The sequence below is a fragment of the Arvicola amphibius genome, chromosome 8 (assembly GCF_903992535.2).
Source record: "Arvicola amphibius chromosome 8, mArvAmp1.2, whole genome shotgun sequence".
In the NCBI taxonomy this organism is placed as follows: domain Eukaryota; kingdom Metazoa; phylum Chordata; class Mammalia; order Rodentia; family Cricetidae; genus Arvicola; species Arvicola amphibius.
In genome coordinates this window covers 117880742-117952830 of record NC_052054.1, presented here as the reverse complement: position 1 = coordinate 117952830, position 72089 = coordinate 117880742, and the positions used below count along the sequence as shown (strand labels likewise).

General features: G+C 43.6%; 1 pseudogene; it reads left to right on the top strand.

Annotated features, from left to right (window-relative positions):
* Positions 1-32826: 32826 nt before the first annotated feature.
* On the top strand, positions 32827-58353 carry LOC119821972 (annotated as a pseudogene).
* Positions 58354-72089: the final 13736 nt, after the last annotated feature.

Sequence of the window (72089 nt, the reverse complement as noted above, 5' to 3'; positions counted from 1 at the left end):
AGAAAAGGCCTTTGTGTGCCTGAAGGGCCCCAGAGTTGTTGTTCTGACCTTAATGTGCTTATTTCTGGTTTTCCTGTTATGTTAAAAAATTGTCTTAGCCAGGTAGTGGTGGTACATGCCTTTAATACCAGAACTCGAGAGGTAGAAGCAGGCAGGTCTCTGTGAGTTCAAGGCCAGCCTGGTGTACAAGGCTCCAAAGCTACAGAGAAACCTTGTCTCAAAAAAATAAAAAATAAATAAATCTTTATGTCTTTAAGAAATACAGATTTTCTATGAATTTATAGGTCAAATTTTTCAAAAGAAAGAGAAAAATTCCAGTTCCAGTCTGTGATGGTTGCCCAAAGTTGACAATGTGAGGAGAGATATCAAATCAGTTTAAAATTCCACCATCCACAATGGAATTATCTATTAACATTTACTATTGGAAGGTAAATTGAAGGCATCATAAACATCAGGCCTCACTGAAAGCTATTTCTCCAACCCCTTGACTGCTATCTCCTTTCATGTTGTCCCAGTTTCTGTATACTGTACAGTCTGCTCCGACAATGATGGAACCATTTCTTTGGCTGACCTTCCTCCTTAGGATAATTTGATACACAGTTATAAAAAACACCCACTAAATCTTGCAAAAGAACAAAGTAAGGAAATAGAGAGAAGACAAGAGTAGATAGTCTGGCTATTAAGGTGACCTTTGGAAGGATAGTAGGAAGTTCAGACCAGATGCTGAGGGTCATGAAAAACTGACTGAGACATTCAACTACGTGAATCCATGGACAGTGTAGCATAGCAAGGAAGATAGAGCTGAGCTTCAGGGTGATCGATAAGAGAACAGCAAAAAACACGAGACTGCTGTAGATCTGAGATGTAACAGGAAGGTATAGATTCCAGAATTTGATGCCCAGTTGAAATTACTGAGCCAAGGACAGAGAAAAACACTAATGGTGGGGGGTCTAGACTAGATAACTCAGAAGACGGGGAGCAGTCTCAAGAAAAGTGGAGAAGAGAATGTTCTGTTCATGATCACTAAGAAAGGCCTCAAGACAGATCAGTACTGAAAATGGAGAACCAGAAAGGATGGTGCTAAAATTGGAGGGGAAAGGGTCCTCCTCATACACGGTAGAGTGAGAATCATGGCAATGAGTTGTCTTCTGAAGAAAGCTTACACAGACGGATGGTCATATGCCATGCCTATCTTAGGGATGTCACATGAGAATGCCAGTGTATACACGGTTTTGCCAACTCAGTCTGGCCCATGCAAGTGTGCTCCTCTATTTGAGGGTACTCAGACTTTTCCTAGACTGCATATGATTCCTAGACTTACATTTTTGAAAGCGACCTAGAACCTTCACTTTGACATGTGGCCCAAAGGAGCTGGAAAGTGGTTGTTTTTGTCTGTTTTACTTTTATTGATTCTTTGCAGATTTCACATCATGAATTCCAATCCCACTTATCTCCCTGACAGTTTAAGTTCTCCCTATGCCCTTGTGACCTCCCCACTTAAATAAAACCAAATTTAAAAGAAAAGCCCCAAACTAAACCAAACATAACAAAAATAAAAATAAAAAAGAAGAGAAGAAGGAGAAGGGGAAAGGGAAGGGAAAGAGGAAGGGGAAGAAAAGAAGGAGGAGGAAGAGAAGGAGGAGGGAGAAGGAGGAGGGGGAAGAGGAGGAGGAGGAGAAGAAGAAGGAGGAGGAGGAGGAGGAGGGGGAAGAGGAGGAGGAGGGAGAAGGAGGAGGGGGAAGAGGAGGAGGAGGAGAAGGAGAAGGAGGAGGAGGAGGAGGAGGGGAAGGAGGAGGAGGAGGAGGAGGAGGAGGAGGAGGAGAAGAAGAAGAAGAAGAAGAAGAAGAAGAAGAAGAAGAAGAAGAAGAAGAAGAAGAAGAAGAAGAAGAATCATCTTATTGTGGAAGATGTGGAAGCTGTAGTATGGCCCGATGAGGCACACAGTTTACTTTTTAGTCTACAGGTTTACTTGCAAGTGTTCATTGCTCTGGCTCAATGCCTTTGGTTTCTGCTACTCCACCAGTAATGGGCTCTCACTTAGCCTCCCCTTGGGTATCCTGCTGTTGTCTTGTGTCATGGAGATCCTGCTGTTTTGGATCTGAAGTTTTGTCCCCTTTACCTGTTCCAACAGTCCATAGATTCTTTTGTGATGGGGGATGTTGCAATGGACCAACTCAGTCTTGGTTCTGGGACTGGGTGGTAGTTGTGTTGATCAGCCAGCCAGCTCTTCCTTATCTTAGAGCTCTCCAGTACTGCCTGGGTTAGCTCACCCAGTGCAGCCTACAACAAGTAGGTGAGTGGTTGTAGATGAGTCACGACTCCTTGTTTGTAGATGAGTTGATTGTGGATGAATGGTGAGGTGGTTATGGGTGAGTGGTCAGGTGGTTGTACATGACTCGTACAGTGGTGGTGTAGTGGTTGTATATGAGGTGTTTCTCTCCTATTCTCCTCCTGCTTGGATGATTTATTGAATGTCATCCTAGTGATTTGTGGAGCACAAGGGAATGCAAGGGCTGGATTGTGGTGGGCAGTGGCAGGGTAAGAAGAGACAAGATTTATATTCTGAAGAGGGGATGCCAAGAGGGCACCTCTCAATGGAAGTTATTCATAAAGTCTACTGGGACTCCAGGGACATGAACTATTTAGATTCGGCACATACTCTATCAGCTTAATTGGGGTGACACCTAAGGTCACAGAGCAGAAACTGATCAAGTGACTTCAGGCTTGCTTCTTGCTCCTCTGGCCCTGTGTGTAAAGTTACCTTGGTTTTAGGGTCTGCTCCCTTTGTTTCCATTCCCTCCATGTGCATTTAGTAGAAATAACAACCTCCATTCTATCATTTACATTAGCCCAGAGATCTGGAGGTTACCTTGAAAAATAATCTATATTCTATAAACAAAGGCAGCAGACAGACTCAATAGATAAAAAAAACAGAGGCCTCCTTTTCCCCCAGAATAGTTTATCCATAAGAACTTCTCCAACTCGTCTTTACTAAGCCTATATTTTGTCACAGGCACTACGAATGCACAATTGTGAAGGTCACAAAGAGTTCCTACCTTCAAAGAGATGAGTACCTAACAAGGTACCAGGACAAAGAAAGATATGATCAAAGTATTGGCGTACATGAGTCTGGAGAACTGGATGATACTTCTAACTGGTTCAAAGAGATACCACTCCTCAACATTTCCCTTGTTGTAGAGACCTTTGTTCTAGAAAGATGTCACAGGGCATGGAGATTTTTTTCTCCCACCAGTAGTCTCAGAATCAATCAAAAGGATAGCTTTTGTTTATAGCTAGATGTTGTCCCTTACCTGAAGTATGCTTCCTTGAACTTAAGTCAAGACTTATTGAACACGCTAGAGTGTAGCTGGCCTTCAGCAGCAATGTGAAAGTGTCCCGCCTCTGAGAGGGGCTGCCCTCCTGCCTGAGGACACACCTGTGCTGGTGTCACTCTTGCAGGAGTGAAACAAAACTGCATAGAGCCTACTAAACTGTTCCCACCAGGCCAGGCAGTCATGACCCTGCATAGACCTCCGTGACCTGGGGTGCCATAGCCCTTCCCACTGAAGGGCTGCTTTCCACCTAGAGCTCTGCCCCTTCCCTGCCCCTCTCCTTTCTTCTTCCTCTCTGCCCCTTCCCTGCCCCTACCCTTCCTTCCACCTTGCCTCAATGATCTTGTACTTCCATCTCAGTGGTCCATTGAGGCCTACTTTTTTTTGTCTTACAGTTCAGATGACCTTCTCTGGAAACCGACAGCATAAGGTAAAGAACCTGCTACTTCTCCTTTTGGAACCAGAAACCTAAGTAGATTTCCCATGGGAAGTAGAGGTTAGCTGATGGTGTAAAGGATGAGGCTGATGGAGGAACAGAAAGAGGTTTCCCAGGGGTGACAATTTGTCATGGACAGCCATTTTTCTGGAGCAGAGACTACAGGCCATGTTTTATGTAAAGTCTTGGGCAGATATGAAGGCATGGGAATGAGAGAACAGACATGAGGGCACAGAATGAGCAAATAAAGCTTGAAAATTACACTAAAGAATTCAGAGTTTGTGCTAGAGTCAAGGGCGGGGCACTAGTGAAGGCAGCAGCCCCTGTTAGGTCTACCAGTGTGGCTTCTGTATAGAGAAAGGACTGGAAAGGAGCAAAACTAGGGGTAAGGAGGCCGACTTGATAGTTATAACCTAGCATGACCCAGGAAGAGAGAAAGCAGGCAACAGTAAATGTGCACACAAACCAGTAGACAAGAGACTTAGAAGCCAGAATGACAAAAAGAACGGGAGGAAGAAGAGGGAGGAGGAGGGGAAAGAGGAAGACAGAGAAGGAGAAAGGGAGAAAGATCAGGGATAAATCATGGGTACCCGGCTTGAACATCTATTGATAATTGAGAAATTTGCATTGTGTAATGGACTGAATATTTGTGGTTTGTCCAAATTCTTGTGTAAAAGTCTCAATTCACAACATGAAGGTGTTAAGAAGTAAAAGTTTTGGCACATAATTGGTTATATGAAGTCATAAGAGTTATACCCTATGAGAGGATTAGAGCTTTTAGAAGAAGAAGTATGCCCAGGTGGTCAGAGATTGCCTGCTCTGAGGAAGGATGTATGGAGAAATCGATCCTTTGTGCGGGAAAGAGTCCTGCAAACATTTAAACCTGACCTTCCAGCCTCTGGAACTGTGAGAAATAAACACCTGTTGCTAACACATTTCAATATCTGACTTTGTTGCAGCAACCAAATAGACGCCTCTTCACAAAGAGAAGGTAAAACAGTCTCATGTCAGATAGAAAGAGGGGACACGGAGGGACTGCCAGATGAGGGACTGCGTGGGCTGATAGTAGGGGCCATCCACTTAAAGGAGGAATAGACATCCCTAGGCGTACATAAGACACCAGGATGATGGACAGAAGTGAGTGAGAATGGACCAGGAAAAGAGAAGGGAGGAGGTGGACTGGAATGGGAGGAGAGGAATGTCTTTGAGACATCTATACTTGAAGCAGCAAACACCTACCTTACTCTACCATGTCCATGGCCACTGTAGTCCCAGTAGGGAAGAGTCCAAAGATACCTAGGTACATAATTCTGTCCATGACAGGAACAGCCATTTGTAGTCCAATGACAATGGCACCTGAAGATGTCAATGTCCACAGAAGGGCCTGAGATCTGCCACTGCATGGCTGGGAAATCACTCCGTAACCATGAAGAATCACATACACCTGCACTGGTTCTCCTGATGATCTGAGTCCTCGTGATCTCTAATGGTAGAAGAACAATCCAAGAGGGTTCTTGGTTTGTCCGAGACAACTGACTGGTGATGGCCCACCATCACTCCTCGTCTTGGGGTCCTGCTGTCTCTATCCTCCTGTCACTCAATTTTGCCCTTGTATTTTGTGTTATTCCAGTCTGTTCTGAAGCTGTGAATCTTCTCCATTAAAACCAGTGAGAAAAATACTCCCATTGGAGAGAAGAAAAACACAGCAAGACTGAATTCCTCTGGGACCTGAATGCTGTCCTCAGGCCCCCTCAACCTGTCAGCTTTTGCTTAGAGAAAACAGAGAGTCTAAGACACAGGCCACATTTGTCCCTGCTGCACCCGGTGCTTGCTATTTCTGCTTCACATCATCATGGATAATGAAAGTCAACTGGCCTCTTGGGTTTCCTTTCTCTCTGCCACCGTCATTTCCGTTTGTTGGGTCTCCTGCTTTTTTAGCACAAAGTTGTTGTGCTTGGGCTCTCATTTGCCAGGCAGTGATAAATTCCAAGAAAAACCCATTCTTATTGATTTATTTTTAGAATGTTATGCAAACATGTCTAAATGATGTGGCAACCAGTTCTGCTCTGAGATCTGGTTTTGGCTTCAGGTTAATTCAAAGAGAGAAGAGAAATGAAGGAAGCAAAGCCTCACACACTAAGGTGCTCTCTTTCATTTTGGGAAATTTGTTTTTAAATTCTATTTTTTTCATACAAAAGCTCGAGTTCCTTTTCAGCACCCAGACAATGGAAATACCATCCCACAGCCCAATCTCTAAAAGTGAAGGACAATTCACAAGAATTCTAGGCCCACCCTTGGTACATTGGAATATACAGAAGGAAATTTCTCTGTTGGGTTCTCAAGCAGGAGACAGGCCAAGACAGCTTGAAATCCCACCATACATGTTACATAGAACTGTGAATGCCAATTTTGAAAGAATTTATGCCTGTGAGCTTGGGTCTTGATCTAGGCTATATTGTCTTAGGGACTTTAAAAAAATAAAGAAATAGAAAATCAAAAGCAATAGCTGTGTTCTAGTCACATGTCCTCTCCAGACAACCCTAAGAGGTAATTTACTTAGGAACAAACTCCAATTTCAGTGGAGCCTACACATTCCTGACTCTAAGAGAGACAACTGTTGGGTTCATCTTTCCATATCTCATACTTGGTATTTGCTTTTTTAATTGAACATTCTCTTCTCCGCACATCATCCACTTTGGAAATTTGCTAAGTAAGCTGCTTGGATAGAAGTTTACAGCCAATGATCCATCTTATTCCCAGCAAAGAGCCACCTCTCAGAAGCCAGGGCAGGGGTGTGGAGGGTGCAGAGGTGGAGTGAGCAGAATGGTGGACACATGGTCTGAGCACCCATTACAGTTGGAGCCACTCTTAGATCTATCCAGTAGACTTGACAAATACAGGAACCACTAAAAGCAGGCACTGTAACAGCAGAGTTCTGCGAGTCTCAATCTATCCATCTTAAGAGCAGGAGGGACAAGGCATGGAGCCTTAAGGTATGGGTCATAGACTGTATGATACTTAATATTGTCAACCTGACAGGATCTGCAATCATCTACGGCATGTTAGCCTCTGAGCAGATCTATGAGAGATTATCTAGACTAGGTTAACTGAGGTGAGAAGATTTGTAGTAACTGTAGGCGGCATCATTCTGTGAGTTAGGCTACTGGACAGAATAAAACGAGCAAACAAACCAAACACAAGCCTCCATTTCTCTCCACTTTCTACTTGCAGATGCAATGTGACGTGCAGCATCAATCTCCTGCCAGTATTCCTTTCCTTTCTCAGCACGATGGAATGTGCCCTGAAACTGTAAGCCAAAAGAAACCTTTACTTCCTTAAGTTGCTTTGGTCAGATATTCTGTCGCAACAATGAGACACACAGCTAATGCACGTCTCTAGAATTGCAAAACTCCATTTCATAATAGTTTCCTTATTCAAAACGCTATTCTATGTACATGTTCCTGACTATACAGAACAGAATTCATGGACAAAAGGGACTGCAATTCTTTGATGAAAACTTTTATTACAGTGTCAAAAATAATCCCCCATTGTCTGGGAATTCTAATCCAAACTTTACTGGGCTCTCCTGCTGGCCCCATCTACATTTTTGGTCTTGTCCTTGAGTATCTATGTTCTGGGTTCTCTGGACGGACCGAGCTTGAATTCTCTATTCACTCTCACTATGCCTTATATTCCTGCAATCACAGTGCTTTCTTTCCGTGAATACTCTCCTTACCCAGCCTATGACTCTATTCTGCTATTCTGCAATGTCTCCCTTAGACTCTACCATCTCCACAATTTCTTCCTCGGCCTCCTGTCCCAGCACCACCTAAAAGAACAAAGGCTCTTTTCAGAACCTCACAGAGCAATTCAGAATGCTCTGCTTGTTCGTACAAAATCACATTTCTGTTGTCTATCACTTCAGAACTCTCGGTCTCAAGTGCTCCAGGGGCCCCTTAGCTCCTTCTTCTGCTCCTGTTCTTCTGTGGTCCATTTCTTAGGAGCACACGTGGTCATTTCATAGGCGCACATCTGGCCAGTCTTCCCTGCCCATGTTCTGAAGCTTTTGACTTTTGTCCCCACAAGCCCTGTTGCTGTGGAGATATTAGATTCAATGGCATATGCACAGTCAGTACTCAGCAAGTAGAACTCTACACACACACACACACACAAACACACAAACACACACACACACACACACACAGAGAGAGAGAGAGAGAGAGAGAAAGAGAGAGAGAGAGAGAGAGAGAGAGAGAGAGAGAGAGAATTCTGAGGTCTCTAAGACAGATGTCCACCCATGAAAGACAGAGTCATGAAACAAGTTTCCCTCTGTTCTCCTTCCCTTGTCCAGCGCACACTTTCCTAAAGCTTTCTCCTGAAAGAATGCTGTGGGACCAGCCTCTTAGTCACACTGTTATCACAGGGTGTCCAGCTCAGTAAACGACTCCTGACCATCATTCCTCATTCCCCCCTTGATCCCTTTCCTCTCATCCATCCTTTACTGGCTTTCTATCCCCACCCCCATAAGAAACCAGCCTGGAGATTTTCGCACCTAGCTCTAATTTCTAAGACACTCAACACTACTTTTTAAAACACAGTCGTTGCTGTGTGCCCCTTGCTTCCCCTGGCTAGGCAACCTCATTATTACGCATAGATTCTCAATTTCCATCTCTGTACTTCAGTGTTTGAGATGAGCACCTGCCATAGTGTGGGTGCCCAATAAATGCCAGGGGAAGAATGAATGACCACAGACTTCAGAAAACGTGTCAATGAGAACTTGGCGGCCCCAGACTGACACACACAGGGTGGATGAATGGGAGGGAGCCCATTCTCATGTTGTCACTTCTGTTCTTCAAGACAATGACTTTGTAATACACTCAAGGGCTGGTGGCTACAGTGGGACACAGTTCAGTCCGGGACAGTTTCTTTTTTGTTCGTGTATAATAGTGTGAACAATGGTTCAGGATGCAGAGCCCAATCAGCCTCTTGAACTAGGAGAGAAGGCAGCTGGGCACTGGGGAGCAGAGAATAAGGAAAGTAAATGGAGTGACTTCCTTGGATGTAAAGAAGCTGATGAGAAGCCCCAAGGATAATATGAGCAGAGGAGAAAGGCCAATTTGAACGGGACCAATAATTTGCATCCTCCTTAGAACAGCAGGATTCAGGACCCAGATGATCTCAGCAAGTCTGCCAAGAAGAAATCCACCTGAATGACCAAAAGGGCCTTTATGCCCTTTATACCCTACCACCTCTAACAACATGACCACAGTGGTTGGCATCTGTCAGTTGGCATAGGCCCGTTTTCAGCAAAGGCACATGTGGAAGGGCCGGGAACAATACTGACTCACTCAGGCAAGCGAGACCCCCCCACCCAGGTTCCCTCTCAGACTTGCAGATTGGGAGTAGGACAGTGTACTTTGGACAGGATGTCCAGAGCTCTTGGACCTCAAGAGAGTAATCCTATCCCACCTGCGAGTGAGGACTCTGTCAGTTAATTTCAGCTAAAAATATAAGACCATATTCATAACATGTCAAGGTGATTCCTTCTGGTCCTTTCAGAACTTGCACAACACACCTGCAATGTGGGGGTTTTTTGGGGTGTGGGATCCACGTGTAGCCTGGTCTTGTTGTGGAAGTGTGATCCAAATAGAGGAAAACAAAACCAGAGATGGGAAAGGATGGGAGATAGGTAAGTGCACCTGCAGTCAGAGGAGGCGGTAATTGCTAAGGATGCAAGCCTGGAAGCTCTGAGCGCTGTGGAGAAAGCCACCAATGCAAACAGGAGGACTTATTTATCCTCCGTGTCCCTGGGAGAAGGTGGGGTTGATCTTCGGAGTCGAGTGGCTTGTAGCACCTTCCAGCCAACACTATTAAAAGTGCCTGCTTACACTCAGCGGGTAGCACGGTGGTTACACAACCTCTGCCTTGCCGTCCAAACCCGCAGATGCTGGCAGCTCTCATCTCGCAAAATGCTATTTTTAAAACAACCCGATCTCCCCCTCACTACAGCCCAGAGGAAGGAACTGGTTGCCTCACCAGTTGTTGGCACCACAATGCTTTGCGGTAGATGTCTTCTGCTGTCACACTGTCCTGATTAAGATTAATCATCCCAGTGCAAGTGAGTCACTCAGAAAGGATGGAAAGATGGTAATTACCCCCCTCCCCACCCCCGTGCCACCAACTACTTCAATGTTTGTTCTGAAAGATCCAGAGGAATCAGGAGTGGAACGCAGGAATTTCAAGTGTGGAACATGCAATAAATGAGAGCAAGTGAAAAACCTGTCATGGGTTCTATGTTTGTCTTCAGAAGAGCATGCCTTTGGCTGCTGGTACTGGGGGCTGGGGCTGGTCCAAGCGGAGGGCCTTGACCTGAACTCTCAAAACTCACAGCTGACCTTGTCCAGCCCATAGGTACCACCTCCTATTCACAGAGTTACCCCTACAGTCCCCTGTGAAACTCATTTGAGGTGGATAAATAGTCTGTATCCATGAGAAAACTTGAAGATAAAGCATGTAACTATGAAACCCAGGGCTGCATCAAGTAAATAAATATTATTTCTAGATCATCTTTCCCTTGCCAGACAGATTTATTGGTTCTGAATGCTTTTTCCAAGACACAGATTCACAGATCTCCTTGGAATGTATCTTCCAGACTCCCTACTTCCTGGTGAGCTCCGCAACCTCCTGAACTTCCTTGTTGACAAAATGAACCTAGATGAAGCAGCTTAGATGGTTTGGGGGTGTTTATAGGATAGTTATAAAACCCTCATCTGAAACCATGACCACTAATCTGGGTTCCAAATTGAAAACATTTATCACCTGTGGTTTTGTAAGGAATGTATAGCTTTGCCGGTTCTGTGCACTTGGTAGGAATTGGATTGTCATGGCCCAATCAGAAAAGAAATAGGCAGATTGTCAGAAGCCTGCAAAACACAGCATCTGGGCCAGAGAGCATGGCACACCCAATATCCACTGGCAGATGAAGAGTGAACGTGGCTAAGAATTCCTACCAACAAGTTGCATGGCCTGAGATAAACCCTATCTGCTTTCTGGTCACCAGAAAATATCCAGTTTGACAGAGGAATTCTCCACTCTTCTAACTCAGGTGTCCTCTTTCTGTCCCAGGATCCCGGAGAATGTGCGTGTCTAGAGGCTGGCATGACCCTGTCTCTGATGAGTCAATTTGAAGACAACCCTACCCTGCCTTATCCTGCCCTACCCTGCTCTACCCTGTCCTACCCTTCCCCACCCTGCTCTACTCTGCCCTACCTTATCATACCCTGTCTTACCCTACCCTACACTGCTCTGCCCTGCTCTACCCTGCCCTACCCTTCCCTATCCTACCTTGCCCTACCCTTCCCTACCCTTCCCTGCCCTACCCTGCTCTACATTGCCTACCCTGCTCTATCCTGCCCTACACTGCCCTATCCTACCCTATAGTGACCTACCCTTATTTACCCTGCCCTACCCTATTCTACCCTTCCTTATCCTACCCTTCCCTTTTCTTCCCTACCCTTCCCTGCCCTACCCTGCCCTACACTGCCCTACACTGCTCTACACTGCCCTACACTGCCTTACACTGCTCTACTCTGCCCTACCCTGCCCTACACTGCCCTACACTGCTCTACTCTGCTCTACCCTGCCCTATACTGCCCTATTCTACCCTATAGTGACCTACCCTGTCTTAACCTGCCCAACCCTTCCTTATCCTACCCTTCCCGACCCTTCCCTACCCTTCCCTGCTCTACCCTTCCCTACACTGCTCTACCCTGCCCTACACTGCTCTACCCTGCCCTACACTGCTCTACCCTGCCCTACACTGCCCTATACTGCTTTACCCTGCTCTACCCTGCCCTACACTGCCCTACACTGCTCTACCCTGCCCTACACTGCCCTACACTGCTCTACCCTGCTCTACACTGCCCTATTTTACCCTATCCTACATCTAAATTTTGGACTGGATGAGCTTAAGCTCTTTCTTCATCTTAGTCTTTAACAACATCTGAGAGAAAGCTTTCCCTCTGTTGGCTCTAATACAGTGCTGCATCTAATTCTGTCTAGCCCAGGTCATTGTGAAAAATCTATTTGCAATGACTTGCCATTCAAACGGTAACAAATGCAGTCGCTCTGTTAGTAGCGTGTGTATGGAAGCAGCCTCATGCAGAGGTCCTACTTTACTTCCGCCAGTCAAGAACATGGGGTTTGTCCCAGTGGGAATATGCAGCATGAAGGCAACATCATGGAAGAAAGCCTCACCAGACACCCAAACCTGTGGGTCACCAGATGCCCAAACCTGTGGGTCAGCAGATATCCAAACCTGTGGGTCACCAGATACCCAAACCTGTGGGTCACCAGACAACCAAACCTGATGGGCTATTTATCAGGCTTTCCAGCCTCTAGAACTTTAATAAGTTAATAAACTGTTTTAAAATTTATTTTCATCTAATTTAATCCAGAGCTCGTTTTTAACATAGCAAAATAAAATACAGGAAGATAAAATAAAAGCTGTCTTATTAAAGTTGCAAGACAAGCCAACAGAAAAAGAAAAGAGCCCCCAGTGAAGGTACGAAAATCAGAGACCGATTCATCTAAATAGTTGGGAGTCCCATGAGAGCACTAAACTGAAGGCTATAGTACATAGGCAGGGGACCTGGTGCAGACCCACACAGACCCTGTGCACGCTGCTTCGGTCTCCCTGAGTTCATATGCACTCTGCTCAGTTGTTTTAGAGGAACTTTTTCTTCACCATCCCTTCTTCTTCCCACCCCTTCTTCCTCTCCACCCCTTCTTCCTTCTCTTCTGTGGGGCTCCCTGAGTTCTGTGGAAAGGGATTTCACAGAAACATCTTGTTTAGAGAGAGAGAGAGAGACAGAGAGAGAGAGAGAGAGAGAGGAGAGAGAGAGAGGAGAGAGAGAGAGAGAGATTCAGCTGTGGGTCTCTGTATTTGTTCCCATCTGTTGCACGAAGTCCCTCTAATGATGGCTGAATAAGGCCCTGATCTATGAGTCTAGCGGAATATCAACAGGAGTCATAAAATTCTATTGTTTATAGAGTACTCAGTCATTGGTGTTTTGTTACAGCATTACAAAATCCACTAAGGTAGCCACCGTATATACACTATGTCACAAAGTGATTGATGATAATGCAAAGGTATTGCCTCCATTTCAGTTTATTTGAAAACAGTATCTGGATGCCTTCTTAAGCTCTTGAAAAGATAAATTCAAAGATACATGTATCCTCAAATATGTCATTAAGGAATATTGTAATTCTTTTCACCTTAGTCATTAATATCTTTATGATACTCTTCTTACCTCATCTCTGTTCTCTATCCCTCCCGCCCTCCCTCCTCACTGCAATCATATGAAAACCAGCTAACTGGATCTTGATCACAGCAGCTTCTGCCCCTATTTCCCAGTGGCATTTGCCCTGACAGTCTCACCCCCACCGCCAGGCCTCTGACTTGCTTAAGAAGGAGCAGATATTAGACTAAGAAATTTCCAGATCCTTAGCAGACCAATTCTCTTCCTTTTAGGGATAAGAAAGCTGAGGCTCTGAGAGGCTTAAGACAGCCCATCAGAATCTCAAAGCCACACAGTTCAGATAAGCCCATTAAATCTGCCACATGTCTTTTCCCCTCAGGGCTCACCCAGGCACCCAGATTTCTACAGACCGTTTGGGAAGCTAGAACCATTTGGACAACAATTTTCACTTAGTAACCAGCCCAAGCTTCCCTGAAATGGAAATGTAAGGGATACTGAAGCAGGCAAATGATCAAGGGATCTGTAGGCGAATAATAGTCCCAGAAGACAGGGTTTTGTGACCCAAATTGTGCTCCCCAAAACTCAAGGCGTGCTGGGTATTTTGCTTTGTTGTTCCTTGTTGACCTAACCCCTTCACTGTGACTCTATTTCTTGTTTCTGTGGGAAATAGAAAGATCTGGAAAGGCACAGGAGGCATTTTATGGTTAGGAACTGGCAAGCCCTTATAGTCCTTCTTTGTCCATATGCCGAGCCCCTGGTGGAGATGAGCCTTCACCTCCTGGCTCCTCCAGGGGCTCTGTAAATTCACGCTTTTTAAATTTTACACAGCGGTTTATGGGCTGTGAAGAGGGGAAGCTGGGAAATGTGTCATCAGGGGCTGCACTGAGCGATGAGAATCGTCTTGGTACTCCTTTTCTCCCCTCATGGTATGGGTCTTGTAAATGTCGATTTAGACTCCCTGGGAGAGATGGGAAGGGGACTTGGGGGGCAAAAGCATAAAGGTTGTGAAGAGACCTTCGGGAAATCTGAGACTCTGTCTGTCTCTAGTCAGCTTGGTTATTTGTGGGCAAGAGAATACTCTGCGGATAATCCTCACTGCCTGTCAAGAGGGGCAAAAGGGAATATGACCTGTGATTTTAGGTGGCGTTTCTCAACATGGTTTATTTGTTCATGTTTTGAGAGGAGCGTTTAGAAGAAATGTGGAGGCCGCTAAGGAACTCAGTACAATACAATTCCCAACACTCTCCAACTTCCCTGGAGCATCATGACCTACACACAGTATTCCTACAGCAGCCAGAAGGTCACTGAGAGATGGCAAGTGACGGAGATCCGGCCTGATGTAAGAAGCTTTTGAAAAGCTAACCTTGAGAAAAATGTTATTTGTAGGATAGCTAAGCAAAGGACAAGATAGACAGATAGAATGTTATTGGTAGAGTGTATTTAGGGGGAAGAAAAAAACAGACATTTTATAAGTTTTACTGACTCTTTTAACACGACTAGAGCAGATGGAAAGTGATAATGAGAACTGAGAAACGGGATGGTGAGTTGAAAAATTCATCATCATCACCACCACCACCAGCAGCTCTTAGTGAATATTTAATAAAAGTTCATTGGATGTCAGTCATCTTCGGAGTTCTTTTTGATAATTACCTTACTTAGTCCCATGGTTTCCTGTGGGTAGCAACCCCTTTGACAAACTTTTATCTCCAAAAATACTTCCATTACAATTCATTAAAGTAGCAAAATTACAGTGATGATTAGCAACAAAAATAATTTTATGGTTGGGAGATACCATATGAGGAACTGTATTAAAAGGCCACAGCATTAGGAAGGTTGAGAACCCCTGCCTTAGTCCTTACATATGCTCTTGTGAGATAAAATAATTGTTGGCGTCTCTTACAGGCTAACAGAGTGGGAGACCCACACAGCCTGCCTCCTGTGTACAGGAGTAGCCAAGAGAAGAAGTCTCAACTTCTGCAATGGCCCACACCCAGCCTCTATAGACCAGAAACCCTCAGAGGAGCTGGGAGCCTGCTCTGATTTCCTACTTTGGAAATTTTATTTGTCTCCAACATGCACGTGTGTACTGACTACTGGGATCCACTGTCACGCACTAAGTGTAACATGCACTGCGTGTACTGACTCCTGGATCTACTGTCACGCACTAAGTGTAACATGCACTGCGTGTATTGACTACTGGATCCACTGTCACGCACTAAGTGTAACATGCGCTGTGTGTACTGACTCCTGGATTCACTGTCATGCACTAAGTGTAACATGCACTGCGTGTATTGACTACTGGATTCACTGTCACGCACTAACTGTAACATGCACTGAGTGTACTGACTCCTGGCATTCACTCTCATGCTTTGGTGCCTGAAGACCATATGCTCCAACCAAACTCAGCCTCCTTCCCTAGCATCTAGGAATCACTAATCTGCATTAAAGTCCTGATTTTTTCTTCCTCCCAAATAATAAATGAACTAATGCTAGCATCTGGGAGAAACCAAAGGAGAGAAAGTGTTGTGAGGAGGCCGCTATTTAGTTCCTGGCCGCTGAGGCTGAAATAATCACACAGAAACTGTATTAATTAAATCACTGCTTGGACCATTAGCTCTAGCTTCTTATTGGCCTACATATTACATATTAATTTAATCCATTTCTATTAATCTGTGTATCGCCACGAGGGCTGCATGACTTCTCCTTAATTCCATGTCTTTTCTCCCAGCATTCAGTTCAGTTTTCCCTGCCTAAGTTCTACCTTGCTTTAGGCCAAGCCAGTTTTTTATTCATTAATCAATAAAATCAACACATAGACAGAAGGACCTCCCATACCAAGAAAGAACAAAGGTGGCCATTAGAGGGGAAAAATAGACCAGTTCGCAAAACATTTTATGGCTATTCCTGAGCTCCTGGAGCCTCTGACTGTTCCTTTAATACACTGTCCTTGTTCAGACTGGAGAGACTTCTGCAAGAGACCCAGCCAATTGACCAAATCCTCTACCTCTACTCCAGCCTCACCTAGCCCTGACCCTTCCAGAAGGTACTCTGAGTGGAACTGGAGAGGACTTGAGTTCTCTGTGGGTGGTAGGCAGGAGGGAAGTTGGCCTCATGGAAAGACTTGGGGTCAACTCCTGTGAGTCACTGCCAAAAGTGACTGTCTACACAGCTCACTGGATATCAAGTGGTATGTGGGCAAATCTTTACTGTCCCTTGAGTTGTGCTATAAGACCCTGAGGTTTCTAGGAAGTATCCCCTACCAGATGAACTAGTAATGGTGTTTTATAGTCAAGGGAGATGAGAAAGGGAAAAAATTAATATTACCACAAAAACAAACTGGCAAAATCAAACTGGAAAAATTCTACTAGAGAAACACAAAATGTGATAAAAAAAAAAAAAAAAAACCAGCTTAGACTGTTTGGGGCATGTGTGTGACCCTTAGAGATGTGTGCGAGGGGATGGGTAGTTCAGCTAACGAACACTGCGAGCTTGGAGTCTGAAAAGGAGTAGGAATTCGGCCTCCTTCCTGAGGCAGGGACCATGTGTTTAGAGTAATAGCAGCCCGGGATTGTCACAGGCATCAGCAGACAGGCACAGAGCCAGAAGCCATGTATTTTCAAGTCAGTTCCCGAATCCCTTGAATTATCCAGCGTTTTATTTGCCCTTAGAGTGGACCAGCATTACAGATCATAAACATTTCACTCTAGCATTAAGTTCTGGGCTGTGCCTCCTTCCTGCTCGCTGGTAGCGAGCCTCCCACCTGCTTTTTTTTTTTAACTTAGCCTGTCTATAGAAAAGATATGATCTCCACTTACTTGAAGCCCAAAAAGAAGATTAAAAAATGGCTTTTCGAGTGTCACTCTGTCTTTAATTCTTCTTCAGAGTTGAATATAAGTGTCCTAGTACTGGGAGCTAGAGTGACTGCCCTGGAGAGGCCCAGGTAGCAGCTTCTGAAACCTGCAACTCTGCTGCCCTCCAATCAAAAGGGACTTTTGGAGCTATGGGTACATTAAAGATCATGAGATGGAAAGATTAGCTTGGATTATCCAAGCAGGCTGGGCTTCATCAGAAAGGTCTCTAGAGAAGGAAGAGAGGGCAGAGGAGACAGAAGGAGCTGGGATCTGTATAATAGGCCTTCAGTCCTGCTTTGGGAAATCAGCTCTTTGTAGCAGCTTCTCCCCCCCCCCCCCACATCAGCCACCTCTCCTGCAGAGCTGACATCCCCACAACTGTATTGAGTTAGATGAGTCTCCAGCTGATCTTGTTAGTGTTGGTAATCCCCCAGCACACTTGGAGGCAGGGACCATGCCAGCTCTGCTTCCTTCTGAATTCCCAGCACACAGCATGTGCTCAATAAATATTTGTTGAATAAATGAGCAAATGAAATGGTGAACAGGCCCTGAGCCCCCTAGGTTCTGAGTGTTCTTTAGTATGGGTGGAAGCCCAGCAGGCCATGAAGCACCCTGCTGCCTTGCCCTTTGCTGCTTGTTTTCATATCTTGCTTGGACCAGCATATTTATTTATCTTTGCATATGGTCTTAATACATTTCTGCTGAGTGAACAGCAGTATCTGTACCTCCAACCAGTGGCTCAAGAAGTTTGTAGGAATGGAAAAATTTCCTTTTTCTGTGTTATGATTTGTATTCACATTGCTCTGATTTTTAACTCCTGACCCAATGACTCTACTGGTGTACAGTGGTCTCCATTGTTAGGCGAGAGATCCAGAAGACCTTCCCAAATGTGAAAGACCATCCCGCCGATCAAAAGCCAGGATTCCAAGCTCCATGTTGAAACACCCCAGAGGATTCCATGTTCAAATCATCCCCATAGCTGCTGTTGGAAAGTACTCCAGCTTTGCTGTGTTCCTACTTAATTTCTAGTGGGAGTTGTGGATGAGATTATAGATAACCAGCTCTACATATTCTATAGCAGTAGACACTCTCAACACAGATGGGATGGCATACTAGTTATACATGTAACCCTGAACACTCACACATTTGGTGTTCACAACTTGCTGGGCAGACAAACCTTGTACAGCTCAGGTCTTGAAGTGCTTTAGGCCAAGGAAATTGTCCACTGGGGCACCTGGTGTCCCATCATTGTCTCCTTCCTCCTCTTATGTTGGCAGAGCATAGACCTGGATCAGTGTTTTCTAAAGGCTTTTCTCCCAAATAGTTTGAGTGTGTGTGTGTGTGTGTGTGTGTGTGTGTGTGTGAGAGAGAGAGAGAGAGAGAGAGAGAGAGAGAGAGAGAGAGAGAGAGAGAGAGAGAGTTTTGTTCTGTATTTTGTTTTAATTGACTTCCTGGCAGTACCTGGCAAATGAAGAGACTCAAATTTACAACCCAGACATCGAGTTCCAATTTCAACAGCCTCTCCTTTCCAAAGCCCCCAGTGGAGCCCTAGAGAAGAAGGATGAGGGCACTGAGGACCAGAGTTCTATGTAGATGCTGGACACATAGTGAGGTCTTTGGGTCTCTTCAGACAAAAGAAAGTTAGTATGAAAGAAAGCAAGCAGAGTCTGCTCAAACCGCAGGAAGTGTTGATAATGAATACAAACAAAGGGGCAGTGAGGGAGGCCAGGAATTTTCTTCTTGGCCCAGATGCAGTCCCATAAACCAGAAAGAACCCCAAAACTAAAGTAACTCGGGTATACCCCTGAAATGGCAACCAGTCCAGTCCGGGGAGGTTTATAGTCCTCAGGCTGTTTAAAGAAGCCAAAGTCCTAAGAATCCACATTCCAGGCCCTGTAAAGAAAGGTTATTTAAATACATTTAACATTTCTTTATTAAAAGCAAACAGGCAGGATATGAGCTCCATTGAAACTTTCCAAGGAAAGAACATTCTGGCATTCTGTGTGGAGAAATGATTGCCTTGTGTGGGAACCAAGGGCCCATTTCACGCTAAAGGTGGCCACACGTGGCGTGTTTTTCTTACAGGAGCATGGGCAGATGGAAGAATTTTTCGTTAAAATTGCAACTGAATTTCTCTTCCTGCTTCGTTGCCCTTCAAGCTAGAAAGAGGCTTGGGGCTAATTCTCAGAGCAGGATTGCTTAGAGCATGCCCTTTTGGGTAGGCAGGGCTTCCTAGTGCCTCTCAAACAGTACTGTAAGGTTGTCAGGGGAGCCTCCCTTTCCTTAAGAGACAGAGAGCTCCCTGTGGGCATTCAGGGCCTGAGTTAGAAGCACTAATGGACACTCCTGGCCAAGGTCCTTTTCTCGACACCCAGGATGCAGTGCACCCTAGCAGAGTCTCGGGTGTGTGAATACGGACAGCTACCTTCTGCTGACATTTTTGTAACTAAAGCTCCTTCGGCCATTCCTGTGGCCCAGAGTGAGTGTGATAGCGAGGAAGAAGAGCAACTTGTAGACAGGACCCTAGGGAAAATCCCGTGCAGGCCTGGGGAGCCTGCTCGAGATCATTTGACCAGGGTTTTTGTCAACACCAGTTTTGAAGGACCCAGGTTTTGGTCACAGCCATCTCCTGAGCCCATAAACTCTTAAACCAGTAGAGGAGAAGCAAAAGGAGACTCTCAGAGGTGCTGGACCCTAGGCAAGGCTCTGCTCATCTGAGTTAGCAAAAATCATCATTGGGTAAGTTTGGTGATTATCCCGGAGCTCAAGGTCCTTGCACAGGGTTTGTCATCTTCCCAGACCCTGTGTCCCTGTCCTTCCCTCTGGTTCACCTCTTGCTCTGCTTTGCACCAGTTCACTGCACACGCATGAAATTCCCCACTTAAAAGATGTTTAGGGAGAACACAGAGAACATTGTTCATTTGCAGGGTACTAACCATGGCTTTCATATCTCAGCTTCCTCCTCCCACTGAAGAAGACAGTTCCCAGCCCTGTCATCTAGAAGATGTTTGCAGATAATGCTTTAGAGCTTTACCCTTCCCTTGGGGGACTACCCTCCAGGAGGATGATGAATCAACCCAATAAAACCTCTGTGGAGCAAAATGTTCCCTTTGTCCACACACACACACACACACACACACACACACACACACACTTCAGGGCACATGTGTCAGTGCACAATCACATGCATCACTGGTGTGTAACAGGAGAGAAGAGACACACCCCAGTTGAGCTAAGACGCGCTAAAGACTGAAGATCAGCACAAAGCTCTCTGAGCTGTCCCCTCCTGTCTGAAAGCATCACTCTTTGCTTTGCATATTAAAGGTCTGGATCTTAGGGAGCAGATCTGCATCATCAATCACCTATACTTGGATTCATGAACATTTTATTCTTTGCCAAAAAGATTTACTGAAGTTGGCTTCTTTTTTACATAGTTTTTAGAATTCAGAGACAGAGACAAAGAGACATAGTAGCTGCCCAGGGACAGAATCTATTAAGAGTCGGGGAATGATTCAAACACAGCACACACAACTGCAATGGTTGTGTTCTTTCTGGCTGATTCACTCAAAGAAGCAAGTTCATCAGACACTAGGATTGCTTACCCTGTGGCTTAGGGAAAATCTGTTGCCTCTTCTTTCTGGAGTGTGGTTCCTTGCTGTTACCTATCACCTCAAAAGACTCTACCCCAGTGGGTGCTGTGGCTTTACTATGGTTCGACTGCATCTCCCAAAGGTTCATTGCTGGAAGAATGGTCATCAGTATGGCAGTGTTGGGAGGTGGCAGGCACCTTTAAAAAGGTGGGATTTAATATAAGGGAATTAGGTCACTGGGGTTCTGCCCCTGGGAGAAAGGATGAGGTTCTCACTGGAAGGCTGAAATGGATGTGGTTACATATTTGTAACCTGAGCACTCAGGAGGCTAAGACCATTCAATACAAGTCTGAGTGAAGCTGGGCCACATAGCAAGGCTGTGTCTCAAAGCATCAAGGGCTAGCCTCTTATTGCTCTATATGTCTGTCTGTCTGTCTGTCTGTCTGTCTGTCTGTTTGTCTGACTCTCACTCCCTCCCTATATTATCATGTATATGTTCCCATCTGCCATGAAGTCCTTACCAGAGGTCCTTACCAGAGGACAAATAAGTGGAGCCACCTGATCTTGGACCTTCACCCTCTGCAACAATAAGCTTCGGATATTTTGTTATAGAAATAGGAATCTAATACACTGAACTATTACAATGTGTTAGGCACAAACAGGATGCCCTCCATCTCAATATATAGCCGTTGCTAAGACAAGTCAAGTTTAGGCTACTTGAGCCTCTCTCATTTACTCACACACAGGTAAGAAATAAAGGCGTGTATCTTTTGTTATATTCTTCTCTCATACAATACATCCGGACAGAAGTGATCCCCTCTCTCCTCCCTTATTCTCCTTTCTCTTCCCCCAGATAAGACTCCTCCTCTGTTCCCCTTCAGAAAAAAAAAAAACAGGCTTCCCAAGGATATCAACCGAACACACATAACAAGTTACATTAAAACTAGGCACAAGCCCTCAGATCAAGGCTGGACAAAGCAATCTAACAGGAGGAAAAGGATCCCCAAACTAGGAAAGAGAGTCAGAGACAGATCCCACTCCCACTGTTAGGAGTCCCACAAGAAAACAGCCTACACAGTCCTAATGTATATGCAGAAAACATAGAGCAGACCCATGCAGGTTCTGTGGTTGTCTCTTCAGTCACTACAGGCCCCTAAAAGCCCTGTTTAGTTGATTCTGTGAACTACCTTCTCCTGGTGTTCTCCTTGACTCTTCTGGCTCCTATAATCCTTCCTCCCCTTATTCTGTGGGGTTCCCTAAAGTCTACCTAGTATTGGGCTATGGGTCTCTGTATCTGCTCCTATCAGTTACTTGGTGAACTGGTGGTGATGGAACTAGGCACCGATCCATGAGTATAGCAGAGTATCATTAGGAATAAGTGCGTGTGTAACATTTTATAGGATTGGGTCTTGGGTGATTTTCTTTGTATAGCAACATTACTCTGCCTTCCAACTTAGCACGAGCCACAGTTTTACCCTTTGTTGTTTGCAGAACAACATGCATCACCAGCAAACTTTCCTGCTGTTTTAACAATTAACAGGAATGCTGATGCCTCACGCTGTAGATTTCCTACTGCACTCCACGTCTGGTACCGACACTCATGTCAGTCAGCCTTATTCTTTTAAATGTAGCAATAAACCAACCCTGAGTCTTGGTGGTTTACAACAACATCCTTTTACTTCACACTGACCTTTATGTTGGCTGCTGCTCTTTTCCACGGGCCTGCTTCAATCCGAGATCCACACCAAAGGAAAAACCCCTCCCTGCCACATACTGTTTTTTTTTTTTTTCAAAAGAAGGAAAAGAAAGACATAGCTTGGCCTTGCCTTTTAAATCTTCTATCCTGTGTAGCCTTCATCGTCTCAGCCCGCTTCTAGGGCAGATATGAGTTGTAAAGCCACATCTGATCCTATCGGATCCTGTCTGTTAGGTGGAGATGAATTGGGAAGGGCGAGGCCACATCCCTGCAAAATGGCAACCTCTTCCTGATTGCTCAGGAAGCTCAAAATGCCATTTACTTCCATTACAAATGGAAGCTACAGATGAATGCTTTCAGGAAAATGTGCCATTTGCCACACTGTTTGACAAGTCCTTTGGGAGCAGGAATTGTCTCTTATCTTATTCTGTATCCCCAGAACAGTCCCTATATCCTTGTATAGTATTCATTATGCCTGCTTTAAAAGGGTGTTTGTTGAATAATAAGACGTGAAACTTAATTTTGAGAAGTGAGGCATAAGAGGAGCCAGCTATGCAAAACAGAAGCTGACTTTAAAGTCAAGGTGTATAGCTACACTAAATACAAAAGAAGGAACAAAGAGCACACAACTGCATCTTCAAGTCTAAAGTTTTCAGACATGCCCTGGATGGAGACATAAATCTGGTGGTAGCTAGTATATCGATGGTGTTGGACATCCTGAGTCTTGCTGACATCAGCAAGGGAGACAAAGGAGAAAGATAAGTTGGTCATGATGGGTTTCCCATTTTCTGTGTCAACGTTCCTTACTTGTCCAAAGACTGTAAATCCAGACCTCAGGTGTTAATTGGAAAGACTCAGTAAGGATCTCGGAAGGATCTCCTCAGAGCCAACTTGTGTGATGGAATGAGAGGGTGTAGTCAGCCTTGGAGATCTGGCATGATGGACTTTACTCCCTGGGCTTAGTGCTGCATAGAGCTGTGTTCCGTTCTTAGGGAGACCTTCAAAATAAATTCCCTTCCCCCCTGGACTCCTGCTGTGTGGATCATCCCTTCCATATGTTCATCACTCCATCTATCATGTCTGTAGAAGGTTAAGTTTGTATTAAATGAGTAATAGGGGCCTGGTGAAGTGACATATGCTTTTTTTTCAATCTAAGTCTGTCCACACCACAACCCAGATAAGAAGGCAACGATTCCATACACAGATGACATTTCTTCAGTGCAAAGAGGTTAGGTGCTATGCTCAAAGTTCCAGCTAGTTAGAAGTAGAACAACAGAATGTGAATATCTCTCAAGAAAGAGTTCACATGCCCCAACAAGATTCCTCAAACACAGAATCCTTCTGAGCTGCCTGTCTTGGAAGAATATATTCATACATTATAGATTTAAAAAACACCCACACTCATTATATTTGTGTTATGTATAGGCATAGGTATATTTGGAATAGAAAGAAAGCAGGGTTGTGGGGTAGTTTGTTGCACAGCATGAGGAAGCTGAGTTCAAGTCCCAGCTTGAACATACCAAGCTAGTGGTGGTAGCTTGTGCCTATAACCCCAGTGCCAGGGAGATGAAGACAGGAGGATTCCTAAAGCTCATTGGCCAGTAAATCTAGCTAAATTTGTGAGCTCTAGCTTCAGTAAAAGGCTTTGTCGCAAGAAAAATAATGTGGAGAACAATGAAGAAAGACATCCATTGTCAGCATCTAGTCTCTGGGCACAAGAACAGACAGACAGACACACAGACACACAGACACACAGACACACACACACACACACACACACACACACTTAAATGCAATACATAGTTATCTGCATCACACATGATAAATATAATCCAATTAGTTAAGGGTTTCCAGCTCCCCAGGGACGGCAGGAACTTCACATACATTCTCTTACCTGCCATCTCTCCTATTACATCACCCAGTCAAGCACCATAGCCTGGATCAGCCAAAATGAATACCAGAATCTGATTTCTAATAAGGAGCTGGGGTCCCAGGTGACCTAGGGAATGAATGGGGCTCTTTTCCCAGATATAAGGGATTCGAACTTGTATAAAGGTCAGCATTCACCCTCGCTCTTAGAGGAATAACATATCCACTGCTGTAGATGTGCTTACCCCAGATATTTGTGCCAAATATAAATGGGCTGGTTATTTGGACAGCAGGACATCTGTGAGGTTATTAGGCTGTGAGACCAGAGTACTCACGATTGGATTAGCACCTTTTTGAGAAGAAAAGAAAAAGAGCTTGCTTCCTTTCTCTGCTCTGAACCACATGAGGAAGTGATCGCCCACCACAAAACAACCATGCTGTCACCCCCATCTCGTACACCGGGTCCCCAGAACTGTGAGAAATCAGTGTCTGTTGTCTAAGTCACTTGTTCTCTTCTGGTGTAGTGGTACGAACAAACCGAGACACGCAGTCACACACACATGTGACACACAGAGTGAGAGGAGCATGATGATTCCTTTATAAGCACTGAATGAACCATGGATTCTCAGACTCCCCCACCCCATGTGTTATTCCATTGCGCTTTGCAATGACGATCTCTGTTTCAGAGATGAAGAAACTAAGGCTGAGAAAATTTTAATATTTGGTGAAAATTGCACAATGAGTACATAGCCGAGCTGGAAAATAGAACCCAGGTTCGAATCCAGTGCTCTTCAGCGAGTTCGAAAGTCTCGCTTGTTCTTTGGGAAGAAGATGGCACTCCGCCCCTCATCACTCAGGACCTCAGCTCCTTAGTATGATCTGAACCCTGCTCCTCACTCTTCGCTAGGCTAGGCTGTCGGGCTTGGCTGCCTGGTGCCTAAGGGAGGAGGTGGCAGCAGGGGAATGTGTTTGCTCTGCAGCTACTGCCGTCCCTGGAGAGCTGGCATTTTCGAAAAGAATGCTGGGCTCTTAGAAACACTACTGATAATGAGCTTGCTCATTTAAAAAAAAACCGCTGTAACCAGATATTCTAGGGGAGCAGACCTGTTTCCAAGAATGCAGCTGTGGCGTCTGGGTTGCAGGTTTGAGGTCATTACTTAAGAAGTGTTTTCAGCTGGCTTTGCCGTCCTGTCATGGAGCTGTAGGAAGACAGAATACTCCAGCACTTGTTCTCACACAGGAATCTCTGGACTCCTTGGAGCTTATGGCAACTGTGGCCGTTTCTGAACCTGGCATCGACCAAAGCAGACTTTTCAGACCTTCCTGGGACTCTGGGGAAAGTAGAGTAGGCATGTAGGTGTGAGCATGATTGTGCTTGTGTCTCAGAACAGACGGAAACAGCTCAGGAATTGCTTGAACTATCCCTCTAGCCTGTCAGGTATGGTGCACAATGAAAACAAATGTGTATTGAGGAAGGGAGTCTGGGCCATGGGAAAGAGTGGCATGGAGCCCTTCTACCCACTTAGGGAGAACACAATTCTCCTGAGACCCAGAGGGCTCAGCAGAGTGACAAACAGACCCTCGGCACAGATAGGTTCCTGACTCTGAGAGCCACAGTCGGAAGTAGGTGAGCCATTGGTAGGTCATCATGGCTCTAGTTTGCTGGGCCTCTTCGTACTCATCTTGCTCCCATTTTCTTACTATAGGATGAGAAAGGAAGCGAATATTTACTGCATCTAATTATGCTGTTTGTTTCCCTTAGTTAATCATAGAGGCTACTGTATGCTACTAGCTAACACTTAAAGTGACTGTTAGGCATAGACACAGGTCCATGTGTGGGAGGCACATTTACTTACATTTAACTCTCACAGTAGACCTCTGTAAAAGGCTGTGGCAAACAGTCCAGTTTTATGGATGAGGACACATAGGCCCAGGAAGAATGCTTAGCTTCTAAGTAAAGGAGATGGGATTCTGTCCTGCCTGACTCCAGAGACCTCATCATCACCATAAGACAAGCCTTCAGCCTACATCCAAATGAGGTTCTTCTCGGATACATACTAAGGTTGTTTAAATATACCAATTTCTAGAAACATTCTCTAGTACCCAGCCTCCACACCATCTCTGATACCTGGCACCTGCAACTAATCTATCAAAATACTACCATCTCCTCCTCAAGAATATATGTTGCCCAGATAGCATGGGCCAGATACTTCCTGGAATCCCCTCCCCTCATCCTGTGCTTTCTACCTGAGCTGCAACAGCCACCACCCCTGACTGATTGCCTGCATCCTTGTGCTCTGTGAATTTCTGCAGACTGCGTTCCTTCCCCTCTGTCTTCAGATCTGGCTTCCATTCTTGGCACACAGCAGATTCTCAACAATGCATGATGAGTGAAGAACTCATGTTCATAAATCTCCTGCTTACAAAGTATCTTAGGGTTTCAGAGAAGCCAAGCTAAGCAATCCCTTGTGCAAAGAACCCTAAATAGACAACAACCCATAAAATAATTAAATGCCTAATTCAAACCTATTCTTTTCTCTTAGTTTTCCAGTTTTGATAGATTTTTTTGAATACTGGAACATAGCAATTAGGCCCACAACAAACAGAACTGATGTTAAATGTGTTGAAAGCAGAAACTGGGACAGACTATAGACCATACCAAGGTGCCTGCATGCAGAATTGAGTCCTTGAACACGCTAGATGCTCAAGTGTACATGAACACGGAGCCACTGTAGAAACAGACTACACATATCTACACCACCTAATAAAATCTGGATGGGGAGGTAGATAGCAAGATATAGATATATCTATTTAGCATAATAATGATTGTATTTGTTCAAATTGGGTCTCATTGTTTGTTATGTGCATTAATATCTCCCTTTGGGTGGGATGTGATTTTAAAAATGTTTGTTGGCTTTTGAAACTCACTCTGGTCTTTTTGTTATTTGTAATAGTTTTACTCCATGGTTTTTAACTTGAATTCCTCATGTATAGAATTTGTGCATCCATAAGGAAAGGGGCCAAGGGAAGGGACCCAAATGCAGACAGTAAGTTCAAGAAAGTTGTCTTATAATTCTTTCTAGAAGCAGGAAATTAAAAGTAGAAAGTATATATGTGTGTGTTGTGTGTGGGGGGTCTCTTTGTGTGTGGTATGTGTGTGGGGGGTGTCTGTCTGTGTGTGTGTGTGTGTGGTGTGTCTGTCTGTGTGTGTCTCTCACTTTCTGTGTGTGAAGGGATTATCTGTGTGTGTGGTATGTGTGTCTGTATGGTGTGTGTATTTGTGTGTCTCTGTGTGTGTGTGTGTCTCTCTCTCTCTCTGTGTCTCACTTTCTGTATACGTGGTTTGTGTGTGTGTGTGTGGTATGTGTGTGTGTGTGGTGTGTGTATTTGTGTGTCTGTGTGTGTCTCTCTCTCTGTGTGTCTCACTTTCTGTATATGTGGTTTGTGTGTATGTGGTGTGTGTGTGTGTGTGTGTGTGTGTGTGGTGTGTGTGGTGTGTGTAAAGACAGCGAAAGAAGAAAAGCCAGGCTCTGCCTCTTTGGCCCTGAAAATCCTGTCTGGAACATAGTTGGCATACATGTACTTATCCACTCAGCCCCATGACCTTGGCTAGTACCCACATCTAAACTGCGTGTGTGGCATCCAAATTGCTAATTTTCTGCTGGACTGGCCATGGATGGAGCAGGTAGGAATTAGAAGATGGGAAGGGGAAAAAATTACCCAAACTGCAAAAGTTCGATTTTATTTTTTGCCAGGTGGCATCCAAATCACCCAGCAGTTTTACTTGATACTTTGAAGTCTTCAGCCAAATAAGTTCCAAATCTGTAAGATTTACCCCGCTGTCTCCAAAAACAAAATTTGACCTTGTTCTTTGAGTCAGTCTCAGTGGCATTTCAGCATGACAGATGAGGGAGGCAGCAAAAATGTTATGAGATGGCCTGGACCTCCTTGGGAAGCCTTTGTTATGGTTGGCTCACAGAAGCTCCCAAAGATATCTCTCTCTCTCTCTCTCTCTCTCTCTCTCTCTCTCTCTCCCTCCCTCCCTCCCTCTCTCTCTCTCTCTCTCTCTCTCTCTCTCTCTCTCTCTCTCTCTCTCTCTCTCTCTTTCTCTGTCTCTCTCATTCTCTCCATATATGCACACACATATACATATATAAACACATATACATGTATGCATACAAATATATATATGTACACACACACACACTCTTATTTTCTTTATAAACCTTATTTCACCTTCCACTGCCAACTTCTCCTAAAGAAGTCGTCATCTGTTGAGTCACTCAGCTGTGTGTAACAAAGCCCTTCCTAGAACAGAAGTTGCTAATTTGACCCTCCTGTCTATGTTCCTTTAGCTCAGGGTTGAACTTTGCCAATTACCCTCATGGACTGGGGAGACTGAAATAAAGATGGTGGAGGTGAAATTCTGGGTGTCTTGAAAATGAAGCCTGCCAACAGAAATGGTGTAATGTAGAAAGAAAAGTAGTCTGACTCTATAGAATCTTAGGGCCCCTCCCTCTGGAGTGGCCCTTATGTTGGCTGCTGGGATCTTGGGAACCTGTTTTCTGATCACATGTCTTGTTGTCTGGTCACTTGTTAGGCTCCTCTTCCTTACCCCATGCATACTTCCCCTTTATTGAGTGCTTTTTCTGACTTCCCCACCTGACTCTAAAAGGTTTTATTTCTTTTGTGTCTGGCTATTATTTAACATCAACTATTAAAAGTATCCATCAAAATAAAACCCAAAAAATAGTGACTAACAGGAGATAAATGAGGTAATCTATGAGTACCGTAAGGTTTCCAACAGCTGGGACAAAAACCTCATTCCTTCCTCTGGCCTCCCATATCCTTTTCTTAATATCAAAACATCGTGAGAGCCCCTTTGCAGTCTAGATGTGCACATCTTTCCGTAGCTGTGTTGTCTCTCAACTTTCAGAACCGTCACCAGGCTGAGATGTTTAGAACCATTATGGGCCACTGCTAGTACAGAGAGAAACACTCACCTATACTCAATCTATAAACACATTTGCATTCTGTTTCAAAATAGTATGTGGATTCTCACAGTAATCATACTCATATGATTACTGCCATATGATGTCTGCAAAGGGAGGGCTGCTCCTCTTGTATTATCAGAAATGTATAACCTACCCTTTTTTCCTTTCCTTACTTTACACAGGAAAGGCTTAATAATCTGTTACTTGATTTTGGAAGCACAGTTTAAGAACTTTCAGGAAGGAACCATCTTTTGAGAGCTTCAAAATTAAAGTTAAAAACATAAATATCCATGCTCTGACTCACAAATCAGACTTGCCACTGCTGTTCGTGGATGATTTCTACACTGCCTTTTTGTCTTAGGATAAAATGGATATCATTTATTCATTACCAGACAAAATCTAAGTCACTTTTGACTCAAGCAAACTTTTTTCACTTTCAACTTCAGTAAGAAAACTTTACTGGGAACACATGGTGCGGATTTATGAGATCCAGATCACTTAACAAACCATGCCATTATGGTTCATCATTAACTCACGAACTGAATTAATCCATAGCTGCGTCCCAGTCCAATTTGGGCCCGAGCCTCCTAGTAGCTGCTGCAAAACAAAACAAAACCAGCTACAAAATACAAATTCTGATAAGAAAGGAGGCATGGCATTTTGAAAGGACAACGTTGAAATAGTTCACTTAAATAGCACGAGGTGTAGAAGGCAGAGAAAGATCTGGAAGCAATCACCTACTGCCAGGACTGTGACATTTCACAGGGTGTGTGCTTCACTAAAAGTCAAGGGCATCATATTAAAATACAATTCAGTAAACAGAGCAAAACAGACCTGAAGGGATGCAGTTGGATCCAAGGTTGAAGGGAGGCAACTTAGCATGTACTGTACGATACCGCAACACTGAGCCATGGCTGCTTTGAAATGTGCGTAGCCCATGCTGTGGTTGTAGATTATAAACATCAAGCCTGAAATAAAATCTGCAGCTTTTGTACAATAACCAAAAGGAGGGAAAATTAGATAAATGTTGAGATAAAAGTTTGTTAGATGTATTGGGCTTAATAAAATATTAACTTCACTTGATCATTGTGTGTGTGTGTGTGTGTGTGTGTGTGTGTGTGTGTGTCTACTAGAAGGTTCAGAATCATGCATCTGGCTTGTGCTTTGGCCTTGAATGCTGTCACCACTGATAAGGGCGGCTCTAGAGGAGCACGATTGCTCATTCTCCTTGAAGTAATAATGCTCACTCTGCTTGCACATCACCCTCACCTGTGACCAGCAGAACCCTAATATCCTCCACCTGTGCCTAATTGCACTGATCTGAATGAAAAGCCTAACACAGCATTTCACATCTATGCCCAGAAACCTTCCCTGGGAGCTGAAGTGAAGCCATTCTAGTTCCTAAAACAGTCTGCCTACCAAGCTAGTTAATCTACCTGTGACTGGCCCACCATTCCCCGAGGCCCACATTGTTTCCTCTGCTTCAAGGAAGTTTGATACTCCGTGGTTTGAGTGCCTTGGGACTGGCAACCTCCACCTTTGTGGGATAAGCAGCAGAATGACACGCAACGGATGCTGTTTACAGAAGACGGGGGTCGCACCCGGCTCAAGGACTTTGTTTAAAATTCTTCTTGTAACCACATGATGCTCTGTTTGGGTTTGCTGCCCTCATTAAATAAATATCTGGAGACTCTTCATGAATCATCACAGATATGTGTGACCAAGGTTTGTAAGATAATGGCCCATACTCTAGGACTAAACTCAGCAGATTCCCAAGCCAACTTTAGTGGGCATCTAAGGACAAACACGAGGTGGAGGTGCAGCTCTTCCCAAGCACACAAAGGGAAAGAAATGGAGTTATAGTTTCTTACAGGATCCTGCTCACACGCTTTCTGTACAGACTCCTTAGGGACAGTGAGAAGGTACAGGGCAAAGACAACAAACACTGAGATCCATAAGAGCAGAGCTGAGGGGACAAGGCCGTCCCACTAACCTTAAAGGTGCTGAGACTTAATTCCATGTTCGGAGCAAGCATGTGCCAGTGGCTTCCGCATAGGATTGTAAGGATAATTTGGTGTTTTATTTTAGTTAAATGCTGGCAGTGTAGGAATGTTTGTGGATCAACTTTGACCCACAGCAAATGTAACTCACTTTCAGCGTTTCCTTATGAGAGAGCAGAGACAGAGCTAGGAAAGACCATACTTGAAATCTGATGTCTTTTCTTTTAATTAACAAACTTTAATGTTTAGAGTGGTTTCAAGTTTGTGGGTGGTGGGGAAGAACAGAAGATGCAGAGAATTCCCATATATTGCATACAGAGAGAGGGGAGGGAGGTAGGGAGGGAGATAGAGACAGTTCTCTCTACTTTTGCATTTTGCATCTTTGGCAACACTTATATGATTTGTTTGCTACAATCACAGTGACAATATTTATGAGTTCTTAGCTAATGTCCACAGTTTACATTGGGACTCACTCTTTGGATTGTGCATTCTATGGGTTGTGGCAAATGCACATGGTCCCTTTCCCACCCTGATGGTGGCACATGAGCAGTTCCACTGCTCTCAAAACTCTCCATGCTCAGGCAACTCATTTTTTCTCTTCGCCAGTCCCTGGCAACTATTGATCTTTTTATGTTCCTACACTTCTGCCCATTCTACAATGTCTACAGTTAGAAGTGTACAGTATTGCAGCCTTTTCAGACTGGCCCAACAAAATCTGCCAAAGGCCCCTCAATGTGGACTCTTTAAAACCATCAAGAAAATAGTGCTTCTTGTGAGAGACAAAAGCAAATAAACAGCACATGGTAGATTCAGCCAGTGGGTTTCACTGCCTAGGACCAGAGGGACATACAGGAGAGAACTGATCTGGAGGCAGAGATTGAAAGATAAAAGGAACAATGCGTGTGTGAAAAGGAGGCCATGGTACCACACACACACACACACACACACACACACACACACACACACACACACGATTAGATGACTACACATTCAAACATTATCACACCTTCATATTCACACTCAAGCACATTATCTCACACAACTCACACGTGCACTCACAGAAATATGCCGTCACACATGCACATTTTAAATTCACAAACACACCCACCCACGTGCATACACTCCAACCCTCCCAGTTTCACCCTCACACACTATCATACACTTAGGCATGCACATACAGAAACACATATGCACACAAATCTGAATTATTTGTTCATACTCACTCATGCACATACTCAAACACACAGAACCTCACATTCACACACTCACACAGACTCACGCTCTCACATGCAAGCACTCACACACACACATATTCACAAACATACCACACACTCTCACAAGTTCACACTCACATACAAGCACATCCACCAACACGCTTATACATGATCGTATGCACATGCATGCACACAGGCTTTTACAAACACTCTTGCACACTCACATGTACATGCATTTGTACCCTTGTACATTCACCCACACTCACACACCGTAAGAGGATAATCTAGCAGTGGTGGCTACAGGTCAACAGACCTTGACTCTATCAACAAGGATAAGTGACGACTGGGGCTTTGTCCATTTCCTCCCCAGAAGACCATCTTTCTTTCATTTTAATCTATTGTTCATTGTATTGCTTTCTCTTGTCTAGTCATTGGCTACAAAGTATGACTTACTCATTTAGAGGATCAAACGAGTTGTTTTTGTAAATAACTTTCTTTTCCATTGCCACCCTCTCTCAGAGTTTCTGTATTCTGATTCCGTTCATTAGGTGACTATCCCATAAGGTAAGTCAGTCTTAACGGAGATGCCAGAGTGCAGAGATGGGGCAGCAACCCTTCCTCAAGCAGCCTTCCTCTCAGGGTTCCCAGTTTTAGAGAATCTGACCATAAGAGGTCATTGGGAGGTACACATGGAGGGAGGACTTGGGAGAGGTTAGCGCAGCGGCAGCCTGGGAAAGCTGCAGGCTCGAGGGTAACATGTCTATCCTCTCACTAGCTGCTGTCCATCCTCAGAGATGGCAGTTCTCAAAAGGGTCCTTGTAGGAACAATGTTCTGCTTGTGGTGTGGGTTTAATGCAAGACCCAGAAACATCACTGCTGCTGTCCATACGCAGGTCTCTGATGGCCACTCCAGGGAAACATCTGACAATCTTTGATGAAAAGTTTTAGTCCACTAACTTACACCTCCTTTGGAAAATGCACCAATTCTTTGGGATGGAGGTAAGCTGTCCTAGGTCATTCTAGATTCTATTAAGTGGACGGTATTAATGGGCACAGATACTAGATAAAGACATTTGTACAGCATTGACTATTAATTCTAGGCCTAGTCAAATTGCCACCAGTTCTTCAGCTACTACTCTGTGACTGACCTCCACTCTAAGCAAGCAGGGTCTGGTCTGAGATGTTCTGAACCTGGCTTTAGAGGCTGTCTGCCTCTGAGCCATTTCAGCACGGTCCGTCTAACGTCTATGTTCCTTCTTCTGCTACTAGCACCCTGTTCTTCCTTTGGGGAACACTCTTCCCCACTTCATTCAAGTAGTTCAAATGTGCTTAACTCTACATCCTGGTGGTCATGTGACTCAAATCTAGCCTAGGATCCAACCACTGTTTACTTCTGAGGTAGTTTTAAGACACACCAGGTTAATGGAATACAACCCCAAGCTCTGCTATTCTCATGTGGAAGAAGGGCTCTTCTTACACAGTTTCTGAATTTTGAAATGTAAATTTGGGGTTATTAACACTTATTCTATTACCTCATGCCCTGAACCTGCCTATGAGCAATTACAGCAAAAAGCCAAGGGGAGTAACATGTGGGAGAGAGAAGAGTTGGTCACGTAAAATATAGGATGTGGTATGAGACATACATATCTATACCTTTTTTTTAAAAAAAAAAAGAAAAAGTTTCACTGAAATTGAAATGTACCTAGGCACCTGGCAATCTGAGCAGCAGGCAGGTAGCCTGGCTCTTTGACTGTCTGCCTCTGTCTATACCCCTGAACTTCCCAGCTGCATAGATCACAGCCTTCCTGTCTAGGCATTAATCAGGTCGAGATGAGTTTCTCTCGGCTTGAGGAAAACAAAATTTCCTCAGTCATGTGGAAGTTCTACCCTCTTCAAGAGCAGGGAGTGCTCTCTTTACAAATAATGTAATCCAGGAAAAGGTAGAAGGCTAGAAAGGTAGAAAGGCATTTAATGAGAGTAATGCATTTTACAGAGGGGAGTAGGAGAAGCCAGGGACAGGGGGACATGGCTTACGATACAAACTCTGGGAGACACAGGCTGTGCGAAGAGGGTGGGAGGGTCCGGGGGTTGGGGGATGGGGAGAGGTGGGGGGCGGGGAAGCAAGTGTGTTCACTTCAGTGCTTCCATGCATCCAGCTCATATACCTGCTCACATCCCCCTCTGTGGATTTCCTCACCGTCTGCTCCCCTGCCCTGACTTCTGAGCTATTTACAGAGAACAAGCACAGATTCAAATCTCTAACACAAACTCCAAGTGATAGAGAGAAGCCAAAGTATTCTTACAGTTTGAGGGAGCAGAGGCCAGGAAGGGAGGTGAGGGAGGAGAGAGATTCCTTTCCAAACAGCCTCTCTGGGTTGTCAGCCCCCCTGGGGAAAGGACACTGAAGGTGATCTGGGTAGGACAGCAAAGAGAAAAGGGTGTCCCTGGCACCTGGGAGTGAGCAACCTGATCCTAGGGCCCCAGAGAGGGAGGACAAAGCTCTTTAGGGGTGGGAGGGTAAGGAGTCTTGTAGATCCCAGTTTCTTCACTCTGCCCTGTCTCCAGGAGCCAGCCAGTCACAAAGTGCGGAAGCTGGCCAGGACAAAGGACAGGAGTATTGCAAACTGAGGAGTTCCTAAGGGTCCAGTTGGGTGGAGCCATTGAAGATCCCTTTCCTGACTCAGATTTCTGAAATATCCTCATGAGAGTTTTTATTAAACATCTCTTGTGTGCTGGGATGAGGGTTTAGGTGGACCTTTAAATTTCCTTGGCAGTTGCTCTCCCGACTTACTTTGCTAAGTGCTTTGGAAATTTAAATCAGAGCTAGTTTCATCCTTATTTGGGGAACAAGAGACTGGACTGTGGGTTTCCTGAAGTGACACCGGACGCGGATGTAGAGAAAGAAAGCACCGGAAGCCATCACTAATCTCCAAATCTACAAGTCTTCCTACAAACCAGCCAGCCCCTATGGGGCAAGATTGTCCAAGCCTCTCTGGCTATTCCCCTGATTAAACTATAACTACAACAGAATCGAGTTGTTGCTGCTGTCAAAACCTGAACGTTGTCATGGTGAGGATGATACTGAACAGCTGGTAAAGAGGATGCTTGAGGCTCTTCAAGTTCAGGACTTATCACATGTAGTAATCATTTTCAGCATCCCTTTTCTATTTTATCTATTTATATTTATTATTATTTTATTTATTTATCTTTACTTATTCCTTTCAGCAGATTTTAAAGCACTCTGTCACTCCAGTCTTTTGTACACACAAACACATTTGACGTTTCACATTTTTTTTACAGTTTTTATATTCATATATAATTTTCCACTGAAAATTATAAGATTTCTAAGATTCCTTCTTAAATTAAATGTATTTTGACTGTTATATTAAACACAAAAGATGCTCACGATAATAACTCACTATGTGATTTTAGATACATGTAAACATTGCATAATCTGCCTAACCCATCCTTTGTCATGTCTTTATGGGAAAACCCTACAATGCTTCCTTGGGACTTTCTGAGGTGTGCAGTGTGCGCTAGCACCCCACCTGTGTGAGTGTCTGGTAGCATACTGGACCTTCTTCCTCTCTTTTGCCTGTCACTTAGCTCTCATTGGAAAGCCCCAAAGGCAGAATAGCCTGTTACTTTTTAATTTTTATCCCCAAATTAAATTAGATCCATGGTTATCCACACAACCAAGTTCCCTACCTCAGTAACTCCCACCAAGAGCCCCTCCCTAGTTTCACACAAGTGCTCAGGGAAATGTGTTTGTGATGTAACATGTTGTTACTTTAAAGTAAGGTATAATAGAAAATGTAGCATGTTGGATCCCATGCCTGACAGAACAGGGAACTGCAAATGGCTAGATTACACATTAGCTGTGAATTCAGATACTTAAATGAAGACGTTAATAAATACAATAAAGGAAATGCTGAAGACAGCCAGGGCTACTATGGATACCAGAGAAGATTGGAGAAAGCTGAACTAGAACCAAAGCTGATATACCCAGAAGGACTTCCTGGAGGCAGTGGCATGTCTGTTCCTTGTTGTTTTTTGTATTTAATTGCGATAAAATCAAATAAAACCAGCCAGCGTAAGATCTTCACTTTGCCCGTGCACTGTCGCTGTTTGAAGAGGGGGCTTTAGATCCCACTCACAAGGCTCTGTAACTCAGCGGCTGTGGTAGCTACCTCCTATGCCCAGCCCCAGCAACCACCATCTGTCCTTACTATCTTCACTAATTTAAACACACAAATGATTCTGACTTCTTCATAGGCACATACCGTACACGTGCGGCTCTTTGCTGTCTTTTCAAGCCAGTTGTACCATCTTGCTGGCTTAATTAACTACCGAGCAGTATAAAAACCTCTGACATGTTTATTCTACAAAGCCCCCGAAGGTTGTATTTTTGCCCCCTGAAGACGAATTAACTAACAAGAACACGCTGCACATCAGTTTTCCCAGATGTTCATAATAAAGGAGATGCTTGTGGAAAGTATGAGAAGACCTTCTCTTCATGGTTACCAAATAGTTGTTTCCTCTCCTCCTGGCCTCTTAAGGGATCCTGTTCCTCGCCCTCCCATCCCTTCCTGCCGACCTAGTCACACGATCTTTGTCTCTTCCCTGGCAAAATCAATTTTCTGTAAAAGCTGTTCCTCGTCCCCATTAACGTGTAACCAAGGGCTGCGTGTTGACTGGCTTCCTTCCCTGCCGAGTTTTCTCCAGTGGGTTGCCAGGGAACAAAGCCTTCCCCTTCAGAAGATAATTTCTAAAGGTTGAGATTTCTGGAAGAAAAAAAAATCACAGATTGCGTTTTAGCAAAGACAATTTCAAGGGTTCTGACACTAAGTCCGTCGATACAGTGACACCCCCACCAAATTTTTAAAAAAGAAATTATGTGGGGGAAGACACCACCACCAATCACACAGAGCAGGTTATTTACCTATGGAGCAATTCCAGGTCACAGCGAACAAGCCTGAGGGATAGGGTCCTTGCTGGCGGCAGAACGTTGTCTGAGGTGCAAATTTGTGTCTCGCACAGTCTGGCAACGGACTCGTAGCAGAATGAACACCTGAGGATACAAAGTAAAGAAGATCAGCACACTGCTGTGTACTGGGCAAGCTCAGTGCGGCAGAACGACGATGAAGATCTGAAGGCAGGCAGCCCTAGCTTTCTGGAGCTATTGGCTTTCGGGGTGGGGAGGGGCTCGGCTTTTAGAATGCAAGGTTGATTTTTTTTGCCATGTGGCTAGTGTGACCTAGCCCCTCCAAGTCTTCTGAGTTGTCACACTAAGCATGGTGGCGGGGGAAGAAGAAGGACCATGCTTTATAAGAACATACAGAGTAACTAAAGGCTTAGTGAATTCACAGGCTAGCCTGTGTCCTGGCTGCTGCTAAGGTGGCTTCCCTTCTATATGCGGTCAACATTATCTCTCTGCTCCAGAGCAGAACCAGAAGGCTCGGGAGGGTGGTGACATTCACTATGACCCAGACTTGTCACCTTGCAGTCATCCATCTCGAATGGGAATAACTGATATACAAGGAGACTTGGGCCACAACTAATCTGTGGTCTTAGGTGAGCTGTGAGCACCAGAAGAATAAAGGCACCGGAGATCACCATCAAACAAGCTCCGTATCTACCTTGTCTGCCTCTGTCTCGCCTCTGCCAGATCTCACACAGATCTGGCGCGGGGCAGTCAGTACAGAAAAGAGTAAAGAATTTCTTTCATCCGCGATGCCACCTCTACCACTCAGGACCTAATGCTAGACATGCTATGCCTCTCAGAACTCATCAGCCAGCCTTTGGAAACCCTTCTAAAGTTTATGGTGGCCATGTGATTCAACCCGCCCCCTTCCATCTTTCTTTTCCTCACACCAACTTCTAAATATGGAGAGAGATAAGTTCTCCCTCCTCCAGAAGGTGACTTGATCCAATCCCCTCAGAGTGTGTCCAGTAAAGAGTTGATGCGAGATTGGGTCAGTGTCAGTAGAACCAGCACACAGAGCTGGAGGTCAGGGCCGGGAACAGCCTCTGCCTCTAGCCCTCAACCTGTTTACCTTGCTATTAGATGAGTTCATTTAGGGTGGCAAATAGAGAAGCCACATGCAAATAATAATTTAAACATAATTGACACGATACAGAAAACAAAACGGCAGTCATTGTTTGAATGCGTATTATCCACTGGTCCGGTGTGCTACATGGCTGATGCAGAGATCTCTCTGATAAGCACTGCTATTTGTCCCACACTATTGACTTAGGGTGCTTGCCCTGACTCCTGACATAACGCTCTTTAGCTTTTGTTCTGGATTCCCTCTGTTAAAATGTCTTTGGGGGAATTGGCAAAAACAAACAGAATACAGTGTCCTCACACAGGTTCTCACACAGATATCCACACTCCAGGAAACTCACTCGCCAACGTGGAGTGGAGTAAGGGACGCCATGACAAAGGTGGGTGGCACTGTTGAGTAAGAACAAGCAGGGATCTCACCTACGGGGCATTGTACTCTGCCAGTCCCTGTGCCTCTAGGCTCACTTCCTTTCAAACACCATGCCATTTATAAAATGTGTCACCTGGACTGAGCCCCACAGCAGCTCGGTATTTCCCAAGCAAGCTGAAACAGTGGGTGTTTAATTACTGTTTTTATTACTTCCTATATGTCAGCACTTTGAGAGGCGCTCTTAAATGCATTAGCTCACTCAGCTCATTAGCATAAATGCGCACAGTAGCGCCCCCTCTCTACTGATGTGACTACTGAACCCAGCAGAGTCCAGACCTTGCAAAGGCTGGATTCATGTTGAAGCCATGGTGTGAAAGGCAATGGATTCTTTGTCAGCTCTGTGTTTTGGTTAGCCACGAACCTGTTTATCCTGAGCATCCCCATGGTGCTGAGGGAAGAATCCGTGTGACTGTGGCTCCCCAAGAACATTGCTCAACATTTCGATGGTTCTCTTAACAAGGCTGATGTCACTCCTCTGGGTAGTGTTTTGAGGTATGGAAAAGGGCTGGACCACATATTATGTTAGGTATCTGTTATTTCACTGTGTACAGCCTAGGCATAAAGAAATGCCAGGGACCATTGAATAAAATGATAGCATGTATTGAATTTACCCATCTTTATAATACTTTATAATGTCTAAACATGCCTATGTGTATCCACTCATTTCATTCTCATCACCATTAGAAATTATTCTTAATGAGTGTTATCAAGATTCAATAAGAAGATGGACCAGCACTTGGCACAAGGCCCGATGTGTATTATACGACCCCAGATTATCTATTGCCTGCTATATCTTAATTCTTTGCAGTTGGTGGACAATGTGATCCGTTTCTTTCCACATGTTCAAAGATTTTTCAAGGGATGGAGAATCCTGGCTTTTTTTGAGGTTTTTATTTTATTTTTATTTGTATGTATGTATCTGTGTGTGCACTTTTCAGTGTGTGCTAGGGCACACAGAGTCCAGAAGAGATTTGAGCCCCTGAAACTAGAGTCTCTGGCAGCTGTGCTGCCTGGGACAGGTGCTAAGAAGCAAACCCTCCTGTTCTGGAATTGCGGCACTAGACATTAACCACTGAGCATCTCTCCACCCTTGAGTTCTGGGTTTTCATGATAATTTTACCCCTTCAATTTGGTGATTTCATATTTATTATTTATTTGTTTGTTTGTTTGTTTTGATTGCTTGTTTTTTGGTAAAAAGTCAAGGATATTCTTTTGCACTAAAATTGCCTTGTTTTGCCATAGGCTGTCTGCTATGATGATAGGGTGGTAGATCTTTCTCTTATACTGAAACTTAGGGTGGGACAATATTCACAGCAGCACATGTGAGACAGGGACAATCGGATTCCTCACAGCTCATGGCTGCCTTTGGGACATCCAGTGAGCAGTTGTGGAGAGTGGTGTGAGGTGCGGACATTGGGTCTGCTGGAAGCAGCATTGCCCCAGCAAGCCAGGAAACAGGAGCCAGGGTATTCATCTCCATCCACTGAGTTCACTGAAGAAAATTTGGCTTTCCACCCTCTGTGTGACCTCCAAAGGCTTCAAAATGGCCTGCATCTGTCCTCCTGATGGGAGCCACAAAAGCTTCACTACATGAATTTTAGGAACTTATTGAGGAGATGTAGACCTAAGATACTTGTTTCCAGTCAGTTTAAGTATTTGGCTAGTCTCAAAGTTCAGAAAATTACTCTTAACAGTTAACCCAAAAAGGAAATCAAAAATAGCCTGCAGTATGGACTTGGGAATCATTTCTTGGTGATCATCTGAACTTTGGTTGCTGACCAGAGACTGTTTCCATCATGGGCATGACCAAGCTCCGGAGCTCCAGCCTATGGGGGCATCAGAAGGCATTTCCTCAGGGCCCTTCCTTAGTACTCTTCCTGGGGCTACAGGATGAACTCAGCTGCAAAGCGGGTCATTTGTGCCCAGGAAGAAGATGACCATCATAAAAGGGTGTTTGAGCCCAGGCCAACATAAATGTCTGGTAGGGTTATTTCCAAGATGAGACTGGCTTTGCACTAAAAAAGCAACAACTTTTTTTGTGGTGTGAATGTTTCCTTCAGGGAAACCCTGAGGCAAGAACACAAGCTTAACTGTTTCTATAGAAACCGGAAATGTGACGAGGACCCACAAAATGCATAGCATACTCCAGGGACCAGCAGCTCTGAAAGGAGAAACACAAGAAAAGTTCTCCCCTAAACACACACACACTGTATGTGTGTTTGTGCATACATGTTCATGTCATATATAAATACACCATCCACAATGGCCAAGTAAATATTCATATAAAAACAAATACTAGTTTAAAATCTGGGGAAGAGGGGCAGAGAAGCCCATTGTGGGAAAAGAACCTAAAGGAGAGGGTAGCTGTTATTGTGACACACTGCCAATCACCCATCATGCCAAGGGGGCATGCCCAATGGAGTAGGTAGAAGTGGGATTGAATTATATCTCCCCATATTTCATATGCTGATAATTTCACCCTAGTGCTTCAAAATATTACCTCATTTGAAAACAGTGCTTACAGAGAGAACTGGGTTCAATGAGGTCATCGGGATAGTTCTTACTCTCTAATCTGCCAGGTAAACTCATAAGGGGTGGATTTGTATGTAGATAGGATATGCAAAGAGGGACGAAAGGCAAAAACAGATCATAAAACTCTGGGCCATCTACAAGGTAAAGATAACATCCATGGTCGATTCTCCTATCATGGCCCTGGGAAGGAACTATCCTGCTACCAATTCAATGTCTCCATTCTGAATCTATGAGAAAACAGATTCCTGTCCCTGCTGCCAAGTTGAAGTTGTTATGGAAACAATGGGGTTAGAAAAGGCAGCACCTTCCTAGCCTCCTCCTGGAGAGGCTCCTCCTCAGGCTCCTGAGAATTTACAACAGGCCTCCTTCTGTATTCTGGCCCCAGAAATGCAAATTGGCAATATGGAAGTGGTATCTGGTCTAAGAGTTCAGGCCCCTGCGAGCACACTGAACAGTACTGAAGAATACATTTTCAAGATAGCTCCTGATGAATCAATCCCCCAGCATGAGTTTCTCTTATCTAGGAACGTAGTGAACAGTGCACAGCCCTGCAAGTTTTGTGGGTTTTATCCTTCACTATGGGTCTACCCTGTGTTCATCTGCATAAATAATATAATATAAACAATAAAATTTTTATATTATATAATATTTGTAATATATAATATTAGATAATATTCCCATGATAGAATGTTATCTCCTGATCAGCTATACACTTCCAACAAAGGCAGCTTAGAAATGTTCTGACCAACCCTCTCGTGACATCAAGGAGAACAGAAGAGTTGGAAACCCCTTTGTTGACAGATAAGCATGGCCTGTGTCCTAACTCCAAAGCTGGGTTTTGGGGTAGCATACCAGACTGCTTTCTTTCCAGAGAGAAATGGTTCTCATGGGCTGGTTGTTTAGTTTTGATTGCTAAGACTAGGTCTCACCTGTGGAGCTCACACTGGCCTCAAACTCATGACAACCCTCTTGCCTGAATTTGTGCCTGCTCTCTGTTAAATTTCTCCTTGGTGCTTGGGACTGAACTCGGGGCTTTGCATAAGCCATGGACCACCGAGTTATAGCTCCAGCCCTGGAAACGCTTTCTAGCATGAGAAATGAAATAGCATTCCCTTTGCTCTGCAGAGTTCTTCATGGAATGAGCTTTGAGTCACCCAGCTTCTGTGTACAATCTGTGTAGGTGGCTTGCCAGTTCCAATTCAACACTTACAAGCATAGGAAACTTCCTCCTTTCTTTAAGACGGCTCTAAGGGTTACGAATCCCTTGATACAAACCCAGAAAAGCATGCCAGGCTGTCGAGGGTAAGAACTTTTTCCCTTTGTATTTTAAGTTACTTAGTGTATGTTGCTACCCAGGGCCCTTAGTCCTCCAAAGGCCCCTTGATGAATACAATGATGCCATTGGTTCAGATGGCACCTCTTTTCTGATGGGAATCATAGTAATCCACAGCTTCTTTCTGGGTAGTGGGGCTTGGTTTCCAATTCAGAGAACACAGCAGTTGTCTGGTCTTTTGGTAGAAAAGCTCAAAGAGAGTGATGGGGCAGTGTTTTCTGTTGAAAAGAATCGGTAGTACTTCTGCATTGAAGAACTGCTACCTCTCTCTGTGTCTCTGTGTCTCTGTGTCTCTGTGTCTCTGTCTCTCTCTCTCTCTCTCTCTCTCTCTCTCTCTCTCTCTCTGTGTGTGTGTGTGTGTGTGTGTGTGTGTGTGTGTGTGTGTGTGTGTGAAGTAAGATGGCCTGCTTGGGGTTTCCACATGCTGGAAGATACCCCTGTTCCTTACCACTCTTTAATGAATAACTATTGATGGGATGTTCATGCATAGATGGTCCTAAATCCTGTAAGGGAAACCTAAAGAAGATCAAAGCTTTGCAAGCTTGCCCTGGGCCACTGAACTTCTTTGGGCACCGTGGGCACAAGAAGACCAAAGTTAAAAGGACAGTTCAGTTCCAAGGGATGCGTATTCTTTTTTTTATTATTATTTAAAAATTTCCATCTCCTCTCCTCTTCCTCCCCCTTCCCGCCCCTCCCCTCCCCCCATACCCTCCCTCCCTCCCTTTTCAGGCCGAGGAGCCATCGGGGTTCCCTACTCTATGTTAAGACCAAGGTCCTCCCAACTCCCCCCTGGTCCAGGAAGGTGATCAACCAAGCTGAGAAGGCTCCCACAGAGCCCGTCCATGCAGAATAGTCAAAGATCAGCGCCTTTGTTCTTGGCTTCTCCATCAGCCTCCACCGTCGGCCACATTCAGAGAGTCAGGTTTGGTCTCATGTTCCATCAGTGCCAATCCAACTGGAGTTGGTGATCTCCTGTTAGTTCTGTCCCACCATCTCCATGGGTGAACGCACCCCTCACGGTCCTGACTTTCTTTCTCAAGTTCTCTCTCCTTCTGCTCCTCATCAGGACCTTGGGAGCTCAGTCTGGTGCTCCAATGTGGGGCTCTGTCATTTTCTTCATCTATCGCCAGGTGGAGGTTCTTCTTATTATCTTCTCAAGGATCCCAGATTATAGGCTCGATGTCATTTAATTATGGCTAGAAACCGATTATGAGTGAGTACATCCCATGTTCATCTTTTTGGGTCTGGGTTACCTCACTCAGAATAGTGTTTTCTATTTCCATCCATTTGCATGCAAAATTCAAGATGTTATTGTTTTTTACCGCTGAGTAGTATTCTAGCATATATATATTCCACAGTTTCTTCATCCATTCTTCCACTGAAGGGCATCTAGGTTGTTTCCAGGATCTGGCTATTACAAATAATGCTGCTATGAACATAGATGAGCAAATGCTTTTGTAGTATGATTGGGCATCTCTTGGGTAGATACCCAATAGTGGAATTGCTGGGTCCTGGGGTAGGTTGATCCTGAATTTCGTGAGAAACTGCCACACTGCTTTCCAAAGTGGTTGTACAAGTGTGCATTCCCACCAGCAATGGATGAGTGTACCCCTTACCCCACAGCCTCTCCAGCAAAGGTTATTATTGGTGTTTTGGATTTTAGCCAATCGAAGTCCACACTGCCACCCACCAACCCTTTCCCAGTCAAAGGACATTCTCAGGAGATGAGTTAGAAATGACTGGGTCAGAAACAATATTATTCTTCTCTGGGCAGAGCTGGTTTAGATTCTAATAGTAAAGGACTGCTCCTCTTGCCTATGAACCAATGATTCTAACACAGCAGTGGTCCATTCCTTTAGTCCTCCAAGTTCTGAGAAACAAGCAGCAACCACCATCCTAGAAGCGAGAAAGCCAATGTTTTGTCAGAGCCAAGTAACTGGCCCACACTTACTAGCTGGTAAATGTGAAGTCAGGGCTAGACTCTAAATGGAATGATACCAGAATTGTCAGTCTTGGCAGTATATCTGTGCCATAGAAATAACACATGTATCTACACAATCCATGAAACCTTATGAGCACATTCATAAAATCACAGGGAAGAAATTGAATTTTATGTCTTTATTTCTCTCTCCACCTCTGTATACATTTTAATATCAACATTGAAATCAAAACATATATTGATATATATGATCTATGGCAATACACCACTCTCATTCTATAGGGATTTGCTTTATGGAAGTTTTCTGTATAGCTGCTGCTTTTATTGGTTAATGAATAAAGATGTTCCAACCAAAAGCTTAGCAGAGTAAATCCAAAAGGGAAATCAGAACATATATATATATATATATATATATATATATATATAGAGAGAGAGAGAGAGAGAGAGAGAGAGAGAGAGATAGGCAGAGTCAGAGTCAGAGAGACACCATATAGCTATTAAAGGAGAAAGACACCAGATGCCAGTCAGAATCTTACTGGTAGGTCACAGCCTCATGGGGATACACAGATTAAAAGAAATGGGTTAATTTAAGATATAAGAGTTAGCTAGAAATATGCCTAAGCTATTGACCAAACGGTGTTGTAATTAATATAGTTTCAGTGTGATTGATTATTTGTTCCCCGGGTGGCTGGGAAATGAACAAGAAATTTCAATTTCCTGCTACAATGGACAAAGGGTCCTTTTTACTGCGATAGACTGAGGGAAGTCACTATTTTCCAGTTAGAACTTAGAGGAAGACAGAGGACTGATGGGATGCCTCAATACCTCAGATGTTGTCAAGGCTGATGCCAAGGAACTAGTTCCAACAATTGTCCTTGACTTGACTGCTGTGTCGTGTGAACCTGTATGCAGACAAACACACAAGGAGTGTGTGAAGGCCAAAACTAACATCACTACTAAATACTGAGGCAAACTTCAGGTCTTCACAGTCTTAGCAAAACCATCTGGGGCCAACTTTGTCACATAGAACGTATCGTTTTCCTCAGCATAGTTTATTCTTAAATGAACAAATACTTTACAACATTTAAAAAAAATCCCTCCCCATGAGTCCACCACCGAACTAGCACTTATTTGATATTTCCACCAGTAATTATAAAATAACAAATGTACACGACTTAAAAGCACCATTAGAAAGAAAAAGAGAAAATAAAGGGTTTCTCCTGCCCCTATCTCACTTTCAAATCCAATTCAGGCAGATGGCTGCTTTTAATACCCCTCTCTCTCTCTCTCTCTCTCTCTCTCTCTCTCTATCTATCTCTCTCTCTCTATCTATCTCTATCTCCTCCCTCCCTCTCTCTCTTTCTTCTTTAAGAGGTTCACACACATTACACTAAGCATCTTCTGTCTTCCCTTAGTTGGTGTATACCATGGTAAACTAATCTGCTGTAGTAAACTAGATTGACTCAATGGTTTAGTTGCAGTAAACTAGATTCATTTATGGTTTACTTGCAGTAAACTAGATTGACTCAATGGTTTAGTTGCAGTAAACTAGATTGACTCAATGGTTTAGTTGCAGTAAACTAGAATGACTCAATGGTTTAGTTGCAGTAAACTAGATTGACTCAATGGTTTAGTTGCCGATGGAAACGTGAGAGATGTGGCTACCAACACCAGCCCTGTGTTCTGGGCTTTCATTGTGCTAATCACATTACACTTAGGTTTCCATCGAATTCAAAGGCTGCCCAAGGATTCTGCAGGATTCCTTAGATTCTTTCCATTTGCCTACCCAACCCCAGTACACATTACACTTCATGGAAAGCAGCCCCCGTGCCCTTGCTTCTGGCTCTCCACTGGAGTCAGTCCCATGACAACAGAAGAGGTGGGGAAGGAGAACTGGGGAGGGATTTGGTTTCTGGAATTCCCACTGGTGTCCTCTACTCCTGAGACAGAAAGTCAGAGCTTCCAGCAGGTTGTCTTTTTCACACAGCAGTCTTAGGCTTGGTAGATAAGTATCCCTTCGTCCCCTTCATTCCCAGAAATTAATCCCCCACTTTTGCTAGCCCAGGAACAGACAGTCTCTATCATAGTTTTCCTCCTATTGCTGTGATAAACTGCCATGACCAAAAACAACTTGGGGGGGGGGAGTGTGTTTCACCTTCTAGCTTATATTCTATTATGAAGGGAAGTCAGGGCAGACACGCAAGGCAGGAACTTAAAGGCAGGAACTGAAGCAGAGGCCATGGGAGAAAGTAGCTTACTACCTTGCATGTTTGTGCCTTGCTCAGCTTGCTCCCGATTTCTTTTATTTTTGGTGGTGACCCTAGTCTTTCATGCCTGAGCCAGCTCTCCTGCCTTCTTTATGTCTTATACACCCTAGGGATGCAATGAGCTGCCCCTCCACATTAACCACTAATTAAGAAAATGCTCCATAGGCTTTCCTACTACTGGCCCATCTGATGAAGACGTTTTCCTAATTGATGTTCCCTTTGCCCAGCTGTCCCAGGTTTGTGCTAGCTGACAAAATACACACACACACACACACACACACACACACACACACACACACACACTAGCAAACACAGCTTTCCTACCCTCGTTAAACTTTTGCAAACAGTCCTGTGTCTTCAGTGCTCTTCAAACCACTCAATTTGAGGTTTGATTTGTTTCCTTCTAGGATTCTGACTCATGAATATAAACCGTGATCCCATGATACTAGCGACAAAATAAATCAAAAGAGGCAAAAAGTTACCCACCTATGAATGGTACATCAGCCCCTGGAGGACCTGGCTTGACCCTTGAATTCACACCCTGGATGCACTCTCAACCTTGCACTCTCGCCTCTCCTCAGAGTCACCCATCAGAGGGAATCACCTATGTGACTTCCATACTTGGAGACCCACAGAACACACAGTGTTCCTATGAATACTCTTATAGATCTATCATGGTAAATATACGGGCATATTAGCAGTGCCAAGCCCACGTATATACATATACATACATGTACATAAATATAAAACATAATTTGCAAAGATATTATCAAATTGGTCCCTTTGCTAATCAAACTGAATAAACTCATATAGTATGCTCCAGTAAGTCTATCCTAAACAGAAATAAATATTTAGACTTGTAGATATGGAGGCAGATATGGACATGAATATACGAAGAAACACTGACACATTCACGATGGGGTATCCTGCTTTGTCCTGGCTGCAAAAACCTTGCATTGTCATTCCTCTTCGGCCTCCTCCAGCACAGTCTCCATTCACAACACACTTAGCTCATTCTACAGGCTCAGGCCACCTCCACAGCTGCTGTTGTTCTTGAAAACCATCCCATAGTCCTGCCATCTGCAATATTCTGGGGTCTGCACAGTCTGTACCTTCAGTGGTGGCCTCCTAGTCTTTCTTCAGGGACTCCAACCCTACCATATGTTGCCAAGTCTCAGCTCCTCTCCACGACTTCTACTGTCCAGTGGCCTCCAGCGCAGTGAAGCTATTCTTTCACCTGTGGTGCCTCCTTTCCTCTCATGATGTCATGTTTTAGAATATTTGTTCAACTCTGCAAAGATGCGTTGCATTTTCTAACTATGTAAAGATGTGTTGCACTTGTTTCATTATGTAAAGTGTGTTGTTTTACCTTGCCTGCCTAAGGAACCTGATTGGTCAAATTAAAAGCTGAACAGTAATCGTGAAGGAGGGTGTAGAGATAGAACTCAGGCAAGGAGATTAAGTAGGAGGAGGAATTTAGACTCAAGGAAGAAAGAAAAGGAGATGCCAAGGACCAGACAGATAGACATGGAGGACACAGGAAAGTAGGACATTGTATTGATATTTCATTTGCATTTTAATAAATAAAGCTTGCCTGAAGATCAGAGAGTAAAACAGCCACACTGACCAATTTATACAGACCAGGCAGAGGTGGCAAACAACTTTAATCCCAGTAGCCACACTAGTTTGCCATAGTAAATTGAGCTATAAAGGTGCTCACCTCCAATCCCAGCACTAGAGCAATATTAGATGGCAGAAGACAGGTTTCACTCTCATCTGCCCTGGCTTAGCTTCCTCTCCTGCCCTGCTCATCTGCTCATAGCTTCCTGTGGCACCCACAGCTTGCTGCCACCCTGCACAGCACCCACATGACTTCCCACAGCAGGATATACAAAATGAACAATAAAAAGCCCCAAGGCAAGATAAAAATGAATAGATGCAGGTTAAAAGAGCTAGTGGGACAAGCCGAAGCCAAAGCCAAGTATTCAAAATTTACAATACGTCTCCATGCCTTTATTTGGGAGCTGGTGGACAGTGCAAAGAAAATGCCAGCTACAATGCCTGACCACAGTTTCTTCTCCTGACCCCTTCGATCCAAGGGTCTCCACTGCAAAGGAAGCTGCTCCACTTTCAGTAATGGCCTCTCTTGACATCCCACAATGTCAAACTTCACTGTCCTCCATGACTCCTTTAATTACGCAGCTCCCATGTATCCAAAAAACAGTAACATGTAGAGACTCTTGCATATCACCAAGTTCACCTGTTAGCATGAGATGCAGCCTTAGCCCCCACTGATCAAGGCTTCTATGCACTGACTCTGAGAAAATACTCCCAACAGACTTCATCTCAATGATGCTGGGTTTTTCTCATCAAAAACGATTTCTCAGACCCGGGTGACCCCATAGATTTTTCTCAGTAAAACAAAGTTTCACTTCCATATATTCTTAATGCAAAACATAATATGAATGGCCCTGGTGGAGTCTTTTCTTCCCTGTGAACTTTGCCAGCCAAGCCTCCACAGTCTGCGCTGTTCTCAGTATTATCATCCATGTTCCCACTATGGATGATTAATCTGTGAACACTCCATGGCTTTTCTAGCCTAAAGTTCCAAACACCAGCATGAATCTTCCTCCAAACAACATGGCCAGGTCTTCATGGCAATAGTCCACTCTTTGGTACCGATTTTGATCTTAGTTTGCTTCCTGTGGCCATGATAAGTGTATTGGGGAGGAAAAGGTTTATTTCACTTACAGATTGTAGTGCACGATGAAGGAAATCACGCAGTAAGTCATGTCGGAAACCTATGAGCAGGAAGTAGAGACCATTGCTTACTGACTTGCTCAGTCAAGGTTTCCACAGCCTGCTTTCTTATACAGTTCAGAATCAGCTGCCCTGGGATAGCACTGCCCATAGTGGGCTGGACTCTCTCACATCAATGACTAATCACTGACATGTTCCACATGCTTACAGGCCATTCTGATGGAGGTCTTTTCTCAACTGAGACTCTTTCTTTACAGATGATCCTTGCTTGTGTCAAATTGAAGAAAAAAATCCAGTACAACCTTGTTACCCACACTAAGTCTTTATAAACAGTCCTACTCCTTCAACGCTGTTCAAATCATTCAACTTGAGTGTGTGATTTATTTTCCCCTAGGACTCTGACTCATAGATATCAACTATGATCCTCATGATACCAGTGACAAAAGAGGGGCAAGAAGTTACCTGCCTGTGCAGGGCAATTAGCCCATGGAGGACCTGGGCTTGAACCTTGAATTTACTTCCTGGATGCACTCTGAACCCTGCACTCACTCTTCTCTGCCAAGTCAACACTTTAGAAATGTTGTTTCCATGAAACTTCAGAAGCCCACAGAATTTTTCTCATACACAGCTTTTCTGTGATATCCTTATATATTCCTATCTTGGTAACTGCATGGGCACAGATTTTAGCAGTGCCAAGTCCATGAAAAAAATTTATATAAAATATATACATATATTTTATGTGTGTGCATATATATATAAACTTATAATTTGAAGAGCTGTTATTACATTGGTCTCTTTGACAATCATATAGTGTAATACATTAAGTCTATCCTAAATGGATGTAGATTTAGATTTGTAGATATAGATACAGATAGAGACATGTATATACAAAGAAATGCTGTCACATTCACGAAGGGAGTGTCCTGCTTTGCTTCCTAGTGCTGTGTTAAAGACCATAAACCAAAACAACTTGAGGCAGAAATGATTTATTTGACTTACACGTCCCAATCACAATCTAGCATTGAGGGAAGTTGGGGCAGGAACTCAAGCAGAAGCAGAGGCAGGAGCCATGGTTAGAAGCTGCTTACTGGCTTGCTCTCATTGGTGTGCTCAGTTTGCTCTTTTGTACAACCCAGGACCATCTGCTTAAGGATGACACCACCCACAGTGCACTGGGCCCTTCCACATCAATCTTTAATAAAGGAAATGCCCCCAGAGACTTGCCAATGGGCCAATCTGATGGAGACATTGTCTCAGTTTTGGTTCTCTGTGCCCAGAAGACTCTAGAGTGACAAAAAGCCTAGCAGTGTAAGGGAGTTCACTGCCACTCTGGGAGAGGTATTTGATTGTTGCTTCTTTTCAGGGCAGAGGGAAAAACCTGGCAGTGAGTGGAAGTCCATCACTGGAGAATCACTGGTGAAACTTTACTGGATGGACAAGAGGGGTTCTGCACAGAAGTTTGAAGCAATGGTGCACTTGAAAAATAATGTTGGAAATATACTGCCAAATTTAAAAAATAAAATACACACTATAATGCCATTTTTGGAAAATAAAAAAGAATCCTTATAAAACAATAACCCACTTTTTACACGAATCCATGTAAAATATTACAGATGGTACCTGTGAAAGGTGATTGCCTATGAGCATGGAACGCGGTGACTAAAACATTAATGTGGGGGCCAGCACAGAGAAAGGAAACGTCTAGACAGATGGGATGACTTACATTGCTGCTTACAATTCAAGTACTCGCCACTATCTATAAAATTTCTGTCAATCAATATTAGCAAACTTAGAAAGAATTTTCCTAAACTGATGGCTACAATCAGACTTAAGTTCCCCTAGTCTTAATCAGTTTATCTTTCTCCATCATTGTTCTATAGTGTGTCTTCTTCTGTAACTCAGGTGAGTTTGCACTGATAGAAAGATCTCTTGTTCCTCAGGGTCTTATTGGCTGTAGCAGCATAGTCTGTTAACATAATGTTTTCAACTACCCGAAAGCACAGGAGCCCACACAAGCCAGAATGAAAATAAATGTAGGTTCCATGTTACCATCAAGCCCTTCCTCCTATTTGGAAGTCTCCAGTGTCCCAGGGACCCCATGATCTCTCCAGGGCAGGAGTCCATCTGGGCTCCCCTGATACCCCTGCTGCATGCCCAACTCATTTCAAACTCTGCTTCAACCCCTCTTACACGTAATACATCAAAAGATGTATTCTTCCTTCACTGAGCAACTCCGTGCTGTGGAGCTGTCTCCAGGAGCCCTTTTTGTTTAACCAGGCTTTTTTTCCCTCTTCTTTCTGAACCTCCCTCCACACCCTCCTTTTTTCTTTTCTTGGAAGAAGTTGATCTTTTGCCAAAAATAAATGAAACTCTGGCTCCAAGTTCAACTCAGAATTTACTAGCTGATAAATTGAAAATGTAGAGTGGGCTGGGAGAAAGTGTAGAGAGGGAGGGAGGCTTTCATTTGGGGCAAGTACAAACTTGGACTGGGAAGCTCTTCAAATGCCCCATCTGTGCTGAGTCACATGGAGGAGGAGGTCAGGGGCTGAGGCTGGCTCCCTGCCAGCCTCACGCTCTGTCAAGGTTGATGAAGAGCCTGCAATGGAATGATGGCAGGATTATACTTTCAGTGTTTTAAAGATAAGGTTAGACGCCACGTGCCTGACACAGAATGAGCAAATAACCTAGATCTCCGTGTTCATCAGACTAGCGCCCGAACATAAGTGTTTCTGGGAGCTGACTTCCACTTTGTCCTTATCCTGACTTTACCCGCTCCGACCCTGCTTACCATTCTCCTGTTCTCCTGCAACTGAGTCTTTCCAGATGCCTCCTGTTAAAAGGGAGTGAAGTGGAGCCTTGGGGGAAAACATCAAAGACAATAAACCTTGCTAAGACTATGGGATGATGGTGACATTAATTCATATTTGAAGCAGTTTTGGGAGATGAGTGATGTTATGTCCATTTGCACAAGGAAGGAAGATGAAGCGCTGTGACTTCAGCAGCTTCTCCCAGCTGACCAAGCTCGAAAACACAGGGCCGAGATACGAATCTAAGAAGTCTACTCTATTCCCCCAGTCCTGGCAGTGTCTGCTGCCTCTCAATCACCTCTATATCACTATACCTCGGAGAATAAGTACACCTTCATGTCACTGATATTTCTTCTACAGCAAGGAAAGCCAGCAAGTGTAGTTCCCTGTGACCCTTTGGTCCCCCTCCCACCGTCTCCTTGTTTGAATCATGGTTCTTAGATAATTTTGACATTCAGATCTCTGTTTTGTTTTGTTCTGCTTTCTTACCACATTTTATTATGAACAATTTAAACACAGAGCAATGAGCCTACATGTGCTCATTGTGAGATCCATCAGCTAAGATTGGTTCGATCACATCTACCCATTTCTCAACTCCCTTCTTCATCTACCAAACCCATCTTGCCTTCCACATATCAAAGTAAGTCAGACAAGCCGGGCGGCGGTGGCGCACGCCTTTAATCCCAGCACTCGGGAAGCAGAGGCAGGCGGATCTCTGTGAGTTCGAGACCAGCCTGGTCTACAAGAGCTAGTTCCAGGACAGGCTCCAAAGCTACAGAGAAACCCTGTCTCGAAAAACAAAAAAAAAACAAAAAAACAAAAAAAAAAGTAAGTCAGACACATTAACATAGGATGTAACCCAACACTTCCGTTCCCCTCTGTTAGGTCACACAAAGTAAGCATCATGCCTACCAACTACAGAGGGCTTGCAGCCAAGTGCAGTGCCAAGCACTTTCTGGGTGCCATGTAACTTGATCCTGAGGGAAATCTTATGTGATCCCTGCAGTTACCACCTTCATCTTGCAGACAAGAGACTGCATTACAAAGGACACAGGCTGAGTTAATATTTGCTTGCTAACTATTCCAATGGCCTTTGCATGCACAAATTCTTTTCATCCATTATCTCTTCTGATACCTCCTAGGAACAGTACTGATGGAGGAGAGTCATCTGTCTATATGTTATTTTCATTGGTTAATAAAGAAACTGCCTTGGCCCTTTAATAGGACAGAATATTAGGTAGGTGGAGGAGACAGAACAGAATGCTGGGAAGAAGGAAAGTGAGTCAGTCACCATGTTTCTCCGACCCAAGATGGATGTAGGCTAGAATCTTTCCCGGTAAGCCACCACCTCGTGGTGCTACACAGATTATTAGAAATGGGTTAATCAAGATGTGAAAGTTAGCCAGTAAGAGGCTAGAGCTAATGGGCCAGGCAGAATACAATTTGTGTGTTGTTATTTCTGGTATAAAGCTAGCCATGCGGGAGCCATGTGGGAAGGCAGCCTGCCTGCTGCTCCTTCTACAATTGGTGGGCTGTGTCCTGCCACCAGGCTGTCACTTGGCTAGTTGTTTGGGACCTACAGAACCCCAAACTCACACAGAAGTGCTTCTTCACTCCTTGATGTTAAGTTACAGCCCTCACAAGGCACTCAGGGCAGTGAAGTCCTGGGGTGTATCATATTATAACAAAAGGCACAATGTAGGATGAGCAGGAAAAGGGACCACTTGTGTCCCAATCACCCCAACATAGGCTATGGCACATGCACAGTTAGTTGCTGTCTACCATCTCATTGTATCCCTATAGCAACACATCTGAGAGCCATTTGCCAGTATCCTCAGTGTTTCAGATGAGGAAACAGACTACAGAAGCTTAACGCTGAATTCAAGGTCACATTACCCACAGAGAGAAAGAATGGCTGGTTTTAAATCTGGCATCATTAGTGGGGTTGGGAGAGCAAGGGCAGACACAGCATTTCAGTTTTTGTTTGTTGTGTTTTGTTTTCCTGGTCTGGTGATGTATTAACTGGTGTGCCAGGGTTAGTGAGTAAAGACATCCAAGGAGCCTTTGAGATTAGCCAAGCCTAACATTGGAAGAGCTTGGCCACTTGTTATATGAACTTTGCTCCAGAGAGTGTTTTGATACAGTTCTGTGGTTCTGAGCCCAGGCCCAGGCTGACACTGTGAGTCTAAAGTGCAATCTCTCTGTGCTTCAGTTTTCCTGGCTTGCAGAACAGAGAGGACTGTACTTATACACGAAATAGTTGTTAGGACTAAATGATATTTTACAGCTAAAACCTTTAACTGGCACGGTACTTAGCAACTGTCGATGAAAAACATCTTAACCTATCATTTATGTAATGGGACTTGGGTACATTGATATATTCAGATGACTTCAGGTGAAATGGATTTATTCTGAATACATGGTTTTCAAGATGTCCAGAAAGTCCCCAGCTACGTGGGGGAGCATCCCAGATCTTGAAAAGTATACTTTACCTTTAGACTGCTGCGTCCAGGACACATGGCTAGCCTGGGGTTTGGGAGCTTCACTGTGGAAAATAAATTCTTTGTGCCACCCCCTCATTTTCTACTTTTTTTCTTCACTTTGTAAATAAGAGATAAGCATACATTACATTCCTCCAAACTGGGTCTATTACCTATTTAATTTGTTTATTCATTTCCTTTTACCCCAGTTCCTGTATTCTATTCCTCTACTCCTCAATCTCATAGGTAATCACTCCCACTGGGCTTAATTCATATTTATCATTTGATTTGTATGTGTTTTTTAAAATCCTTCGTTTTCTAATACATGTATTTTCAGTTGAAAAAGGTATTTTATGTATCTTTATACTTCTTCATTCTTACTTTTCTAGAACAGGATCTCACTAAATAATCTTGGTTGGCCTGAACTCATTCTGTAGGCTAGGCTAGCCTCACATTCCTAGAGATCCATCCACCTGTTTCCGCTTCCTGGTGCTTAAGTTAAAGGTATGTACCTACCACCATGCTTGTCTCTTGCTTCTTAATTCTTCTCTAGCATTGTTTATAAATGTGTCTATGTTATTGAATGTTTATCCAGGTCCCGTCTTCCCTCGCTTGCACAGCTCATATATTCATGATGCGACCTATCTAATTTGCATTGGCAGATTTCCATATTACCCTCAAGTTGCTATCACTACAAACACCACGAAGAGCATACCCCAGCACGTGGACTTTGCTGAGATGTTCTTGGGATGGATCCCTATGTGGGATCCATGTTAATTTGTCTAAGTAGTGTCAGATGGCTCACTAGCAAACCTGTTCATGGCAACCCTCCGGGTAGCATCCTATAACTCCCGACTCCACGTCGCAATTGTAGCCTGCTGCTGTTGTTGCTGCTTCCAGACTTCGTGGGATCACAATTTAGTCATTTTGCCAGCATAGCCACTCCAGATCTTCCTGTGGCTCCTTCTGGTTGGGCTTCTCACCTAGGCTTTTCTGGTGTCTGCTTGTCCCCATCATTCATTTTGGTCTTTTTCCACTTTCTAAGGATTTTCTCAGAACTTGTGGCTTCTGTTGCTTTCTGAACAAGAATATCCATGGACTACTTTCTCTTTCTATTTTATCTGCAAATGTTGTGACCATCTCCATTTGTGATTATCTAGAGAACTTCAAGGAGGCAGAGTTCTTGCCTCTTAGATAGTCTTTGGTGACGATATCTATACATAGACAGAAAGATGTCTCCTGTCTTTCAGGGTACAGAGGGTCTTATGGTATTGATCAAACTGTCCAAGGGGAACAACTATTTGCTAAGGACTCTTGCCATGAAAGGCATTCGGAGTGTCACAGACTGTCCAGAGTACACATCCATTCAGTATCCTATTAAGTTAGCCAAAATTTGCCTGTCTTTATGGAAGGTGGCTGAAATTATTCAGCAGGAACAGTAATCCTGAGGATTCTTCCATTGTGGACATAGAAATAGCCGCTCATAGTTGTGTCTTTGGTCCTCTTTGCCTTGCCTTGCTGCTTTTTATCCACCAATGCACACATGTGGTAGAGGGAAATCCTCTCTTAATGCAAAGGATCTGCATTTCCCTTGCTGCATTATTCTCTCTTGGCTCCATTGTGGCCTGACAGAAGCTGCCTCTTGCTTTTCACTTTGAATGTAACTTTTCTAGAAGGGTTTCCACTGTCCTCCATTCTGGACCAGATTCCCCAGCAAAGTCTCCATTCTGTCGTCAGACACTCCACTTTATTGTAATTATTGTTTTCCCTCACAAGATATCAACAACCTCAGGTACAACTGCACCTGCCCTGTCACCTGTCTTGCTGAGTGACGGACAAGCTGTGCTTCTAGAGGGCCAAGTCTAAGTCGGTACAGTTATGAGGACTGAGGGGGAAAGCATAGCCTGCATCACCTACATCACAGAGTTTATATGAAAATAATTGTTTTCAAAATTATAAGGTCCTAAAAGCTACAATAAGAGAGTGAGCTGGATCTTTTGGATAGCATTGTACCTATTAAAAGAGGTTTCAAGGTTGAATAAGGATAAAACAGTTCTCAGATCCTAAGATAATTTCTTAAGTCTAAGACTGTCATCAACAGGATACTGGTAATGGAAGAGAGCCTGAAGATTGTTCTGTCTAGATACTTTGTTTGATTTGAAGTAGAACTTGACTATTAATTGGTATGAATTGTTCAAATTAAAAAACTAAATCCCAACAGTACTCAAAGAAAGTTCATGTCAGTGGATGGAGGGTAAGGGGTCTTAATACTTCTATGTAGATTTGTGGCCTCTTACTCAAAGAGTTGAAAATAGGGCTCACAAGGCTGATGACTCTGTGGTGATTCCCCTGTTTCAGTGCTCTGCAAGCCTTTTATTGTCTGGGCAAGATGGTAACCTTTCAGAAAAAGTTTATCAGATATGCTACAGATGAGGAGAGTAGCCAATCCAAACAATCAGATCCCCATGGAAGGCTCAGAAAAGTTGCTATGGCATGTGTTCTCAGCATTCTGGGAAAGCATCTGGCTAATGAAGTTGTTTTTGTGGACATCTTGACAGACAAACTCAAAGGAGACATGATGGATCTGTAGAACTGGAGCTTATTCTCCAGACTCCTAAATCTGAGGTGGATAAAGATTACTCTATGAGAATGAGCTAACCAGGGCTCATGGGAACCCACAGAGACTGAGCTAACAATCAGGGAGCCTGCATGGGTCTGACATAGGCCCTCTGTAGATATGTTATGGTTGCATAGCTTTGTCTTCCTGTGGGACTCCCAACAGTGGGAGTGGGGCCATCTCTGACTCTTTTGACTGTTTTTGGAACTCTTCTCTTCCTACTGGGGTGCCTTGTCCAGTCCTAATATGAGGAATAGATGGGGGTAGAGTGGGAGGGGAGGAGGGAGAGGAAACTACATTTGGGATGTCATATATGAAAGAAGAAGAAGAAGAACATTGCTTTGTGAGAGCTAATTCTGAGACTGTGATGCTGATTGCAGAAGCCCACCATCAGAAGGGGAACCTCGACTTGGTGCAGAGGAATGTCAGTGTGTTCAAGCTCATTTTTCTTCAGATCATCAAGTGCAGCTGTGGCCGCACCATCGCTGTGGCTTCTCACCCAGTAGAAATTCATACCTATGTCACCTGGCAACCAAATGGGTTACTTCTGCACCATGTGATTAGGTGTGTTTGCAGTTTGGCTTCTGCTTGCTCGGTTTTGCTATGTGATGATGGAGAAGGTTGGCATTCATCCCAGCAGCTGCCAGGGGTGGATTTTGGGAGAACATGGTTAACTCCAGCATGGCTGTGTGGAGTAGGGTGAACATGGAGTCTCTCCTCTCCTGGAGTTGAATCCAGAAATGGGAACAGACAATGATAGAACTAAAAGGGAGTGGAAAATAGGTGGTGCTGGAGAGTTGCCTTTGAAGTCATTAAGCTAAAAGGATACACCACTGGGCTATTGGGTTAAATGTGGCTGCCCTCATTGAATCCAGTTGAAAACCCAATACTATACATTTGTATAATGATGCATAGGCACAAGATGTAAACAGTGGATTTTTTCAAATGTTTACTAGAGAACACAATTTTGTCTTGTTTTGCGCACACACACACACACAATGTTAAGATCAGATTAGCCTTTCTGTTCTTTATACCCTGATATATTTGAATAGAAAGTATGTGTTTGATTGTTGTTATAGGCAAAGAAGCTTATACTATTGTCCAGAGAGGTGTATACATGTAGCCTGATGTAGGTAGGAGTTCTGAGTTGCCAGGTGTATTGAGAGGAGTACCATATACATGATACAGAAAGTTAGAAATGAGGCTATGAAGATGGTTATAGAAGAGCAGGGTCATGAAGAACCCAAACCAATTAGGGATCCGTGGAACTAGACTGCCTCCTAAACTTGGCCTCAGGTCTCCTTGATTCTGCTCTTCACATCCCCCGAGGCATGTAGCTTTGTGGGAAGAAGCAATCTGACTGCACGTGCTCTCTGAGTTCACCCAGCTGCCAAGCAGCCTCCTCTTTGCCTGTTGCCAAGCTGACCTTTGAGTCCAGCTTCCCACAAGCCATTATTTCATAGAAGCATCGAATCATCAAATTCTCCAGTGTTTTTGACTTTTCCCTTTCCCCTCTCACTGACCCGTTTCTCGTCACTGACCCGTGGAGAAATAAGTAAGCAGAGATGTACACACAGGGTCAGAGCCCCATTGCTTTATGATCCCATGCACACCCCACTGCACATGCTGGCTATGGCATCTCTCTGAAGGAATCGAGCTCTAGATCTCTGAGTTCCAAGGCGAACAAAATTACGCCCCAACATGCACACGGTTTCCCAGTATGAAGAATTCACTGTATTTACATTTTTTCTAGTTGCTACAGAAATTAGAAACAGTGGCAAAAATAATCCTAAGAAGGACTCCTTTGTGCCCAACTTTTTTCAAACAAGATTTTTCATAAGTATTCACTCTCTGTCCAGAATGAAGTCCAGAAGGCAAAAGTTCACCTCGAGAAAGGCCCACTGCTTTTCTTTGGACTTTCCAAGAGGCTCACAAGGCTCCTGTTTTTCGTGGCCCATCTGGCCATAAATTGTAATCGACATTAATTTATGAAAACAAATGACACCAGCCTACTCAACGACATTTTGAAATGGGAGAAATAGGCAGGGCATTAAACCAGGAATAAAATGAAAACATTCAGACCCCATAGCTGCCCTGGCGACATCCCAAATGATACAAGAACTCAGAGAAGCCCTAGTTCGATGCATGCTGCTCTTGCAAAGTTACAGAGATTTAGTCACAAAGCCATGAAGTGAGGACTCTGTCATAGTGTGGCAGGAAATTAAACACGTCCAGGGCTTTTCTCCGTGTGACTGGAATCACCATCCCATCTGCAGTGTTAGTGCCAAGGGTGATAAACAGAGCTAGAGAACAGCTATTGGGTTGTGGAGATGAAGGGATGTGCAGCTGATAGCTTAATTAGTTCCCTCCTGGACAGAAATGAATTCATTCCTGGGACTATCACCTAAGAGTTGGGAGTGTGTGATTCCAAATAACAGAAAGAAAAGAAAAGCATGCATTAGTTATTGCTTTGTTGCTGACAAAAACACCAGAATAAAACAAAGACAAGGTTGATTTGGGCTCAAAGTTCCTGGGTATAGCCCACCATGGCAGAGAAGACAAGGCAGCCAGAGTTTGAGGAGGCTGATAGTGTAGCATTCATTATCATGAAGGGCACAGTTCACCTCAGAAAAATTTTCTCCTTTTCCTTTAGTCCAGGGTCCCAGTCCATTAAAGGTGCTTCATCCCATCTCGATAACCTAACCTAAATAATCTTTCACTGGCAGGCCCAGAAACTTGTTTCTGTTGTGTTTCAAAATCCACCAAGTTGTCAGTCAAGATGAAGTATCATAAGGTGCCTCATAAACACAAAGATGTAGACATGATTTTAATACCCTTATTGTGGCCCCTCCTCTGCCAGCATGATGCAGACAAAATGCCATCGATATATTATGCCCGTTCAGATAACCCTGGGAAAGATGTGCAGACAGTAGGCTTAACATGTTTGTGATCCAAGGCGAGGCAGCTGGGCCTCTCTTGGTCTCCACTTCTTTGGGTGCTTGGACCTGACAACTCTGGGTTTTCAGACATGAATAATAACAGTGAAAATATGGGTATGCACAAGATTTCCCAGAGTTCCAAGAGACAATCAGTGTATCTGCAAAATTCCCTTGCATCTTAAAAGACTGTTCAGTATAAAATTTTAGACGATGACTGAAGAGAGGTTTCCATCATTACCTTCTAGCTTCTGTCCTACCAAGTCAAAAGACACAAGAGTCCTAAGACCTCTCTGGGGATGGAAGGGAAAGGCCTACTCATTGATGAAGAATATACCTAATCATTCCTTAATACTGAAACATCTAGAAAAATGTTGGAGAATAAGAATTGGATCTTAAAGAATCTGGGGCTTCCTGTTTCATCTGCTGGTATCTTTGTCTTGAGCCCATTCTTTGGTCATTCATCTGCCTAGCTCTCTGTAGTGTAGCTACAAGGAGATCTGCCCTGACTTCAGAATCAGTTGGAAAACATAGAGAAGATGACCCTCCATCCATGGCCTCCAGACCAGGAGATGTGACTAAAGCGAATTTCCATACAGAATGTACTGTGAGAACACTCAAGACTATGAGCCGCAATTCCCCGGAGAGGACATGAAGCCAAGAAATGGTACCACGTGTGAACTGTGCACAACTCTGAGGACTGTCACTCCACCCACTGGGAAATGTGCCTTTGTGACAGTCAGTTCTTCCCTCCGCTCCAGGGAGTGGCACATCCACGGGGTAAAAGAGACAATGAAAAGGAGTCTGCTCCTTCACTAGCCGCCGCATCATGGTGCAGAGAAGAGTGCAATTGTCCCTTCATCAGGAAGGAGTTCCCGACTGGGGCAGCTGAGAAAAATAACCAGTCAAAGAAACTTTGGCAAGAGCTTTCCTCCAAACACCAGCACAGGATGATTTGGTTTTGCCTTTAATGAGACAGATAACCCACACGGGACAGAATTCATTTCTCTCGTAATATATTCATCTGGCTGATCCTCTCCAGCCGCCTTCTTTGTTGGCCCTGGGAGCCATGAATGCTCGCTCTGTTGTAAGGAGCCATGTTCTCCGTGTGGAATGAGAGTTTGAGGTCCAGAAGCCGGGTCTCCATAGCCGGTGAAAAGCCGGGGCTGCTCCACACTTTCCCAAGGCTGACTCGAGAGAAGCATGCAGGCTGTGAATCATTCAGAATGGAGCGAGGCGATGAAAGGTCTGCAGAGCCAAAGCGGAGAGAAGATCCAGGAAAAGATTTCAGAGATAACGAGAACCGTTCCCCAGGCAGGCAGCTTGGGGAGAAGAGCAAGCGAGGCTCGGCCTCAACAGCTGTTTATTAACTCACGGCCGAGCCCGAGCCAGCTGTGGTCTACTGAGGAACTTTTTCCATCCCAGATCCTTGGCAGTGAAAAAGAATAAAGCTGAAAACGGATGGCACCAGATCGTGTTCATGATTTATCAGTTTCATCTTGTCACCACAAATCAAAGGAACCCATTCAAGGAGGCAACGGCAACTGCAAAGAAATGTATTTGATATGAATCAGTTATTTGAGGTCAATCTGGGAAGTTTCGCTGGAGTGTAAAAAAAAAAAAGCTAAAAAAGAAAGAAAATCCAGTGGTTTCTCATAGTAAACTTTCAGTGGATAAAGAATTTAATTTTGGTTAAGGATGGACCTCGGTGATAGACTGGACTGCACACTTAGCATGTGCAAGGCCCTCGGTCCAATCCCCCAGAAAAACGCAAATCTATTAATTAACAAAGCACAGAGCACTGTGTCCTCAGAAAGAAACCACTGCAGCAGTTTAATCGGGATAGAGCCCCCAGGACAACCGTCCCTCCCAGACGATATCAGCCTGGCTGCGGAGGTGCTCTGACCCCGTGACCGTGGCTTCTCCAGTCCTTTTGGAAGCAGTATGCTGAGAGAGATAGATCCCATTAGGTCTGTGGACCCTTTCCCTGTGTCCCTGTTTCAGGGCCTTTGAGCTTTGCACTGTGAACTCTCTGGAATCTGTGATTGGAATATGTGGTTGACTCCTTTCCATGCTTTCATTGCTCTCTGGACTCTCCCTGTCCCTCAAGTTTTCCTAGAGGGTCTCACCTCATGGAAAGACATCTTTTGCTTCTGGTTTTTCTGTATATTTAAATGATAGTAATATTCAAGTTATTAAAATCTTTATATTATCAGATTATGAGTGAAGATCACAAAAAGAGAAAGCAAAAACAAAAAAAAGACAGAATAAAGAATAAAGAATTACTGCACAACACTCGTGGGGGAGTATATGGCTCCCAATGGCCATGCTATGGAAACAGGGGGATGGTTTCCAAGCAACCACTCTAGCTTCATCTTTGAATAACTTAAAAAGAGCAGTGAGCATTGGCTTGTAGCATGGAAGCTCAGGCACAGGGATTGAGTTTGAATCCCCAGCAACTACACAAGAAAGTAGGATATGGTCACAGGAGCCCATAACCCCTTTGTTGTGGGGGATGGAGCAGATACAGAAAGATGCCTGGAGCCCAGTGGCCAACCTGCTTAGCTGAAGTGGTGAGTTCAGTGAGAGATTCCATCTCAAGGGAATAGGGTGGAGCATGCTAGAGGAAGGCACCCAACATTTTCCCTGGCCTTTGTATGAGCACATGTGGGCTCGCCTGCATGAGCTTGTGCATGCATACAGACACACACACACACACTCACACACTCACACCCAGCATATATAACCAAAAACTAAAAGAAGAAATTGAAAAAATAACAGTAAATTTAAACCAAAGTCCATAACAGAAGGAAGTGATAGAGACTGAATAGAAATCAAGAAAAGGGAAAAACTATATAACTATGTGTGTGTGCATGTATATACATATATATATGTGTGTGTGTGTGTGTGTGTGTGTCTTATAATGATATATAAGCATCATGTTTCTGAAAGCATGTTAAAGATCCACATTTAAGTCCCAGCACTATACAGACAATAGAAGCACTGTTAAACATAGATATTAGAGGGAACTCAAAGCTGTAAGATACCCAGATTCTTTTCAAAGGGATAACTATTTTTCTATTATAATCTAAAACACAGTTTAATCTAAAAATAATTAAATTGATCAAAAGAAAAGGCCACTAAAAATGCTGCACCATGAAGGTAGAACCTTAGCTCTCTGCCCTCATTGGATAATGGCATTCTGACGTGCCGACTCCCTTGTCAGTTATCCCTTGACTATGAATACACGCATAGTTCTTGCTCAGAAACACCGTTTCATGACTGTGCCTTTAGATACCAGCTTATTCTCTGATACACAATGTGGACTATTGACTCGTATCCTGCAGCAAAGCCTCTGGACTCTCCCCTCCCTCAGCTTCCATGTCCACCACAAAGCAATGTTCAGTGTGGACTGGAACTCAGAAGCTGCCAGACCTGGACAACCTTCATCCCACAGGGCAATCTTTAAGCTACAACTTTGATACTCTGAACTTAAAGGGGAAAGGAAATGATGGTCATTCAAAACTGCTCAGAAAAAAAGACACAATCTCTGACCTCTACATAGTTTATTATTGTCAGAATCTTCCAGAGTCGAGTGCACCAGCAACAGCCTCACCCTGCATTCTGACTCACTCATTCAGAGCTCCCTAAATCTTCCCTGAAAATCTGAAGCAGAGCTGCTCCTCTCCAGGGGGTGGACCGGAGGCTGAGGGACACCACAAATGCATCTGCCCTCTCCTCTTTCCCAGGTATTAGAGGAGTCTGCTTTGGGCCTCTCCATTCCCCTCTGCTTTGCCCTATGTGTTGTGTAACATCAACTTTTATTTCAATTTAGTTTTCAATCTTCTCCTCCACAAAATTTATTTGACATTATTTCTGATTCAAATCTCCTAGTGAATTCATTTCAGGGAATGCCCTGTGGGGTGTACCTTTACCACTTTACCCCATCTCTGGAGCAGGGTCCTGCTGTCCAGAAGCACTCTGGACCCATTCAAGACACTGCACCCTCTGGGTTCTCTAACTCAAGGCTTGTACACCCATAGGAGCTGTGAGTTTCTCAGGACCACCTTCTTCACAGGAATTCTATCTTCTCCATTCCAAGCATCTCATGTGAGATGTTAGCCTTTCATGTCTCCTACAAGCTTCCACTTTGAACACTATGTCCCCAGCAACTAACACTATTGGGGGTAGTCTCAAGGCTTTGGGGGGTGGAGCCTAGCTGGAGGAAGTGGACCATAGGGTGCTGGTTGTTTTGGGAGGGGGGTTTCGTTGGCTCATTATAGTCGTATTCTTTGCTTTTCTGGTCAGCCATACTGTAAACAGTTATATTCCTACTGTTATACTGTTCTGCTCAAACAACTAGACTGAACCCTTCAAAACCATGAGCCAACATTAATTCTGCTTTTAAGTCATTTCTTTCGTGCGTGTGCTAATTATTTGGTCATAGCCATACAAAAGTAACTAATACATGAACTTATGTACTAATGTGGTCTTTGTTGGGTTTTGGTTTTTTGACACAGGGTTACTCTGCAACTTTAGAGACCGTCCTGAAACTCATTCTGTAGACCAGGCTAGCTTCCAATTCACAGAGATCCTCCTGCTTCCCAAACTCTGGGATTAAAGGCGTGCAACATCACCACTCAACAGAACTTACATGGTCTTAAAAGGCCCAGGACTTCTCCCAGTAATCTCTAGTTTCCACCATTCCCCACCAACTCAAATTACTGGTCTCATTATTTGCCCCAAACTGTGAGTGGGGAGGGTACGAAAACAAAAATGAAATTATTATCTCATATTTCCTAAGCCTAATAGAAGAAGGACTCACATGTAGCATGCTTAGCACCTTGAGACCTGGAACCAGGGACACTGGGTAATTCTATGACGTGTCAATGTGACTTGTTCTTAATGAAGGATGTAAATAGAGAGCTGCAGATAATGACAGATGAGATGGTTGGGAGGTCAGAATGCGAGGCCCCTTTGTCTGTCTCCCTGGACTCATTAGGTGAAAGCCCAGAGTTCTGAGAAAGTTGAGTCATCCCTCTCTGCTTTGCCCATCACTGGACTCTTGCTGTGCTACCACTGCCAAATATTTGAACATTTTTGAGAGATGATATTTTTTTTGTGGAAATAAAAGCCAAAAGTTTAAGAGAAGTATAAAAGTTTCTAAAACATTCAGCTTTAAGAAAGGGTGGTTTGTTAGTGGAAAGAAGTAATTTAAACAAATATGGGACTAATATTCCAGATGGATTCAAAAGTGATTAGCATTATTTTAGAATTAATGGGAAAGGTACCAAAGGGCAGGAATAATTATATGAAACAAAGACTAAGCTTTGGACATGTTGCCAGAAGGCTAGCCTGTTTGTGTATGACTATTTCCATTCTCTTTTGTCTTTTTCTTCCTCCTTTTGCTTGTGTATGTGTCTGTGTGTGCCTGTGTGTGTGTGTGTTTGTGTGTGTGTGTATGTGTGTGTGGCATGGGTTCAGGATTACATCCATTACTTGGGGACATGTTATCCAAATGTTGGCTCACCCCCTTAGAATGACAGAAAAGTCTGACTCCTCAAACACCTATGTTTCCATCACCTGTCTTCCTATCCAGCTATGCTTCTGCATGTACCACTCTTTGCTGAGTATACTGTGAACACAGCTCCAAAGATGATGCCAGCATGGTCCCATCACACCTCCAGGTAGTGATGTCTTCTTCTCATGTAAGGTCATGTTCTAGTGTATGCATGGAATTGGACATTCGTAGATATCAGAAACTCTATATTCTGCATCCTGTCTTCCCTTCTTTGCTCACTATGTAGCCTTGGCTTCCCTGGAACTCATTATGTACACCAGGCTTACCTGGAAATTATATAGACCTACCGGTCTCTGCTTCCTGAGTGCTGAAATTAAAGGCATGAGCCACAATGCCAGCCTGTAAGAATCTTGTCGTTCTTACATGATTTTAAAATTAAAATTATGTCATCAATTGTGAATAAAATTCCCAAGGTAGTATTTTCATATTCTACAACTTAGTTTCTTTATATGCACTAATCTTTGCCTTATAAAATTCACTACAGAAGAGAAGGCAAAAGAGGAGAAATTAAACAAAGCAAGCAAATATTTAAGAACATTGGGGGTCTCCATATGTTGTACTCAGACACTGAATGTTAGAATTCATAGGGCCTTTAAGAGCGTGATCCAGTTCCTGTCAATTGATCAGTTGTGGAGCTATCCTGGGGCACCTGAACACACAACTTATTTACAATCTCTGAGCTTCACTGAGTGACAGAGCTAGGGCTGGAGCCCACGTGTACTGATATTAACCTTCTATGACGTCAAACCACGCTATGTAGACGTTTGCTCACTCTTCATTGCAGAGGAAGAAACGAGTGTTTTGGATTCATCTAGGATGAGCATGGCAGTCTGGGCTGAAAGTATTCCCACACAGAAAAAGACAAGTTTGCACTCTTATGAGGAAACAAAGCAAAAGGAGGGGGAAATAACCTGAAAGTAGAACGGAATTATTAGAGAATTGGAGAGGAGAAAGGAGAAACAAGTTGGTTGGGTGGACAATATTAAAGAAGTATGTATTAATGACTATAACTACCCTAATGAATCACACTAATTTGTACAGTTAGTATGCTTTAGTGGTTATAATAAGAAATAAATTTTTTAAAAGGATGTGCTCCTCACCCCAATAGCTATAGTTCAGGCTAGATTAAACAAGTTCCCCCACTTGTGGTGTAGATCCCAGGCAATACCACAGAAGAGCAAAGAGCCTCTTGAGAGAGAGAGAAGCACCAACCCTATAGGGTTTCTTTGTCCATAAAAATGTTTTGTCTATCAAACTTAGATTCTTATCAGCCCTGAACCTCAGCTCTGGGGAAAGAAATCTTCTTTAAAGAGGCGGCACTTGACCTTGCTGACTGGAGAAGTGTTCATACATCATGGAAATTTTCCTAAGGAAAAGGAATGAATTTATCCTAATTCTACTCATATGTTTATATAGTGCGTCTCCCATGAGCTTCTGCTGTAAGAAGAAGACGTAGGAAGGAAAGAAATTCTTTGAAGAGCATACTGTACAGGTCCCTGTTCTGGGCTTACAGATGAAAATGCAAGCCCATCAAATGTCTTGAAAGCACTGAGTAACTGCCTACTGCCACACGAAACCAGGGTTGTGTGGTCAGGCCAACTCCTGGACTCTTTTCATGGAATCCCAGCTCTTGTCTTCCTTAGAGGTGGGGTGGAATTTACTCTTTCCCAGCACTTCAGCTAAACTCCCACAGAAACAGGCTGGAGATGACCGATGAACAAACCAGAGAAAGTAGGAGTCCGCCCACCCCCCAGACAGCAAAAATTGAATTTACTCAATGGGTAGAACTTTGTCCGGGAGGATTTGGAGCATGACAATATATTTTTAAATTGTCAAAAATGGCTTAATACTTGGGTTAAACCGTGGGCAGAATAGAATAAGGATAAGTACTATTGAGTGAAGGAGATACTGACTTGATCTGTTTTCTCATCTGGGAACATTGTTGGAAGCAGCTGAAGAGAGGTGCTCACTAATTTGTTTGAGACCAACTTTCTTCAGGCATAGTTCCTCTGGATTGTTGTTATTCCTCCTTTGGACTCTACCTCTCTCAGTCCCAAACATAACATACTCATGTCCTAAACGTTTTCTGTTGGCATTCGTGTGTGGAACTTTGTTTTCCTCTTCAAGTTCAGGCTTTGAATTTGTCCGAAGTCTTTTGTCATATTCACAGCCCATAACTTCTCTCTAATGGCTTGAGTCCATTCCTCAATCTTACCCCTCCACCATCAGCCCCCAGCCTTCAGCCCCATGGGTACTTAGGAAGAAATGGATCCATCTTCAGAGATTTCAGCTGTCACCAGCTCCATCCTCTCTCTCTTAGAGGGGTAATGATGTTTATAAAAATGGGATACCCCATATTCATATTCAATCTCCAAGTTTTTTTGTGGACAAAATAGACCTTTCTTGAGGTACAAGGCCTAGTCTTCTAGGAGTCTCTATATCTCCTTCCCCTGGAAATCTGCCACCAGATAAAGACTGGAAGACAATAATTCAGGCCAAATCATTAGATGCTGAAGCTGACCTCCAACCTGACCTGGGATTCTCTAGTCTGCAGCCTCACTTTTCTGCTCACTGTTATCCCAGGAGGAAGCAGAGATATTACAGGTCACTGAAGCTCCAGTTAAAGAAATGACTTTTCTGCCCTGATGCCCACTGCTTCATCTCTGAGCAAAAGCAATCTCTTTAGCATGGATCCCAGGCTTCTTCTCTTGAATCCTCCTCTCTGGTCTCATTTCCTACTGCTGATTTCTGATTTTCATCATTTTCTTTCCTAAACAATAATTTTCAATAGTTCAGAACTAACTTTCATAAAACAGAAACTCGATTATTCATTCGTGAGAGACGCATTAAGCTGTTAAGACTGACTCAAAGCAGAATACGAAGATCTGGGTGTGAATGCAAAGACTGGTATAAATGGTCCTGAGAACCCACTAATAGACATACAGCTGGCTAATCGCCTGTAAGACTCCAAAAATGTCTTCATCAGTAAAAAGGACAAGCTGACTCATCAGTACAAAAATAGACCAAAATTAATATAAAAAAACAAAAATAAAAGAATAAATGTCAAAACTAATATTATAATAAAAAGATTTATGGTGGTATATTGTGAACACATGTGTATCAAAAACAATTAAACAACTTACATGGAATGTGTACATCCCCAGAAAGATTATACATTCTAAATGCTTACTTGAGATGCAGAAAACAAACAAGTGAGTGACACAGAGCACGGCTAACTCAGTCGGTTTCAACCTTACCAAGCATTCAAAGAAAAAATTAAAGGCAATCTTCAGGATTTTTTTCAAGCAAGGATAAGAACACAATGAATACTTCTCAATCTGTTATAGGAGGCTTAAATAATTGGGACCTCATATGCAAAGACATTATAAGAAAACAACTGACCAACAACCTTTAAAAAGAAAAATCACAACAAAATACTTAGCAGAATACTACCAGACACCAGCAAATTAGACTGTGTAAAAAGGAGTAAGCACTGAAAGTAAATGGAACCTAACCTAGAAGTGCAAGGTTCATTTAAATGCACCATGTTGTAGAATAAAAGAGTAGCATGCTCATCGATATGTATATGGGAAAAATTGACAAAACTTCAACACCATTACATAATAGCAAACAAATGGGAATAACTTTCATAACCTTGGGAAACTATTTATGAAAAATCTATAGTTCACATCATACTTAATGTTAAAATCTAAATATTTTAGTGTCAGGTCAGTATCAAAACAACAATGTTCATTCTTGCAACTTTTAGTCAATATTGAGATGGAGGAACTAGCCAGGACAATAGGCAAGAATAGGAAACAGTTGTGAAATTTTTGGAAGTTAAGTTAATATATAGGTGCTGCTTACAATGTTATTAAGAATAAAAGACCAAAATAAAGTTAATTAAACACATTGAAATACATATAATAAAAGGAGTGGGAGACATACATAAAGCCATCATAGTGTTTTAAGATCTAAGAAAGCTGATTATTATAGATGTTCATAGATCAGAAGAGTTAAGATTGCTAAGACAGTCAAGCTCCTTAGTTCCATGCATACATACAAAATTATACCTGTCACAGTGTTAATTAATACTTAAATTCAGGTAGAAAGACAAAAGACCCAGACCCAGACAAAATTAAAAGCACTTTTGAAAAATAAGAGTAATTTTGAGAACCCAGACACTCTCAAATTTCAGAATTCCCTATAAATGATTAGTAACAAAACAGCACAGTGCTCACATACAGACAGATGCAAAGTTCAATGAAATAAAATTGGCAATCAACAAACAAACCCATGCATTTATCACCAATTTCCTTCAACAGAGGTGCAAAGCTAACTCAGTGGGGAATGAAAACCTTTCTGGCCGAGAGACAGTTGAGTCTCCACAGACAAAGGGTGAATTTGAATCTTTGCCAGTTGATACACTCAAGAATTTTCTTTTTATTAGTTTTTTTAAACAAGCATATAGACAAATGGGTCTCATTGTGTCATTTTCATTTATACTTTGTTGTTGATCAACTTTCTGTAAGAAATAATTCCTTTTGGTTTCTCCTATCAATGGTAGCTTGTTTGCAAAGGACATTTTGGTAAATTTCCGCCACCTTTGATCACCACCACCTCATAAAAATTTCATGAAAATATTTTGATCTCCCCAGACATGGTGGTTTGAAATAGGAATGGCTCTCAAGGCTCATAGATTTGAAAGCTTGGTCACCAGGGAATGGCACTATGATGTAGGATTCCCCTTTGTATGCTGTAAGTATCATTGGTTAATAAAGAAACTGCTTTGGGCCTGTTGTAGAGTTATAGGGGAACAGAGCTAGGTGAGGGAAACTAAACTGACTACGGGGAGAAAGAAGGGTGGAGTCAGAAAGAAGCCATGGAGCTGCTGCCAGAGACAGACATGCTGAAACTTTGCTGGTAGGGCATAACCTCATGGTAATGCACAGATTAATGGAGATGGGTTAAATTAAGATGTGTTAGCTAATAAGAGGTTAGAGCTAATGGGCCAAGCAGTAATTTAAATAATACAGTTTCTGAGTAATTATTTTGGGGCTGAGCAGCCAAGAACCAACAAGTGGCCTCCTCCAACAACTCTATTAGAAGGTGTGGTCTTGTGGTAGGTATGGCCTTGTTGGAAGAAATGTGTCCCTGGGAGTGGGCTTTGGGATCCAAAAAGCTTAAGATAGAACCAATGTCTTTCTCTCCCTGCTCCTGGCCAATCCAGATATAGAACTCTCAGCTCATTCTCCAACACGGTGTCTGCTACAGGCTGCCATGCTTCCTGTCTTGCCCATAATAAACTCAGCCTCTGAACTGTAAGCCAGCCCCCAGTTCAATGTTTTCCTTTATAAGAGTTGCCACGATCTTGATGTCTCTTCATGGCAATGGAATATTGACTAAGACATCTACCTGCTAAACTTTCGTTTACACTGAGTACCCTCCCACTCCCATTTCTGGAACTTGACAACCTGGAGCTATGAACCTTTTCTCCCTTTCCTTCAATTCCTTCACTCTGATTCTTTAAAATCTACCTTGGGGAAAGACACAGGCACGACCCATGTTAGGATAAAAATCAAATGAACTCACCTCACCAGTTTGCTTCCTTGGCCATTTTAGGTTCTGGAACATCTTTTTTATAAGAATTGCCCTGCAGAGCTACTTTCACTCTGTCCCCATGTTCCTCTGAGCTACTGTGTGCCTATGTTCACTCCTTGTGGCTTTCTAACACTTCTGTTTCAGGTCTGCTTGCCCTCTTCCAGCCCTCTGCCCCACCCCCACCCTACTAACACAGAAGTCCTTATTATACACATGAATTTTCAAATACACACACACATACACACACAAATCCAAAATCTAAATGTAAACACACAAAAACTCACAGAAGAAAGCATAGTAAATGTTCATGGGTTTTGCTTGTTTGACTTTTTTGTTTTCTTTTTTGCGAACGAGTTCTTTGATGATTTCCTTTCATGTTTCCTTTGGAAGCATAAGCAATAAAAGAATAAATGCATATGTGGGTAAAGTTGGAAATCTGGTTCTCAAACAAGAGCATCCACAAATTGGGAAGATAAATTCATAATGGTAGGAAATAA